The sequence below is a fragment of the Mya arenaria genome, chromosome 16 (genome assembly GCF_026914265.1).
Source record: "Mya arenaria isolate MELC-2E11 chromosome 16, ASM2691426v1".
NCBI lineage: Eukaryota > Metazoa > Mollusca > Bivalvia > Myida > Myidae > Mya > Mya arenaria.
This window is the reverse complement of record NC_069137.1, coordinates 36,742,131-36,803,078: the sequence shown is the minus strand read 5'-3', so window position 1 is coordinate 36,803,078 and position 60,948 is coordinate 36,742,131. Positions and strand designations below refer to the sequence as shown.

Genomic DNA, 60,948 nt, shown 5'->3' with positions numbered 1-60,948 from the left:
TAATGATTGATTCTTCGAATTAATGAATCCTTTTTTCCTAATACACGAAAATTGAAAAGCCTTTTTCTGTTGGTTTTAGAAATCTTACAGTGAAAATGCTTAAAGGTGCCAGCATCCTTTTCCAAGATGTCTTTAACCGAACTCGAGTAGCAGAAAATGTTTATTTCATTTTCGTGTATGTCAAAATATAATATTTTTAAATAAAAAGTTTTACATTGGAGAGGTATAATTTGTACAAGTCTAAACGTGGTTAATAATAAATGGTAGGAAAGGCTCATGAAATGAGAGTGCAAACCAATATAAAACTGATTTTTGTCATATGATTATACTTGTTAGTGCATCGGATTTTCATATAAAAATCAATGTAACAGCGTCCACGGTACCTGAAGCGTGGCCAAGCATCCAACCGGAAGAGATGGCCTTTGCAGTGGAGTTGGCGAAGAGGCGTTATGCAGCTACAGCAGCAGTCAGGTTTGCGTAAGGTTATGTGGACAACTTCATCGACAAAGATATGTATTATTTTGCTCACATTTTTGTATAAGTTTTTGTTTGCACTATTTGGATCAGCATTGTTTTTTTTTAAACATTTCATCTTGGAAGAATGTTTTAACTAATTATGTCACTTTACATTTCATAGCCTTATGATGAATTAATTGAAATATAAGGACAACATTTTAAAAGGTTTTTGTTAAATCGTTTTTTTAACATATCAATGATTCTTCGAATTAATAAATCTTTCTTTCCAAATACACGAAAATTGAAAAGGCATGTTCTGTTGGTTTTAGAAATCTTACAGTGAAAGTGCTAAAAGGTGCCAGCATCCTTTCCCAAGATTTCTTTAACCAAACCCAAGTAGCAGAAAATGTTTATTTCATTTCCATGTATGTCAAAATATAGTATTTTGAAATAAAATGTTTCACATTGGAGGGGTATCATTTGTACAAGTCTAAACGTGGTTTATAATAAATGGTCGGAAAGGCTCATGAAATGAGAGTGCATAACAATATAAAACGGATTTAATTCATATGATTATACTTGTAACTGCATCAGGTTTTCATATGAATCTCATTGTTACAGCGTCCACGGTACATGAAGCGTGGTCAAGCATCCAACCAGAAGAGATGCCCATTGCTGTGGAGTTGGCGAAGAGGCGTAACGCGGCTACAGTAGCAGTCAGGTTTGCGTTAGGTTATGTGGACAACTTCATCGACAAAGATATGTATGATTTTGCTCACTTTTTTGTATAAGTTTTTGTTTGCACTATTTGGCTCAGCATTGTTTTTTTTTTAAAGCGATTCATCTTGGAAGAATGTTTTTACTAATTATGTCACTTTATATTTCATTGCCTTATGATGAATTAATTGAAATATATGGACAACATTTTTAAAGGTTCTTGTTTTATCAGTGATTTTATTAAACATATCAATGATTCTTCGAATTAATGATTCTTTCTTTCCAAATACACGAAAATTGAAAAGGCATGTTCTGTTGGTTTTAGAAATCTTACCGCGAAAGAGCTAAAAGGTGCCAGCATCCTTTCCCAAGATTTCTTTAACCAAACCCAAGTAGCAGAAAATGTTTATTTCATTTTCGTGTATGTCAAAATATAGAACATTTAAATAAAATGTTTCACATTGTAGGGGTATCATTTGTACAAGTCTAAACGTGGTTTATAATAAATGGTAGGAAAGACCTGAAGCGTGGCCAAGCATCCAACCGAAGAGATGCCCTTGGCAGTGGAGTTGGCGAAGTGGCGTGACGCGGCTACAGTAGCAGTCAGGTTTGCGTTAGGTTATGTGGACAACTTCATCGACAAAGATATGTATTATTTTGCTCACATTTTTGTATAAGTTTTTGTTTGCACCATTTGGCTCAGCATTGTTTTTTTAAACGATTCATCTTGGAAGAATGTTTTTACTAATTATTTCACTTGATATTTCATGGCCTTATGATGAATTAATTGAAATATATGGACAACATTTTTAAAGGTTCTTGTTATATCAGTGATTTTATTAAACCTATCAATGATTCTTCGAATTAATGATTCTTTCTTTCCAAATACACGAAAATTGAAAAGGCATGTTCTGTTGGTTTTAGAAATCTTACCGTGAAAGTTTCAAAAGGTGCCAGCATCCTTTCCAAAGATTTCTTTAACCAAACCCAAGTAGCAGAAAATGTTTATTGCATTTTCGTGTATGTCAAAATATACTACTTTTAATAAAATGTTTCACATCGGAGGGGTATCATTTGTACAAGTCTAAACGTGGTTTATAATAAATGGTAGGAAAGGCTCATGAAATGAGAGTGCAAAACAAAATAAAACGTATTTAATTCATATGATTATACTTGTAACTGCATCGGGTTTCATATGAATCTCATTGTTACAGCGTCCACGGTACCTGAAACGTGGCCAAGCATCCAACCGAAAGGAATGCCCTTTGCAGTGGAGTTGGCGAAGTGGCGTAACGCGGCTACAGTAGCAGTCAGTTTTGCGTTAGGTTATGTGGACAACTTCATCGACAAAGATATGTATTATTTTGCTCACATTTTTGTATAAGTTTTTGTTTGCACTATTTGGCTCAGCATTGTTTTTTTAAACGATTCATCTTGGAAGAATGTTTTAACTAATTATGTCACTTTATATTTCATTGCCTTATGATGAATTTATTGAAATATATGGATAACATTTTTAAAGGTTCTTCTTTTATCAGTGATTTTATTAAACATATCAATAATTCATCGAATTAATGATTCTTTCTTTCCAAATACACGAAAATTGAAAAGGCATTTTCTTTTGGTTTTAGAAATCTTACAGTGAAAGTGCTAAAAGGTGCCAGCATCCTTTCCCAAGATTTCTTTAACCAAACCCAAGTAGCAGAAAATGTTTATTTCATTTTCGTGTATGTCAAAATATAGTATTTTAAAATAAAATGTTTCACATTGGAGGGGTATCATTTGTACAAGTCTGAACGTGGTTTATAATAAATGGTAGGAAAGGCTCATGAAATGAGAGTGAATAACAATATAAAACGGATTTAATTCATATGATTATTCTTGTAACTGCATCAGGTTTTCATATGAATCTCATTGTTACAGCGTCCACGGTACCTGAAGCGTGGCCAAGCATCCAAACGAAAGGGAATGCCCTTTGCAGTGGAGTTGGCGAAGAGTCGTAACGCGGCTACAGTAGCAGTCAGGTTTGCGTTAGGTTATGTGGACAACTTCATCGACAAAGATATGTATTATTTTGCTCACATTTTTGTTTAAGTATTTGTTTGCACTATTTGGCTCAGCATTTTTTTTTAAACGATTCATCTTGGAAGAATGTTTTTACTAATTATGTCACTTTATATTTCATGGCCTTATGATGAATTAATTGAAATATATGGACAACATTTTTAAAGGTTCTTGTTATATCAATGATTTTATTAAACATATCAATGATTCTTCGAATTAATGATTCTTTCTTTCCAAATACACGAAAATTGAAAAGGCATGTTCTGTTGGTTTTAGATATCTTACCGTGAAAGAGCTAAAAGGTGCCAGCATCCTTTCCCAAGATTTCTTTAACCAAACCCAAGTAGCAGAAAATGTTTATTTCATTTTCGTGTATGTCAAAATATAGTACATTTAAATAAATTGTTTCACATTGGAGGGGTATCATTTGTACAAGTCTGAACGTGGTTTATAATAAATGGTAGGAAAGGCTCATGAAATGAGAGTGCAAAACAATATAAAACAGATTTAATTCATATGATTATTCTTGTAACTGCATCAGGTTTTCATATGAATCTCATTGTTACAGCGTCCACGTTACCTGAACCGTGGCCAACCATCCAACCGGAAGAGATGCCCTTTGCAGTGGAGTTGGCGAAGAGGCGTAATGCGGCTACAGTAGCAGTCAGGTTTGCGTAAGGTTATGTGGACAACTTCATCGACAAAGATATGTATTATTTTGCTCACATTTTTGTATAAGTTTTTGTTTGCACTATTTGGCTCAGATTATTTGAAACGTTTCAATTTTAAAGAATGTTTTTAATAATTATGTCAATTACAATTCATAGCCTTATGATGAATTAATTGAAACATATGGATAACATTTTTAAAGGTTCTTGTTATATCAGTTATTTTATTAAACATATCAATGATTCTTCGAATTAATGATTCATTCTTTCCAAATACACGAAAATTGAAAAGGTGTTTTCTGTTGGTTTTAGAAATCTTACCGTGAAAGTGCTAAAAGGTGCCAGCATCCTTTCCCAAGATTTCTTTAACCAAACCCAAGTAGCAGAAAATGTTTATTTCATTTTCGTGTATGTCAAAATATAGTACTTTTAAATAAAATGTTTCACATTGGAGGGGTATCATTTGTACATTTTTAAACGTGGTTTATAATAAATGGTAGGAAAGGCTAATGCAATGAGAGTGAAAAACAATATAAAACTGATTATTTCATATGATTATACTTCTAACTGCATCGGATTGTCATATGAATCTCAATGTTACAGCGTCCACGTTACCTGAAGCGTGGTCAAGCATCCAACCGGCAGAGATGGCCTTTGCAGTGGAGTTGGCGAAGAGGCGTTATGCGGCTACAGCAGCTGTCAGGTTTGCGTTAGGTTATGTGGACAACGTCATCGACAAAGTTATGTATTATTTTGCTCACATTTTTGTATAAGTTTTTGTTTGCACTATTTGGCTCAGAATATTTTTTAAACAATTCATCTTTAAAGAATGTTTTAATTAATTATGTCACTTAACATTTCATAGCCTTATGATGAATTAATTGAAATATATAGACAACATTTTAAAAGGTTCTTGTTAAATCGTTTTTTTTAACATATCAATGATTCTTCGAATTAATAAGTCTTTCTTTCCAAATACACGAAAATTAAAAAAGCATTTTCTGTTGGTTTTAGAAATCTTACAGTGAAAGTGCTAAAAGGTGCCAGCATCCTTTCCCAAGATTTCTTTAACCAAACCCAAGTAGCAGAAAATGTTTATTTCATTTTCGTGTATGTCAAAATATAGTATTTTAAAATAAAATGTTTCACATTGGAGGGGTATCATTTGTACAAGTCTAAACGTGGTTTATAATAAATGGTAGGAAAGGCTCATGAAATGAGAGTGCATAACAATATAAAACGGATTTAATTCATATGATTATTCTTGTAACTGCATCAGGTTTTCATATGAATCTCATTGTTACAGCGTCCACGGTACCTGAAGCGTGGCCAAGCATCCAACCGAAAGGGAATGCCCTTTGCAGTGGAGTTGGCGAAGAGTCGTAACGCGGCTACAGTAGCAGTCAGGTTTGCGTTAGGTTATGTGGACAACTTCATCGACAAAGATATGTATTATTTTGCTCACATTTTTGTATAAGTTTTTGTTTGCACTATTTGGCTCAGCATTGTTTTTTTTTAAACGATTCACCTTGGAAGAATGTTTCTACTAATTATTTCACTTTATATTTCATGGCCTTATGATGAATAAATTGAAATATATGGACAACATTTTTAAAGGTTCTTGTTATATCAATGATTTTATTAAACATATCAATGATTCTTCGAATTAATGATTCTTTCTTTTCAAATACACGAAAATTGAAAAGGCATGTTCTGTTGGTTTTAGAAATCTTACCGTAAAAGAGCTATACGGTGCCAGCATCCTTTCCCAAGATTTCTTTAACCAAACCCAAGTAGCAGAAAATGTTTATTTCATTTTCGTGTATGTCAAAATATAGTACATTTAAATAAAATGTTTCACATTAGAGGGGTATCATTTGTACAAGTCTAAACGTGGTTTATAATAAATGGTAGGAAAGGCTCATGAAATGAGAGTGCATAACAATATAAAACGGATTTAATTCATATGACTATACTTGTAACTGCATCAGGTGTTCATATGAATCTCATTGTTACAGCGTCCACGGTACCTGAACCGTGGCCAAGCATCCAACCGAAAGGGATGCCCTTTGCAGTGGAGTTGGCGAAGAGGCGTAACGCGGCTACAGTTGCAGTCAGGTTTGCGTTAGGTTATGTGGACAACTTCATCGACAAAGATATGTATTATTTTGCTCACATTTTTGTATAAGTTTTTGTTTGCACTATTTGGCTCAGCATTGTTTTTTTTTAAACGATTCACCTTGGAAGAATGTTTCTACTAATTATTTCACTTTATATTTCATGGCCTTATGATGAATTTATTGAAATATATGGACAACATTTTTAAAGGTTCTTGTTATATCAATGATTTTATTAAACATATCAATGATTCTTCGAATTAATGATTCTTTCTTTCCAAATACACGAAAATTGAAAAGGCATGTTCTGTTGGTTTTAGATATCTTACCGTGAAAGAGCTAAAAGGTGCCAGCATCCTTTCCCAAGATTTCTTTAACCAAACCCAAGTAGCAGAAAATGTTTATTTCATTTTCGTGTATGTCAAAATATAGTACATTTAAATAAATTGTTTCACATTGGAGGGGTATCATTTGTACAAGTCTGAACGTGGTTTATAATAAATGGTAGGAAAGGCTCATGAAATGAGAGTGCAAAACAATATAAAACAGATTTAATTCATATGATAATACTTGTAACTGCATCGGTTTTTCATATGAATCTCATTGTTACAGCGTCCACGTTACCTGAACCGTGGCCAACCATCCAACCGGAAGAGATGCCCTTTGCAGTGGAGTTGGCGAAGAGGCGTAATGCGGCTACAGTAGCAGTCAGGTTTGCGTAAGGTTATGTGGACAACTTCATCGACAAAGATATGTATTATTTTGCTCACATTTTTGTATAAGTTTTTGTTTGCACTATTTGGCTCAGATTATTTGAAACGATTCAATTTTAAAGAATGTTTTTAGTAATTATGTCAATTACAATTCATAGCCTTATGATGAATTAATTGAAACATATGGATAACATTTTTAAAGGTTCTTGTTATATCAGTTATTTTAGTAAACATATCAATGATTCTTCGAATTAATGATTCATTCTTTCCAAATACACGAAAATTGAAAAGGCATTTTCTGTTGGTTTTAGAAATCTTACCGTGAAAGTGCTAAAAGGTGCCAGCATCCTTTCCCAAGATTTCTTTAACCAAACCCAAGTAGCAGAAAATGTTTATTTCATTTTCGTGTATGTCAAAATATAGTACTTTTAAATAAAATGTTTCACATTGGAGGGGTATCATTTGTACATTTTTAAACGTGGTTTATAATAAATGGTAGGAAAGGCTAATGCAATGAGAGTGAAAAACAATATAAAACTGATTATTTCATATGATTATACTTCTAACTGCATCGGATTGTCATATGAATCTCAATGTTACAGCGTCCACGTTACCTGAAGCGTGGCCAAGCATCCAACCGGAAGAGATGGCCTTTGCAGTGGAGTTGGCGAAGAGGCGTTATGCGGCTACAGCAGCTGTCAGGTTTGCGTAAGGTTATGTGGACAACGTCATCGACAAAGTTATGTATTATTTTGCTCACATTTTTGTATAAGTTTTTGTTTGCACTATTTGGCTCAGAATATTTTTTAAACGATTCATCTTTAAAGAATGTTTTAATTAATTATGTCACTTAACATTTCATAGCCTTATGATGAATTAATTGAAATATAAGGACAACATTTTAAAAGGTTCTTGTTAAATCGTTTTTTTTAACATATCAATGATTCTTCGAATTAATAAGTCTTTCTTTCCAAATACACGAAAATTAAAAAAGCATTTTCTGTTGGTTTTAGAAATCTTACAGTGAAAGTGCTATAAGGTGCCAGCATCCTTTCCCAAGATTTCTTTTACCGAACCCAAGTAGTAGAAAATGTTTATTTCATTTTCATGTATGTCAAAAAGTAGTAAATAAAATGTTTCACATTGGAGGGGTATCATTTGTACAATTTTAAACGTGGTTTATAATAAATGGTCGGAAAGTTTCATGAAATGAGAGTGCATTACAATATAAAACGGATTTAATTCATATGATAGTACTTGTTACTGCATCGGGTTTCATATGAATCTCATTGTTACAGCGTCCACGGTACCTGAACCGTGGCCAAGCATCCAACCGAAAGGGATGCCCTTTGCAGTGGAGTTGGTGAAGAGGCGTAACGCGGCTACAGTTGCAGTCAGGTTTGCGTTAGGTTATGTGGACAACTTCATCGACAAAGATATGTATTATTTTGCTCACATTTTTGTATAAGTTTTTGTTTGCACTATTTGGCTCAGCATTGTTTTTTTTAAACGATTCACCTTGGAAGAATGTTTTTACTAATTATGTTACTTTATATTTCATGGCCTTATGATGAGTTAATTGAAATATATGGACAACATTATTAAAGGTTCTTGTTATATCAGTGGTTTTATTAAACATATCAATGATTCTTCGAATTAATGATTCTTTCTTTCCAAATACACGAAAATTGAAAAGGCATGTTCTGTTGGTTTTAGAAATCTTACAGTGAAAATGCTAAAAGGTGCCAGCATCCTTTCCCAAGATTTCTTTAACCGAACACAGGTAGCAGAAAATGTTATTTCATTTTCGTGTATGTCAAAATATAACATTTTTAAATAAAATGTTTCACATTGGAGGGGTATCATTTGTACAAGTCTAAACGTGGTTTATAACAAATGGTAGGAAAGGCTCATGAAATGAGAGTGCAAAACAATATAAAACTGATTTAATTCATATGGTTATAATTGTTACTGCATCGGTTTTTCATATAAATAGCAATGTTACAGCGTTCACGGTACATGAAGCGTGGTCAAGTATCCATCCAGAAGAGATGCCATTTGCAGTGGAGTTGGCGAAGAGGCGTAATGCAGCTAAAGTAGCAGTCAGGTTTGCGTAAGGTTATGTGGACAACTTCATCGACAAAGATATGTATTATTTTGCTCACATGTTGTATCAGTTTTTGTTCGCACTAGTTGGCCAGCACTGTTTTGTTTTTAAACGATTCATCTTGAAAGTATTATTTTACTTATTATTTTTCATGGCCTTATGATGAGTTAATTGAAATATATGAACAATATTTTTAAAGGATCTTGTTATGTCCGTCATTGAGCTTTGGGTGAAATATCACGTATGACAGAATCAGGTGAGCTTTATGTATTCATGTTATTTTTTAAGTGACGTTGGGATTTTCACAAATAACTTTTATACTCTTCATTCAGTTAACTTTATGCAATTGTTTACGGCCGTTAAACAATAACGCTACTTATCTAAATGTTACTACCATAAAACTTTGGATATTTACTCAGATATGAAATGACGTTTATTAAATGGATTTCATTCTTAACAGTTGTACACGGCCACCTAACAATAGGATTTCATAATGCCAAAGTATCCTTAATACAAATTATTACCCTGATCGACTTTATTTTTAAACATGACGATTTTTAACTTAACCCTCTCTTGACCTATATGTGTTTGAATATTTCAGTGTCCAGGAAACCGGAAGTGTCTCACCTTGTAACCCGGATTGATATCTCCTGCATTCTGAACGATGCTCCATCAGTGGCATTTGCAATGGTACGAATTGATCAAAACATTGCTTGATTGAATTTAGAACTGAAATAAAGTTAATATTTAATGGAAATATCATAATTGAAATATCACTCTTGTTCGTTCGAATGGCATTCAAACAACAAAGATATAAACTTTAATTGATATTAATCTTAATGATTCAAATTGTAATGAAGATGATTAAAACGATGATGGTGGTGCTGTTGGGGATGATGCTGATCTTGTTATGATACAGGATAATGATTTTCTCATCAAGATATCTAAACATGATTGATATTTTGATGTTTAATACAATTTCAGCCCGAAGGCCGCACATACCTGTCTTTTGGCCATGGGTGACAACATGATGACACAATGTGTAACACCTCACTGATGACTCAATGGCTTGATTGCTAAACTGGATCAGGCCTTTTCACAGAAAACATAACGGAAAATGAAATATTCAAAACATTAACACTCTATTTTTGGGCCTTGTGTTGATCGATAAGACTTTAACATGTATGTGACAACTTTATATTGATGTGACAGTATAATGGTTATGTTACATTCTGATACTGAAGTGACTTTCATATGTTGATGTGACATTCTAATTTATGTGAATTCTTATATTGATGTGACTTTTCAATGTTTATCATTTATGTGACATTAGTGTATTGATGTGATATGTGTTTATACATACATGCATGTCCGGATGGATTCCGTAGTTCCTATATTCTGAGGATGAATTAGGGCTTATCTGTTTTAGTTAAGCCCTACGTGCATCGCTACGGTAAACACGTTTCATCCACCGGGTGTTTTTCGTGGGCGGCTGTCATTCCGATGAAGGATATATGATCAAATCTGTATCACCGTTAGTAAGAATTAAGACTCTGAAACTTTGTAATTATTTATTTTTGACAAATGGTAATAAACAGGTTTGATCAGGGCATGTGCCGGAGGGGCCGGCAACATTTAGACAGAATGGAACAATATATTCGAGCTTTTCAGTGTTGTTAAAGTATTTATGTAGATAATTTGCTTTAACAGAAAATTGTTTGTGTGCGTCTGTATGTGCCCCACTGCTCCAACATGTGCCAAAATGAATATCGAAGTCTAGCCCCATGCAAACACGTGTTTGTCTTAAATCAAACCATATTGATTTTGTTTAAACTTAATAAATATTAAAATTATTTTTTCGTTATGTTTAATTCTTTGCTGAAGTAATATTTCAGTTTTTTGGGAATACCCAGAAAAGGTATTGAATACGGTCCAAATGTGAATTAAGCTGCAGCTATAAACTATACACGTATAGCTATAAGTGCATATGTCGTATAGAATACAGCTGCATCTATAAACTAGATACGTATATCTATAAGCTTCAGATATAAACCATACAAGCATAGCTATAAGCGCATATATAGGTATGCAATTAAGCTGCACAAATAAACTATACACGTGTAGTTATAAGTACATAGGTAGCTTAAGAAAACAAGATGCAGTTATGAACTATACACGTATAGCTATAAAAAAAATAATATGCCTATCAAATTCCTTTTCCTTATTCAACAGTGAAAATTCAGCACGCCGTATTGAAAAATCCGTATCACGATACTGTCGTTTTCTGATTACGTATCATGCGAGTACCGTGTGTTATCTCGGAATTACTTCCTCATTGCTAAAAATAGCGTGACCAAAAGATCTGGTAAAACCTGTCAACTTTTAAATACATTAAATTAACTCACGCTCCAGAAGCATGTTAATATTCAGGAACATGGTTCTCATGTTCTTCAAAGAACCATGAGAATAAGCACGAAGAAGAGAACACTTCCAATCTATCTAGACAGCTACTTCACACATGCTTCAGTGAACAAGTTGTTTGCCATTTCGAACTTCATAAATTGTTGCATGCTCCATGTTATTATTATAAATATGAGCACCTGGCCAATGCAAAGAAGGCGAATTCATTATTATAATTCAATATTTAGAGTTGTTCGTCTTATATATACATAACGCTTCTTGGACAAAAAAAGATAGTTTTATGTGTTATTGTCTACTTGGTGTATTTAACAGGTCAAACAATTTTAGTACTCCACTCAACTCAACATCTCCCCCCCCCCCCTGGTTGGAGATATTCATCATATATACACACTGACAGACATAGAACATATCAACAGGCGAACGAATATAATAATGACGTTTTATTTATTTATTTCTAAAAAGATCAAAGCATGGACAGCGAAAAATAAACTTACCTACCGATCAAGCATACACAGTAAGTTATGGGTGCTTCAGAGCGTATTTGCTACTAAACATTTTCAGTGTCACATCATAAGCGGACTACTTACTTACGAGCCTCATATATAATAAACCAATCAAGCCGACACAGTAAGTTATGGGTGCTTGAGAGTGTATTTGTTTTAATAACGTGAAGTTACAGCGTTGTCTTTATCCACCCTTCTCTATCAAGACCTAAGGACTTATAATTACCGCTGAGTCTCTTGATCTTATATATTAAGATTTAATTTATTGAGGATGCGTTCGATTACATTAAAAAAATGAAGTCCGAATTGTTTGTTTCCGGTCCTAAGCCGCTATTATGGGAAGTGTTCGGTGCCTCCAAAGGATGCTATATTTCTATGGTTAAATTTCCTAAGCCGCTATTATGGGAAGTGTTCGGTGCCTCCAAAGAACGTTATGGTTAAATTTCTTAAGCCGCTATTATGGAAAGTGTTCGGTGGCTCCAAATGATGCTATATTTTTATGGTTTAATTGAATATTAAAGTTGGGATGAAATATTAGGAAATTTCCTGATGTAATATTTAACATTGCACAAACGCGTATTTTTGCTCTTGGTTAGAGAATTAAAACTGCTTTCGCCAAATAAAATACAAAATAGTTTATTTAGGTACCAGCCTGTCAACAACCGTAAAATAATGTCAAGTATGCATGTGGTTAATGAAACCATTCCGTGATTACCGTATATAGCCGGACTTTACACGCAAACCGCTACAAAAACTATATATTTCCGTATATTTTGAATCGCGAATTCACTGTGTTTTGAATGGGGAACTGAACTTACCAAGCGAAAGTACGCAGTGTAAAACTCGGCAACAGGCGCAATCCTAGATACGGAATTGTATACTTTATATATATAAAGGCTTAAGAGGCCTAGTTTAATCTTTCTATAAGTGACCCCCCCCCCCGCAATTTTTTTTTATTATAGAAATGGACCCTAAATGGCCCTGAGCCAATAAACAATTAAACAGGAAATTGGCCCCTACTGTGACATCAGTGTAATTAGCAGAAGATGCACAGCGGGAATTGTATTAAAATAAATGCCAAACATTCCTTAAACTAGGCATTTAAAGTAACATATTTACAATCAGGAATGCAAGATTCAAAAATGTGATCCTCCGACAAAAGCTCGGTTTCAAATGATTTCCTAAAAGACCATTCGGAACTCCTCGGCAATTTTTTATCGAAAACAACCTCGGATGTATTTGGACGGTTTACATACTCAAAAAACCGGAACGTTTAAGTCCGCTGCAAGTAGATCGCGTAGGTATTTTATGTAGTAGTTAAACTTTATGACTTAAGTCTAGGAAATCTTAATTATGTTTGCAATAAAACACTTAACTGGCAATCAATTTAAACCGAGATGAATAAATACAACACTCAAACACTACATTTAATTAAATATATATTAAAAAAATTACGAACTACTTCAACTGATATACCGGCATACATCCGAGGTTGTTTTCGATAAAAATGGCCGAGGAGCTCCGAATGCCCAAAAGACAAGAAAAATACAGTTTAAACACGATACAGTCCAATCGCATTTATTTTTCATTTGGCCTAAATGCGTTTCAACTTTTTAAAATGCGTAGGACGGCGTCTATGTTTGGGTCGGGCCTTCATGTTACAAATCAATAACTTTTTTAATATTAAGTGATCATATAAACAAGCCCATCGCCAGATTTCGTCTTATAAAGCTTTCCACGTCATAGCGATTTCTGCAGTTGTTTTTAACGGAACATTCAATATCGAAAAGGTATATATATTTTTTTATAAATAAGCGTGTTTCATTTGAAGAAGTGTACAACTGGAATGCGTCTTTTATTGAAAGGAATATTAAAATAGGTTGGATTTGCCTAATTGTCAGTTTTTTTTCGAAAAATAGGAAATATTTTAAATACGGTGTTTAATTTTTCTTCTTTGTTTTGAAATAATACAATGTTAGGTGACACAAGTAAGTTGGAACACACTGATGCTTTTAAAAACATCGTCGGATACCCCCGATACATACTACGCTATGCTTCGTTGTGTACCGTGGGCAATTTGGCTAGGAAAATCTCGTAATCATGAATAATTAACGAGGCAGTTTCATTGGTTCCGAAAAGTACAGGATGCTTTACGGTTGAAAAAATGAACCTGGTCCGCCTTCTCAGTACAATAATATTTGGCAGTAGTCAAAACCACACGGCCACGGAGGCTACTGACACTGTTAAGTTATTGGACACTTTTGGAGTGTAACATGCGAATTCATTGGAAGAAGAGTTGTCTTTCCTGCCTCATGCATATGCATTAAAACGAGATTTTGTCGGTCAATTGTCCCGCGTTATGTATGAAGTGTAACGGAAAAAAGTACCGTGGTTGTCGACGATGCTTTTTTACTAACATTATAAACAAAATGAAGCTAGACATATACACGACAACAATAATTTATAATGCCCATTACATGCATTTGTCGTATATTCTGGCGAAAACTAGTTGAAGACATATTATAGATCAATGTTTTCTAAGTGCAAAACGTTTGTATTCCAAATCATGACCATAAAAAATCACGTGCTACGACTACGATATTTTTCTTACATGTGGAATAATAACATTGTACTTTTTTCCTTTTAAGACACATAGGAAATGGAATCGCTTTTTGTTTCGGCACTGGCGTTCAGTTTTCTGCAACTGGCTTTTACTGCCCCTGTTGATCGCGTAGGTAAGTATATTTCACCTAGGTTACTATTTCCCGCAATCGTAACTATTTCACAATATAATGGGCCGATAGTTAAGAACTACGAACTAAGAAGTTCACAACGTTGTTCACGGCATATTTGCTATCTTTTAAAGGCAAACTGTTTTATTAAATGCTGATGTATTTAAATCAAACAAGCACAGATGAAACAATTGTCTTGAATTGCGCAAGAAGTGATGCGCATCACAACAATGTCCTTGAAACTTCCAGAACGGCTTAGAATTTCCTAATATTTCATCCCAACTTTAATATTCAATTAAACCATAAAAATATAGCATCATTTGGAGCCATCGAACACTTTCCATAATAGCGGTTTGAACGTTAACAATGACGACATTAACAACGTTGTTAACTTTAACAGTTATGAAAAATCGTACCAATGTCCGATAATGTCAGTTAATGTAAAAATGTCAGATAATGTCCGATAATGTAAGACAATGTCAGATAATGCCCGATAATGTCAGTTATTGTAAAAAATGTCAGATATTGTCCGATAATGTCAGTTAAGGTAAACATGTCCAATAATGTCAGATAATGTCCGATAATGTCAGTTAATGTAAAAAAATGTCAGATAATGTCCGATTATGTCAGATAATGTCAGATTCAGCCATATGTGTTAGTATCGGTATCAGGTGGGGAGCAACTTATTTACCTGCTTGTATAATATAATTGGACACCCTTGTTGAGGTCAATACTTTCAAATTGAAGATGAGTATTACACGAAAGTTAGAAATTGAATTACAATTTGAACGAGTTCTTCGGTTAAACTGACTCATGCATTAGGACTAGTGATTTTTTTAAACATATCTGATAGAAACTAAGTATGTATATTCGTTAAAAAAATACGATCGTACGACACTTCATCTTTGGGTTCATCTAATCAACGATCGTACGATACTACATATTTGGATTTATCTTTGGGTTCACCTTATCAACGATCGTACGGCACTACGTCTTTAGGTTCATCTTGTCAACGATCGTACGACACTACATCTTTGTGGTCATCTTATCAAGGATCGTGCGACACTACATCTTAAGGTTCATCTTGTCAACGATTGTACGACACTACGTCTTTAGGTTCATCTTATCAAGGATCGTACGACACTACATTTTTGGGTTCATCTTGTCAACGATCGTACGACACTACATCTTTGGGTTCATCTTATAGACAAACGTACGACACTACATCTTTGGGTTCATCTTATAGATAATCGTACGACACAACATCTTTGGGTTTATCTGAACAAGGATCGTACGACACAACATATTAAGGTTTATCTTAAAAAGGATCGTACGACACCACATATTTGGGTTTATCTTAACAACGAAGGTACGGCACTACATCTTTGAGTTCATCTAATCAACGAAGGTACGACACTACATCTTTGGGTTTATCTTAACAACGGTCGTACGACACTGCATCTTTGAGTTCATCTAATCAACGATCGTACGACACTACATCTTTGGGTTTATCTTAACAAGGATCGTACGACAATACATCTTTGGGTTCATGTTAACAACGATCGTACGACACTACATCTTTAGGTTCATGTTAACAACGATCGTACGACACTTCATCTTTGAGTTCATCTAATCAACGTTCGTACGACACTACATCTTTGGGTTCATCTAATCAACGATCGTACGACACTACATCTTTGGGGTTATCTTATTAATATTCGTACGACACTACATTTTTCGGTTCATGTTAACAAGGGTCGTACGACACTACATCTTTGGGTTCATCTTAACAACAATCGTACGACACTACATCTTTGGGTTCATCTTATCAAGGATCGTACGACACTACATCTTAAGGTTCATGCCAACAAGGATCGTACGACACTTCATCTTAAGGTTCATGTCAACAAGGATCAAACGACACTACATCTTTGGGTTCATCTTATCAAGGATCGTACGACACTACATCTTAAGGTTCATGCCAACAAGGTTCGTACGACACTACATCTTTGGGTTCATGTTAACAAGGATCGTACGACACTACATCTTTGGGTTTATCTTAACAAGGATCGTACGACACTAACACTTAAGCTTCATGCCAACAAGGATCGTACGACATCTCATCTTAAGGTTCATGTCAACAATGATCAAACGACACTACATCTTAAGGTTCATGTTAACAAGGATCTACACATTATGTTCATTTTTATCAACGATCGTACGACACTTACTCTTACGATTTTAAACTTTGAGACAATTGGTGCGTTACCTCTATCCGTTAATGATATAATAATCCATAAACGCAGAAATGGTATATTGTTTCCGAAACTAAGACCTTAATTTTTGTTGTCTTTTATTGGCATTTAAGTAAAATCAACAATATTAATAACGAACAGATAATAGTCAACTAAAAATATTGATATAACGATATGCTGCCATACTCTTGTTTATAAGATGAGCCATTTGTTCTTTTGTCCAACTTAAGTCGGATACGTAAACTGAACTATTTTGCAATCTTGCAAGCCCCCCCCCCCCCCCTTACCATCCCTAATACCTTCATTGTATGCGTATCGGTAAAAGTATTGTATATTCTTTTTCTTCTCGTAAGGCTCTTTTGACAAACACCAAGATTAAATAGGGTCATTTAAGTAATTGTAAATCGTAAATAGTTGATCCGCAGTCGCTCGAACTCCAAGGGACCGGCTAAAATACCTCGAGCCTCGGAAAATTCGAGCCAAACGAAAAAGTTTACCTTCAGTATAAAAATCGGTCCTTTACATCTAGTTCGAGCCAACGAGGAATTCGAACCAAGAGAAATCGAGCCAACGGGTTTTTACTGTAGTTGTGTTACTATATTTTTTTTTGTAAATTATATTCACTCCATCTTTTTTACAGGTCCCACATGCCTGAAGGGGAGTTTTGTTCCCGAAAAATGTTCCGTAGGCAACGCAAACTCACGACGTCACTATTTTTTTAACGTGGCAAATTGCACGTGCGAGTATTCTGATCTTTGCCTGGTTGGAGCTAACTCGTTCAATAGCATGGAGTCGTGCGCTAGCACATGTTATGTCTATGGTGAGTTCTTATACGTACGAATGTAGGTATGAAAGTGAATATGACGTCAGCGAAACATGTGATGTCATAGTTGTAGGCTTATTAAAACAGAATTGTAGTACAAGTCATGGGTTCTTTTGAAAGAGATATGTGAAAGGCAGTGTCGTAGCTAGACTTAAAAAAACACCGAGGCAGAACGGTCTATGGGGGTCCGGGGGCATCCCCCCCCCCCGATTCATTTTTTGCAAGAAGCGATTTCCTGCATTCTGGAGTATCTTTGGTCGATGGTTTGTGTATATTGAGGCAAATTAAGTAAGTCGAAAAAGGTTATTTTTAGAGCTATAGAAATTGTTATATGCACCCAAAAACACCGGGGCAGCTGCCTCCGTGTGCCTCAGTGTAGCTACGGCACTGAAAGGTATCTCATTTATTTGGAAGGTCAGTATCAGGCATATGAACTGATTTGTTTGTTTGATCCGTCAAATAAAGAAATAGGTATTATAGTCAATACTTGGCAGTATGCTACCATATTTATATAGTGAACATGAATTACATTTATAGTACCTTTAGATTAAAGTGACACTCTTATTCAAAATCAATACATACACAATGTCATGTATAACAAACATCAATTTTGACTTTTAAACCTGGAACATTTTAATTACTGATAACAAGATTGTAACTGTATATCTAAGCGCAATTTTTAAATGATTGATAAATGCTTAAATATTTACTGTGGTCTATTATTGTCTCATAAGGTAGAAATACCATGTTTTATGCTCATTTCTTTCAAATAAAACTCGGTATCCTACATAAGAACCATTGTTTTTGATATTTATTTTCCCTTTTTTGAATATCAAAACAACATTATTAAATGTGATAAACCTTATTTGGGAGTAAGAGTGCATCTTATAACATTGAAACCTACAGGGCCCCTATTTCTCGAAACAACTTAAGTCCCTTATAACAGGATCAAGCTAAACACCTTATTTTTGATTTGGTATACATTTTGTGATATTCTCTTTTGAAAGAGTTTTGGGGGTAAAAATGATATGATATTTGAGATAAATAGATAAACTCCTTTTTGTTTTGTTCAATTTAGTAATTTTGCTAAATGAAATAAGACAATTAAGTAAGTTAAGCTTAAGAATTTTCGATAAATTGGGGCCTGGACAAGTTCAGTAGCCAAACAATCAAATAAAAGAGCATACGGTAAGGGAAACTGAACGAGGAACAATAGTAACTTGCAAAGACCACGAACAGACCTCACACACATCAAACTAGCTTTAGTGTGTGTATACCACGTGATAAATTACGTCATAAATGCTACGTCGAAAGGCAACATTTTACTAAAAATGAAGACTTAAATAACTTTTCTTTTACAACACCATTTTAAATGAAACAAAGGGCAGTATATGCTGCTTAAAATGCAACGCCTTCGTTTAAATACCGGAGTTTGATAAGGTGTTTAGTTTCATCAAACACTTCGACAAACCTGTTTCCAGAATTATGTTTTGGCAGTGCTCCGTCAGACGGCCGTATTCGTGAAAAGGTTTGTCGAAGTGTTTTAAGAAACTAAACTCTCAAACAAACTCTGGTAAAAGACCAACGGCAGGGCTCCTTAAGAGGCGTAGACTGCGCTGTGTTTTATTTAAAATGGTGAAGATATAGTGAAGTAATCTTTGTTTAAAGTCTTTTTTCAAATCAAAATAATGCCTCCCGACGTAGCATTTATGACGCAATTTATCACGTGGTATACACACACTGAGTTTTACTGATAACTATGATGGGATTGCCTCCCTTGTGCAGTCATTGAAACACAGTGATTTTAAGATGCTCTCCGGGTAGAGAGTTAATTGTACTCTTGTGTTAAATGGTAATTGTATATACGCTGAAACATACATTAAACCTGGAGTTTTATCTTGTCAAAGAGTATTCCAAATCGTTATATGTCTACATCACGCCAACAACATAAATGACGCAACGTCATTGGTCCAGGACTGCTCACGCGATCACCCCATATTTTTCCATATTGATTCGCCAAATTTATATCGTACCAAAATGGTGTCAATTTTCCGATTCCGATAAATATTTCGATGAATAAATGAAATATTTAAACATGTAAACAGGTCGTCGAAGTGATATATACGTTACTATGTTACTAGGTGACCCAATATGGGGTATCGGGTCACCTACTAACCCCGTAACTTATAATATAATAGTTAGATGACATGAAGGGATTAAAAATGGGCGAAGTAAGCGTAATCTCTTTCAATGTTATATTTGGCTTATACCACTTGGATATAAATCTTCATTACAGTTGGTTATGGTCTTAGCGACTGGAGTGAATGGTCGAATTGCAAGGGAAAGAACTGCAGAGGCGGCCATAAGTCACGTGATAAAGATGGTATACCACGTGACACAGAGGTGAGAGCGAGGTACCGCGCATGCAGCATTGACCAATCAAATCCTTGCGCGTGCTATGGCGAAAAGGAAGATCATACACCGGGTGATAAATAAATACTTTTATGGTTTTAATATATAACAACTATAAATACACTTATTGTTACTTGATGTTTTTCCTTCTTCTATAAATAAACATTTCAGTAAACAAAACCTTAGTATAGTGGAATCAGCTCTAATGCATGAGTCAATCGAGCTAAACAAACACAATTAACTACTTAATAGTAAACCTTATAATAGTTTCTCAATGTTTTAACAGCAACTTGTGCGCCATGCTTTACCGGAACTACAAAGGAGTGTTTTATAAACAAAGATTGTTACAATGGAAACATAAGCGAGGCATACTGCAGCGAGGACAATAAATGTTGCATCAGAACGGAGGAAGAAGGAGATAAAGACAAAGAGGAAACTGAGAGTGTAGAAAACGACGGTGGCACTAAAGAAGAAAATAGCCGCGAAAACGGGACGAACAATCAAGATAAATCAGAAGGTACCAAAGATGTAGAGAGTGGGAACACAAATACTAAAGATAACGAAGCAACCAATAGTGATGTTAACGAAAGCGGTACCTCAAACACTAAAGACATTGAGAGCGGTAACAGTGAAGAAAACGAGACAAGTAGCACTGACGATAAAGAGGGTGATAAAACTGAAAGCAACGACAGCGGCAACAAAGAAGACAACGAGAGCGATGAAACCAAAAGAGAAGACAACGAGAGTGGTGAAACCAACACAGAAGACAAAGAGATCGGTGAAACCAACACAGAAGACAACGACAGTGGTGAAACCAACACAAAATACAACGACAGCGGTAAAACCAAAACAGAAGAAAAGGACAGCGGTGAAACCAAAACAGAAGACAACGACAGCAATGAAACCAAAACAGAAGACAACGACAGCGGTGAAACCAAAACAGAAGACAACGGCAGTGGTGAAACCAAAACAGAAGACAACGGCAGTGGTGAAACCAACACAGAAGACAACGAGAGTGGTGAAACCAAAACAGAAGACAACAACAGTGGTGAAACCAAAACAAAAGACAACGTCAGTGGTGATACCAACACAGAAGACAACGACAGTGGTGAAACTAAAACAGAAGACAACGCTAGTGGTGAAACCAAAACAGAAGAATACGCTAGTGTTGAAACCAACACAGAAGACAACAAGAGTGGTGAAACCAACACAGAAGACAACGACAGTGGTGAAACCAACACAGAAGACAACGACAGCGGTGAAACCGACACAGAAGACAACGACAGTGGTGAAACCAACACAGAAGACAACGACAGTAGTGAAACTAACACAGAAGAAAACGCGAGTGGTGAAACCAACACAGAAGACAACGACAGTAGTAAAACCAACACAGAGGACAACGAGAGCGGTGAAACAAAAACAAAAGATAGCGAGAACAGTGATACCAAAACAGAAGACAATGAGAGTGGTGCAGACAAAACAGATGACAACGACAGCGGTAAAACAAACACAAAAGATACCAACAGTGGTGAAACCAACTCTGAAGACAACGAGAGCGTAGAAATCAAAACAAAAGACAATGAGAATGGTGAAACCAAAACAGAAGACAATGAGAGTGGTAAAAGCAACACAAAGGACAACGACAGTGGTGAAACCAAAACAAAAGACAACGAGATTGGTGAAACCAACACAGAAGACAACGAGAGTGGTAAAACAATCAAAGAAGACAACGACAGTGCTGAAACGAAAACAGAAGACAACAACAGTGGTGAAACCAACACAGAAGACAACGACAGTGGTGAAACCAACACAAAAGACAATAACAGTGGTAAAACCAACACAGAAGACAAAGACAGTGGTGAAAACAAAACAGAAAACAACAACAGTGGTGAAACCAAAACAGAAGACAACGACAGCGGTGAAACCAACACAGAAGACAATGAGAGTGGTGAAACTAACACAAAAGACAACGACAGTGGTGAAACTAACCCAGAAGACAACGACAGTGGTGAAACAAACACAGAAGACAACGACAGTGGTGAAACAAACACAGAAGACAACGACAGCTTTGAAACAAAAACAAAAGACAATAACAGCGGTGAAACCAACACAGAAAACAACGAGAGTGGTGAAACCAACACAGAAGACAACGACAGTGGTGAAACCAACACAGAAGACAAGGATAGTGGTCAAACCAAAAGAGAAGACAACGAGAGCGGTGAAACTAAAACAGAAGACAACGACAGCGGTGAAACCAACAAAGAAGACAATGACAGCGGTGAAACCAAAACAGAAGACAATGACAGCAGTGAAACCATCATAGAAGACAACAAGAGCGGTGAAATCAAAACAGAAGACAACAACAGCGGTGAAACCAACACTGAAGACAACGACAGTGGTGAAACCCTTACAGAAGACAAAATGAATGATGAAAACCTTACAGAAGACAACGACAGTGGTGAAACCAACAAAGAAGACAACGACAGTGGTGAAACGAAAACAGAAGACAATGACAGCGGTGAAACCAACACAGAGGACAACGACAGAAGTAAAACCAACACAGAAGACAACGAGAGCGGTTACACCGATGGCAACGAGAGCGGTAACACTAAAGACAGCGAAAGCGGTAACACAGAAGACCAAGAGAGTGATAACACTGAAGGCAACGAGAGTGGTATGACTGAAGTCAACGAGAGCGGTAAGACTGAAGACATCGAGAGCGGTAATACTGAAGACAACGACAGCGGTAACACTGAAGACAACGAGAGTGGTAACACTGAAGACAACGAGAGTGGAAATACTAAAGGCAACGAGAGTAGTAACACAGACGACAACGAGAGCGGTAACACTAAAGGCACCGAAAGTGGTAACACTGAAGGCAACGAGAGCGGTAACACTGAAGACAACGAGAGAAGTAACACTGACGACAACGAGAGTGGTAACACTGAAGGCAACGAGAGTGGTAACACTGAAAGCAACGACAGCGGTAACACTGAAGGCAACGAGAGCGGTAACACTGAAGACAACGAGAGTGGTAACACTGAAGACAACGAGAGTGGAAATACTAAAGGCAACGAGAGTGGTAACACTGAAGGCAACGAGAGTGGTAACACTGAATGCAACGAGAGCGGTAACACAGACGACAACGAGAGTGGTAACACTGAAAGCAATCTGAGTGGTAACACTGAAGACAAAGAGAGCGGTAACACTGAAGGCAACGAGAGTGGTAAAACAGAAGGCAACGAGAGCAGTAACACTGAAGGCAACGAAAGTGGTAAAACAGAAAGCAACGAGAGCGGTAACACTGAAGGCAACGAAAGCGGGTACCCTGAAGGCAATCTGAGCAGTAACAGTGAAGGCAACGAGAGTGGTAAAACAGAAGGCAACGAGAGCGGTAACACTGATGAAACTGAGAGCGGTTACACTGAAGACAACGAGAGCGGTAACACTGAAGACAACGAGAGTGGTAACACTGAAGGCAATTTGGGTGATAACACTGAAGGCAACGAGAGTGTTAAACCTGAAGACAACGAAGGCGATAACACTGAAGGCAACGAAAGTGGTAAAACAGAAGACAACGACAGCGGTAACAATGAAGACAACGAGAGTGAAAACACTGAAGGCAACGAGAGTGAAAACACTGAAGGCAACGAGAGTGGTAACACTGATGTCAACGAAAGCGGTAACACAGACGACAACGAGAGTGGTAACACTGAAGGCAATATGAGTGGTAACACTGAAGACACCGAGAGCGGTAACACTGAAGGCAACGAGAGTGGTAAAACAGAAGGCAACGAGAGCGGTAACACTGAAGGCAACGAGAGTGGTAACACTGAAGACAACGAGAGCGGTTACATTGAAGGCAACGAGAGTGGTAACACTGAAGGCAACGAGAGCGGTAACACTAAAGGCACCGAGAGTGGTAACACTGAAGGCAACGAGAGCGGTAACACTGAAGACAACGAAAGAAGTAACACTGACGACAACGAGAGTTGTAACACTGAAGGCAACGAGAGTGGTAACACTGAAGGCAACGACAGCGGTAACACTGAAGGCAACGAGAGCGGTAACACTGAAGACAACGAGAGTGGTAACACTGAAGACAACGAGAGTGGAAATACTAAAGGCAACGAGAGTGGTAACACTGAAGGCAACGAGAGTGGTAACACTGAAGGCAACGAGAGTGGTAACACAGACGACAACGAGACTGGTAACACTGAAAGCAATCTGAGTGGTAACACTGAAGACAAAGAGAGCGGTAACACTGAAGGCAACGAGAGTGGTAAAACAGAAAGCAACGAGAGCGGTAACACTGAAGGCAACGAAAGTGGTAAAACAGAAAGCAACGAGAGCGGTAACACTGAAGGCAACGAAAGCGGTAACCCTGAAGGCAATCTGAGCAGTAACAGTGAAGGCAACGAGAGTGGTAAAACAGAAGGCAACGAGAGCGGTAACACTGATGAAACTGAGAGCGGTTACACTGAAGACAACGAGAGCGGTAACACTGAAGACAACGAGAGTGGTAACACTGAAGGCAATTTGAGTGATAACACTGAAGGCAACGAGAGTGTTAAACCTGAAGACAACGAAGGCGATAACACTGAAGGCAACGAAAGTGGTAAAACAGAAGACAACGACAGCGGTAACACTGATGTCAACGAGAGTGCTAAAACAGAAGACAACGAGAGCGGTAACACTGATTTCAACGAAAGCGGTAACACAGACGACAACGAGAGCGGTAACACTGAAGGCAATCTGAGTGGTAACATTGAAGGCATCGAGAGCGGTAATACTGAAGGCAACAAGAGTGGTAAAACAGAAGGCAACGAGAGCGGAAACACCGAAGGGAACGAAAGCGGTAACACTGAAGGCAACGAGAGCGGTAACACTATAGGCAAAGAGAGTGCTAACACTAATGACAACGAGAGCGGTAACACTGAAGGTAACGAAAGCGGTAACACTGAAGGCAATATTAGTGGTAACACTGAAAATAACGAAAGCGGTAACACTGAAGGCAACGAGAGTGGTAAAACAGAAGGCAACGGGAGCGGTAACACTGAAGGGAACGAAAGCGTTAACACTGAAGGCAACGAGAGCGGTAACACTATAAGCATAGACATTGGTAACACTGATGACAACGAGGGTGGTAACACTGAAGGTAACGAAAGCGGTAACACTGAAGGCAACGAGAGCGGTAACACAGATGACATCGAGAGCGGTAACACCGAAGGCAACGAAAGTGGTAACACTGAAGGCAACGAGAGCGGTTACACTGATGGCAACGAGAGCGGTAACACTGAAGGCAACGAGAGCGGTAACACTGAAGGCAACGAGAGTGGTAACACTGAAGACAACGAGAGCGGTAACACTGAAGGCAACGAGAGCGGTAACACTGAAGACAACGACAGCGGTAACACTGAAGGCAACGAGAGCGGTAACACTGAAGGCAACGAGAGCGGTAACACTGAAGGCAACGAGAGTGGTAAAACAGAAGACAACGAGAGCGGTAAAACAGAAGACAACGAGAGCGGTAACACTGAAGGCCACGAGAGCGGTAACACTGCAGGCAACGAGAGCGGTAACACTGAAGGCAACGAGAGTGGTAACACTGATGGCAACGAAAGTGGTAACACTGAAGGCAACAAGAGTGGTAAAACAGAAGGCAACGAGAGCGGTAACACCGAAGGGAACGAAAGCGGTAACATTGAAGGCAACGAGAGCGGTAACACTATAGGCAAAGAGAGTGCTAACACTAATGACAACGAGAGCGGTAAAACTGAAGGTAACGAAAGCGGTAACACTGAAGGCAATCTTAGTGGTAACACTGAAAATAACGAAAGCGGTTACACTGAAGGCAACGAGAGTGGTAAAACAGAAGACAACGAGAGCGGTAACACTGAAGGTAACGAAAGCGTTAACACTGAAGGCAACGAGAGCGGTAACACTATAAGCATAGACATTGGTAACACTGATGACAACGAGGGTGGTAACACTGACGGTAACGAAAGCGGTAACACTGAAGGCAACGAGAGCGGTAACACAGATGACATCGAGAGCGGAAACACCGAAGGCAACGAAAGTGGTAACACTGAAGGCAACGAGAGCGGTTACACTGATGGCAACGAGAGCGGTAACACTGAAGGCAACGAGAGCGGTAACACTGAAGGCAACGAGAGTGGTAACACTGAAGACAACGAGAGCGGTAACACTGAAAGCAACGAGAGCGGTAACACTGAAGACAACGACAGCTGTAACACTGAAGGCAACGAGAGCGGTAACACTGAAGGCAACGAGAGCAGTAACACTGAAGGCAACGAGAGTGGTAAAACAGAAGACAACGAGAGCGGTAAAACAGAAGACAACGAGAGCGGTAACACTGAAGGCCACGAGAGCGGTAACACTGCAGGCAACGAGAGCGGTAACACTGAAGGCAACGAGAGTGGTAACACTGATGGCAACGAAAGCGGTAACACTGAAGGCAACGAGAGTGGTAACACTAATGACAACGAGAGCGGTAACACTGAAGGTAACGAAAGTGGTAACACTGAAGGCAACAAGAGTGGTAAAACAGAAGGCAACGAGAGCGGTAACACCGAAGGGAACGAAAGCGGTAACACTGAAGGCAACGAAAGCGGTAACACTGCAGGCAATGACAGCGGTAACACTGAAGGCAACGTGAGTGGTAACACTGAAGGCAATCTGAGCAGTAACACTGAAGGCAACGAGAGCGGTAAGACTGAAGGCAACGAAAGCGTTAACACTGATGGCAACGAGAGCGGTAACACTGAAGGCAACAAAAGCGGTAACACTGAAGGCAATCTGAGCAGTATCAGTGAAGGCAACGAAAGTGGTAAAACAGAAGGTAACGAGAGCGGTAACACTGATGACAACGAGAGCGGCTACACTGAAGACAACGAGAACGGTAACACTGAAGACAACGAGAGTAGTAACACTGAAGGCAATTTGAGTGATAACACTGAAGGCAACGAGGGTGCTCACACTGAAGGCAACAAAAGCGGTAACACTGATGGCAACAAGAGCGGTAACACTGAAGGCAACGAGAGCGGTAACACTGAAGGCAACGAGAGTGGTAACACTGAAGGCAACGAGAGCGGTAACACTGAAGGCAACGAGAGCGGTAACACTAAAGGCAACGAGAGCGGTAACCCTGAAGGCAACGAGAGCGATAACACTGAAGGCAACGAGAGCGGTAACACTGATGGCAACGACAGCGGTAACACTGAAGGCAACGAGAGCGGTAACACTGAAGACAACGAGAGTGGTAACACTGAAGGCAGTCTGAATGGTAACACTGAAAGCAACGAGAGCGATAACACTGAAGGCAACGAGAGTGGTAAAACAGAAGACAACGAGAGCGGTAAAACAGAAGACAACGAGAGCGCTAACACTGAAGGCAACGAAAGCGGTAAAACTGCAGGCATCGAGAGCGGTAACACTGAAGGCAACGAGAGTGGTAACACTGATGGCAACGAAAGCGGTAACACTGAAGGCAACGAGAGTGGTAACACTGAAGGCAACGAGAGCGGTAACACTGAAGGCAACGAGAGCGGTAACACTGAAGGCAACGACAGCGGTAACACTGAAGGCAACGAGAGCGGTAACACTGAAGGCAACGAGAGCGGTAACACTGAAGGCAACGAGAGTGGTAAAACAGAAGACAACGAGAGCGGTAAAACAGAAGTCAACGAGAACGGTAACACTGAAGGCAACGAAAGCGGTAACACTGCAGGCAACGTCAGCGGTAACACTGAAGGCAACGTGAGTGGTAACACTGAAGGCAATCTGAGCAGTAACACTGAAGGCAACGAGGGTGCTCACACTGAAGGCAACAAAAGCGGTAACACTGATGGCAACAAGAGCGGTAACACTGAAGGCAACGAGGGTGCTCACACTGAAGGCAACAAAAGCGGTAACACTGAAGGCAACGAGAGTGGTAACACTGATGGCAACGAAAGCGGTAACACTGAAGGCAACGAGAGTGGTAACACTGAAGGCAACGAGAGCGGTAACACTGAAGGCAACGAGAGCGGTAACACTGAAGGCAACGAGAGCGGTAACACTGAAGGCAACGAGAGCGGTAACACTGAAGGCAACGAGAGCGGTAACACTGAAGGCAACGAGAGTGGTAAAACAGAAGACAACGAGAGCGGTAAAACAGAAGTCAACGAGAGCGGTAACACTGAAGGCAACGAAAGCGGTTACACTGCAGGCAATGTCAGCGGTAACACTGAAGGCAACGTGAGTGGTAACACTGAAGGCAATCTGAGCAGTAACACTGAAGGCAACGAGAGCCGTAACACTGAAGGCAACGAAAGCGATAACACTGAAGGCAACGAGAACGGTAACACTGAAGGCAACGAAAGCGGTAACACTGAAGGCAATCTGAGCAGTAACAGTGAAGGCAACGAGAGTGGTAAAACAGAAGGCAACGAGAGCGGTAACACTGATGACAACAAGAGCGGTTACACTGAAGACAACGAGAGCGGTAACACTGAAGACAACGAGAGTGGTAACACTGAAGGCAATTTGAGTGATAACACTGAAGGCAACGAGGGTGCTCACACTGAAGGCAACGAAAGCGGTAACACTGTTGGCAACGAGAGCGGTAACACTGAAGGCAACGAGAGCGGTAACACTGAAGGCAACGAGAGTGGTAACACTGAAGGCAACGAGAGCGGTAACACCGAAGGCAACGAGAGCGGTAACACTGAAGGCAACGAGAGCGGTAACACTGAAGGCAACAAGAGCGGTAACACTGAAGGCAACAAGAGCGGTAACACTGATGGCAACGACAGCGGTAACACTGAAGGCAACGACAGCGGTAACACTGAAGACAACGAGAGTGGTAACACTGAAGGCAGTCTGAGTGGTAATACTGAAGACAACGAGAGTGTTAACACTGAAGGCAATGAAAGCGATAACACTGAAGGCAACGAGAGTGGTAACACTGAAGACAACGCGAGTGTTAACACTGAATACAACGAGAGCGGTAACACTGATGACAACAATAGCGACATTACTAACAGTGTTGAAAACAACAACGGTAATGGTGAACCAGATTACGTTATGTATCCAATGTGGTATAGCGAGTACGAGGAATATGGCGATATTCATAAATAAAAAAAATTCAACTGATTATATTTGACAATATAAAACTGATGAATCGGTGTTTATAAACGAGAATATAAAGTTTTTGTTGACTATGACTTGTCTGATTTAGTTTAAAATTGTTAGTTTCGTTAAATGCGTAATAAATCGTTCAAAGTTAAATAATTCTTATTCAGTTTATTTCTAGGCTTTTTTATTTGACCCAAACACAATATTTATTGACAAATGTCAAACATTCATTGTCATGCAAATGAGAATAAATTATAAATACAATGAACTCTTGATGATTCTTTTTGATAACATGTCAGCTGTACTCAGAGTGATATTCTTGTTAAATTTTGGAGCATTTACAAAGACCAGATAAATCACGGTAAAGAGCTACCCCTGATGTCCGTTTAATAGAACAACAGCTTGATACTCTTCGCCGTATGTTCAATTTATTATGACCCTTGACGGTTGAAAACATGATGAACTTTTTTTAAGAAGACTCGTATAATTTCCGTTTGATAATGGCCGAGGTTTTCCGGTTAGATATTACTATACTGGGTCAAAATGCAGCTGAGCTTTCCGTGATGCGTTTTTAATCTACGCACATTTAGATGACCAAAATTCAATCTGCAGTAAACACTTAAAATTGCTCATTGGTATTTTTACAGCATGAATATAATTATCCGCCGCTTAAGTACTAATGCGTCCCGGTTAGTGAGGCTTAGCATTGACAGTGCTGCCACAATGCAAAATGGGGCTTGAAGGACTTTTCTTGTATATTCCGTCTTTGTGTGTGTGTGTTTTTCATAATTAAGAGTAAAGAACGAAAAAGGAACATTCAAATCCTTTTTCGTTTCCTTATGACTGAATAGAAGACAACAATTGATTGACTGATCCCTGTTCTTTTTTTTATTTTTCAATTATAACCATGAAATTCAAAACAAGGAAAATGTTCATTTAGTCACTAGAACAGATCTTATTTTTCTTAAATTCAGTAACGCTTTTAGTCATAAACCATCAATTTTCGGACGTAAATATGAAAATCTGCTATCTGATGTTTTGTCAACAGTCTTATATCGCTGTTTTCCAGACATACACACCCAAATTGTCTCACTCCAAGACAAAACATCAAAAGTTGTCAAAACGGTCAATCTGTGAAAGTGCAGCTTTAACAAATAGCTTAAAATTTACAAACGTCTAGCGACAGTGGCTTGATTATAATTTCGCTCATGAAATCAACTTCGTAAAGTCACTGTGCCATATAAAATAAAACAAAATAGAGAAAAAATGAAAAATAAGGTTACAACTATGATAGAGTCCCAAGACCTTATTTTCCCAGATCATATTCTTCCCACCTGGGAAAAATAGGATCCTATTCTTCCCACCTGGGAAAAATAGGATCTCATTTGTCACACATTGCGAACATATATGTCACAGCTCCTGAGAAATTTATGATCGAAGCCGGTTTTTTATGTACCCTGAAATCACATTCCTCACAGGTCAAAAATTGCATCATATTTTTAACAAAAAAAGTAAATTTTACAACTGAGTCACATTTGTCACAGATTGCTATTTCCAGTATTGCAGATATATCTTGTTAAACATGTATGCGTATATATTCTAGTCATAAAGAATCGTTGATAATGTTGTTGTCGTTTCTGTTGTTGTTGTTTCTGTTTTCTGGCTTCAGTTGTAGGCGCAGTGGCGGTCGTTGTAGATATATGTTTTTTATGTTGTTGCTGTACGGATATAAGTGGTGTAAGCAGGAATAGTATTGGTTCTTGTTGGCACCGTAATAGTTGGTGTATGCCTAATAAACGTAGATGGCATTGTGTTTGTTATCTTGAGTTGTGTTGGCATAGACAGATGTACTGGAAAAAGTATTTCCAACGCTTTCAACGGCTAAATTTCGGGCAAGCAGTGAATACCGCAGTGCAAGAAGAGCTTTGGTTTAAAGATAGTTCTGTTCCGAGCTTGCCTGATATGGTCGAGCATTTACGTTAGTGTAACAATTCACCATCGGGGACACAATCTGTTAAAGATAAATATAGATAAAAGTTTAGTTTTAATAATTGGTGGTGTTGTTGTTGTTATTGTTGTTGTAAGAATATGTTGTTGTTTTTTGGTAAAAGGCGTAGTTTTAAGAATATGTGTTGTTGTTTGTTTGTTTCAATATCGTAGAAGTGGTTATTGTAGGTGTTCCGCGTTGGGTGACATATTATATAAACTTCGGAGCTTGCCAAAAATATAACGTATAACAAATCTAAGCCTTTCGTTAAGCCAAATTACTCATTACATGAAGTATGCCCCTTTTAAAGAAATACATATAGTTTTATATTGTTTTGTACATATCAGTCGGTCGGTAGGTCGTCCCTTCGGTCGGTCAGTCGGTATACCGAAGCTTGTCAGATTGAAAACTAAAGAACGCTTGGGCTTATGATGCTCAAACTTGGCATGGTTTTGGGTCACCAGGTCAAAAGTCAATGTCACACCGACCGTATACAGTAAAAGTCTGTATGATGATAACTAGTGAATGCTTGGGTCTGGGGTATTTAAACGTGATAACTTCTGCAGCTGCTGCTGCTGCCATAACCGCTTCCGACGCCGCCACTAGCACCACCACCATCTACAGCTGAACCTCCTCATACTGCTACTACCACCACTACTTATTATCATTGTTGTTGTTGTTGATGTTGTTGTTGTTGTTGTTGTTGTTGTTCTTCTTCTTCTTCTTCTTCTTCTTCTACTACTTCTTCTTCTTCTTCTTCTTCTTCTTCTTCTTCTTCTTCTTCTTCTTCTTATTATTATAATTATTTATTATTATTATTATTATTATTATTATTATTATTATTATTATTATTATTATTATTATTATTATTAGTTTTATTAGTTTTATTATTATTATTATTATTATTATTATTATTATTATTATTATTATTATTATTATTATTATTTTATTTTCATTTCATTTTATTATTACATTTTTAATATCAAATTTATCAAACAGCAATGTCATCGACAAAATCTGTGAAGAATATGATTCTCTTGCTTACCACCATTTTGGTCAATCATATGTATATGTCACAGTATGAAACTGTGAAGAATAGGATCCTGTTTTTCCCAGACTTGTGAAGAATATGATCTGGGAATAATAAGGTCCTACGCTTTATTAAAAAGAAATGTATGGGAAATACCAAAGAAGTTCCGAACTGGACCACTGACTCAATTTATGTGAATGACGTAGAAAAGTGGGCGGAGCATAGCGCTTTGCAAACAGTACATGCGCAGTTGCCGATTTGACTGGAGAAATAACCCGAAAAATACTGTACATTTTAAAACGAAATTTCACATAAAGAAAATTCAGCTCCTGTTTCTAAAATAAATGCGATGCAAGTGTTTTCGAAGAAATACAACATTGATGTTTAGTGATCAATCGCAGACAGGTACTCGCTCAAGTTTGGCATGTGTTATATTCACTTTTTTGTGTATGTGGCAAATCATTAGGTGTGTTAAACTAAGATACTAAAAGCTAGAACGCTTCAGCAAATATCGTTTTTGAAGACCACAATGTTTATAATTATTAACGTCAACAGCGCTGTTGTTGCGTCATAGATTGATTGACATTAGCACGTGATGTTATCAATGTACAGTTAAGATGTCAATTTTATTTTTATAATTTATTATAACAGGTTACACACTTTGTAATACTTTTTTGAGCTTTGATATCAAGATGTTTGGGTGCCTGTTTTACTTTGCAATTGGCATCCCGACATTGAGATTTTTGTACTTCTTTATGTAACGTTTTAAGATTGTTTTTTTTACATGCCTGTATTTGTAAAAAGCGTGTACGGCAGAGAAAGTCGAATTGCAACATATCAATGATGAATCAGTCATACGCAGATTGGTTTTCATGATCCTTCAGGTCGTTTCAAACAATAGTGACAATACCCACGTGAGGAATCACGTGACTTAAAGGGGTTCTCACATTGGTCACCACGGGCCAGAACCGATGTAAACAAACAAGTAACTGACTTTTTTGACAGAAATAATAGGAAACTATTACTTAGCCTATAAAAGACTATGTTATTTTTTGCTTCTACACGTATGAAATATTTTAGATTTGCGTGTATGTCAATGATGCAATCCTTGGCCAAAATATTAACTTGACGAAATTTTGCAGAGCGAAGCAACCTTGGAATTTTGACTGTTTCAACATAAATGGTAGCTCCATTGAAATATATCTTCCTGGGTTTAAAAGACTTGTATTTTGTCTGTAGTGAAGCGCTTTCGGTAAAAAATCAACAAATTATTGCATCATTCTCATTTCATGCATATTTATGTCCTTGTCTGTAGAATAAATCCTCCAGAATATGTTTCTTTTCACTTCGAGTTTCACTTTCAACTTACAAATAAATATCCAGTTATCTACTTGTATGTACAATAGTATCGTATTGTTATTATTTTGTGATATTTATATCGTGTTGATTTTTTTAGGAATATGTTATTAAGAAAAATAATTTCTAAATAAAAATCATGCAGTTGATTTTCTGCTAAAAAAACAACAACAGGCATATAATTAAAGAATGAAGACAAATGTCAACGTTATGATTATAAGCATCTTCCATGGCCGAGAGTGTAAGATAGATTCATTCCGACCCGAGCGTAGGTGTTTTGCAGAAACGAGGGTCGGGATGAACCTATCTTACACGAGCCGCTATGGTAGATGCTTTATCTCCCACCTCAGTTAAACAAAATTAATTAAAATGTATTTTTTGCTGGATCTTTTCTGTGCTTAGTGAAATTAATTGCGTATGGATATGAGATAAATCAGGGTTGTCATGGATATGCGCGCAGTGATTCAATAATGTTAATACAGTAAAACTACGATCGCTCGAGTACGCCGGGGACCGAGCCAAAGCCTCCAGGAAACCGATGTTTCGAACGACCCGAATTTTAATTTTCAAATCTGTTACAAAATATCTTTCAGTGTATTTAAGTTTGAAGTCTTCAAACCGACTGTTTACTAGGACACCGATTATGTGTTGCGTTGTGGAAATCGCTCATATGTCCAAAGGCTGTTGTATACTTAATGTAAAAGAAATATAAATAGAAATGTTTATTTTTACAATATTGCCATATTGCAAAGCAAAGTGACAAGAAGGAATACTTTCCAGAGATTCCGTTTTGGATCGATATGGTTGTGTTTATTCATATTTTTATTACTCATTTACATTTCCCACAATTAACGTCTCATTATTATCTTCTCAAATGCCCTAATCAACCATTATCGCAGAAACAATGTTAAACGGTTTTTCACACCTTATCAAATTGCCATTGCAATTTTTACAACTTGCGAAAATTTTAACATCTAGCAATAAATTATTGTTTGTTTATTTTAGAACACACGTTCGGGAAAAGTGTGAAAATATGACCTCGAGGGAGCCGACAATATTGCTCGACATATTTAGGTCTCGATGCAGCGTATGTATGTTTTATATGAAAATAGAAGGAAAAATGTTCGGGACCAAGCTCCTACCTCGAGGGACCGCCGGTTCTTGAACGACCGCTTGTTCGAACGACGGCAGTTTTACTGTAGTCAAATCGGTCTTTAAATAGTTTTAAGGAGAGTTCTATATGTTCGTTGTCCAGTCTACTGAAGCATTATTTCTTGAAATGTGCCTGAAAACTGTTTTATGGTGATACTGACGACAGTCTTCAACAAGGGAGGTAATTACAATGTGGCGACCATTAAAAAGGAGTTCCGTACGGGCATTTTATCTTCGCCCGTGGGCACGATAAGAATTTCTAGCACGGTTAAATTATTGGATCTACTTATCTGAGGTGGGAGAAAAGTTTATCTAGCATGGTAAAATTATTGAATCTACTTATCTGAGAGGGGAGAAAATCTTATCTGGTAAAGAGGAGGTCGGACAGGATATTAATGTACATACCCTGTTTTGTGACATTCCAGATATTGTAAAATTACTTATAAATTAAGCAAAATGTTTCCCCTTGATTTGTTTGTTAAAACATTTTTACACTGTGTGTATACAGTTGTATATGTATGTTGTCTTATTCACTGAAATAATGCAATTGTTTATGTGTGTTGTCCAATCTACTGAAATAATGCAGCTGTTTACTGAAATAACGTAGTTGTGTATGTGTATATGTGAATTGAAATCAACCCATTCCTGTTATATTTTCAGGATCATAACGGCTTCCATAATATCACAGTTCCATAGAGCCTTACAAGTTCAGCTTGGTATTATTTCACAATATACTTCACATTTGACAGTGTTTCTATCATGCAACAGTCATACTATAAAGTGTCGCACAGATTATCTGTAAATTCCTGTAGTATCTAACAGCAGTTAAAGCTGCACTCTCACAGATTGAACGTTTTTGGCAATATTTCTTATTTTCTGTCTTTGAACGCGCCAATTTATGCGAAAATGCATTGAAATCAATGGTATAAGACTTCTGGCAAAAAAATCAGATCGCAGATTTTCAAATTTAAGTTCAAAAATTGATGTTTAATGCATTTCCTTAAACCGTTAGTAACGCTTTTAGCCATAAATCTTTAATTTTCGAACTGAAATATGAAAATCTTCGATCTGATCTTTTGTCAGCAGTCTTATATCACTGGTTTGCAGATATTTACGCAAAAGTTGGCTCATTCCAAGTCAACATATAATATGATAAAAGAAATTGTCAAAACGGTAAATCTGTGAGAGTGCAGCTTTAAGTCGAGGGGTGAATGTGAAAAGGTTCTAAGTGACATTCAATAAAGAAGAAAATATAAACTTTTCGCTTTCACCCCTCGAAGTGCAAAGAGGAAATCAGTTTTATGTCATTAGCAAATTAAGTATATGTTCATACACAGAATAAACTGTTTCAGTCCATATCATTCACACATAGAGATCTTCAAGTTCAGCTTAAAGTGTCTCAAAGATTCTCTCTAAATGTAACATATCCTAGAACAGTTTAGTGCAAAGTGGGAATAATCTTCATTGAATTAGCAAAGAAACTATTTAAGAAATATTACACACCACTTCAGGTCATATGATATTTATAAGGACCGGCCAGTCAGCCGAAGGTGTATATTGACCGAGGCGGAGGTGGTATATTTCTTATATTATACAGAACACGTTTTTATCATTTAATAATTTTAAAGCGCCTTTAATGTGTTTTATTGAACACATTTATTAATATTTACTTGGGAAAAAATGTCGTTGTGAAAATTGCAAGCAGAACTCACCAGTTTTATGACGTCAGCGGTCCATATTATATTTTTGGCTAGGTCCAAAACATGATATGGACCTCTGACGTCATAAAAACTGGAGTTTTATTAAAATACATTGATATACGGACCAATCGGCTTTATATACACAAAGAAGGGACACATTTATGTAAGGTATAATATTTTCAAATAGATGTACAGCAAAACCAGTTTCTGACTGAAACTGAATATTTTTTATTAAGTCGATTCCGGATTTGACGGCTATTTGCTTGTTTTGCTTCACGCGTTATGAATGCCAACAAATAATACATTAAGCGTAGTTTAATTGGGAAATAGGGGATATTATGATAGGACGCCTTTATGGTGACCTGTATCAAGTCGAGTTCTGTGTGTAAACACGTATCCGTCGAGACCGCATGATACGGAATCAGAAAACGACAGTATCATGATACGGATTTTTCAATACGGCGTGCTGTATTTTCACTGTTGGATATGGAAAAGGAATTTGATAGGCATATAATGAAGTTTAATATCGTTCAGTGATCTGTTTGAAAAGTTCAACGGTCTAAGTATGGTACAGTAATGGTTGTAGGTACCATGTCAATTTCAGTTATAAGTCATTTTGTAAAACAGTTACCATGGTAACCAGAGTTTGGTTTTCTTAGAAATAATGTTATTGTTGTCCTAACATCTTAGTATTTTCAATAAGAATACAAGTTTCTGGAGGATGTCGGTTTCAGGCAAGAATTTGTTTCTGTTCGTTTATTTTTAAATTTGGTCATACTGTGTATATACTTATATTCATAACTTAACCTTGTAATGTTGTGACGATGTTTATATTATTGCTTTGAGGTGTATAATTCTGAACAAAACTGTCAGCCATAAAGAAATCAATGCAAGATATGCTTACACAATAATCTTTAAATAAAAAATATTGATGTTTCATAGCAAAAAAATAGATCGCATACTTTTATTTTTTGCGAAACTCCATGGAAACCTGTTATATAAGACTGCTGACAAAAAAATAGATCGCAGACTTTTATATTTAAGTTCAAAAATTGATGTTTTATGCATATTTCTTAAACTGTTAGTAACGGTTTAAGCCACAAAACATTAATTTTCGAACGGAAATATGAAATTCTACGATATGATTTTTTGGCAGCAACTTTATATCATTGGTAAACAGATATTAACGCAAAAAATTGCTCTTTCCAAGACAAACAATTAAAAAAGTTGTAAAAACGGTAAATCTGTGAGAGTGCAGCTTGAAGGCTCACTATACAGGTTGATTCATTGCGTTTTTTTTTAATTTGATCATGTTGAACTCATTTGACTTCAGTGATAAAACAATTATGTATGATTTAGGTAAACATAAAAAGATATTAGCCATTACAATATTTTTTATTAATAGCTACGTGGCCACATATTCCCAAGTTAAATTATTTTGACTTACACTTTTTTTAATCTGAACCTATATAACATGCTTTTGTTGGTTTGTATCATTGAAGTCAAATGAATCAAACACGAAAATGCATTTAAACATAATTGCTTTTTGTTTTTTTGCATCCACTTTCAGTGTGTGCCTTTAATAATAACATAATATTATAAAATGCGAAATTTATTTTTAATTCTTTGAGCGAATCACCAAAAACAACAAGGGCTTTGCAAGTACATGGCGACGTCCTTTAGTAAAAAATCCGCTTGAAGTCCTGCAGTAAAATGGCATGAAAAGAATCAAAATGGTATTGTTAGTATTCAGATTCGTATTCAATTATTGCAGTAGTCACTGACTGTTCAACATCTTTGCATGCGATGGCAATGCCACTGTCGCTGTCATGCATAAAAGACAAGATATTTCTCGAGAAAAATAAACAACAACAAAACAACAACAACGACACTGTTATATTAAATGAGGTAAAGGGAATTCAAATACAAAACTTATTTCAATGATTACTTTTATTCAGCTTCATTCCTTAAATAAAATCAACAACAATATGTCAAACGCTAGACGAGTAACCTAATTAGCCGGTTGTAGGCAAGATATATGAAACAGCCAATGTATACATCAACTTGTTTAGCCGGTTGTAGGCAAGTTATATGAAGCAGCCAATGTATTAATCAACTTATTTAGCCGGTTGTAGGCAAGTTATATGAACCAGCCAAAGTATTAATCAACTTATTTAGCCGGTTGTAGGCAAGTTATGTGAACCAGCCAATGTATAAATCTACTTATTTAGCCGGTTGTAGGCAAGTTATATGAACCAGCCAATGTATCAATCTACTTATTTAGCCGGTTGTAGGCAAGTTATGTGAACCAGCAAATGTATAAATCTACTTATATAGCTCGTTGTAGGCAAGTAATGTGAACCAGCCAATGTATAAATCTACTTATATAGCCGGTTGTAGGCAAGTAATGTGAACCAGCCAATGTATAAATCTACTTATATAGCCGGTTGTAGGCAAGTAATGTAAACCAGCCAATGTATAAATCTATTTATATAGTCGGTTGTAGGCAAGTAATGTAAACCAGCCAATGTATAAATCAACTTATTAAGCCCGTTGTAGGCAAGTTATATGAACCAGCCAATGTATAAATCTACTTATTTAGCCGGTTGTAGGCAAGTTATATGAACCAGCAAATGTATAAATCTACTTATATAGCCGGTTGTAGGCAAGTAATGTGAACCAGCCAATGTATTAATCTACTTATATAGCCGGTTGTAGTCATGTTATGTGAACCAGCCAATGTATAAATCTACTTATATAGCCGGTTGTAGGCAAGTAATGTGAACCAGCCAATGTATAAATCTACTTATTTAGCTGGTTGTAGGCAAGTTATATGAACCAGCAAATGTATAAATCTACTTATATAGCCGGTTGTAGGCAAGTAATGTGAACCAGCCAATGTATTAATCTACTTATATAGCCGGTTGTAGTCATGTTATGTGAACCAGCTAATGTATAAATCTACTTATATAGCCGGTTGTAGGCAAGTTATGTGAACCACCAAATGTATAAATCTACTTATATAGCCGGTTGTAGGCAAGTAATGTGAACCAGCCAATGTATAAATCCACTTATATAGCCCGTTGTAGGCAAGTACTTTCAACCAGCCAATGTATAAATCAACTTATTTAGCCGGTTGTAGTCAAGTTATGTGAACCAGCTAATGTATAAATCTACTTATTTAACCAGTTGTAGGCAAATAATGTAAACAAGCCAATGTATGAATCAACTTATTTAGCCCGTTGTAGGCAAGTCATATGAACCGGCCAATGTATAAATCTACTTATATAGCCGGTTGTAGGCAAGTTATGTGAACCACCAAATGTATAAATCTACTTATAAAGACGGTTGTAGGCAAGAAATGTGAACCAGCCAATGCATAAATCTACTTATATAGCCGGTTGTAGGCAAGTACTTTAAACCAGCCAATGTAAAAATCAACTTATTTAGCCGATTGTAGTCAAGTTATGTGAACCAGCTAATGTATAAATCTACTTATTTAGCCGGTTGTAGGCAAATAATGTAAACAAGCCAATGTATGAATCAACTTATTTAGCCCGTTGTAGGCAAGTCATATGAACCGGCCAATGTATAAATCTACTTATATAGCCGGTTGTAGGCAAGTTATGTGAACCACCAAATGTATAAATCTACTTATAAAGACGGTTGTAGGCAAGTAATGTGAACCAGCCAATGCATAAATCTACTTATATAGCCTGTTGTAGGCAAGTACTTTAAACCAGCCAATGTAAAAATCAACTTATTTAGCCGATTGTAGTCAAGTTATGTGAACCAGCTAATGTATAAATCTACTTATTTAGCCGGTTGTAGGCAAATAATGTAAACCAGCCAATGTATGAATCAACTTATTTAGCCCGTTGTAGGCAAGTCATATGAACCGGCCAATGTATAAATCTACTTATATAGCCCGTTGTAGGCAAGTAATGTAAATCAGCAAATGTATAAATCTACTTATTTAGCCGGTTGTAGGCAAGTCATATGAACCACCAAATGTATAAATCTACTTATATAGCCGGTTGTAGTCAAGTTATGTGAACCAGCCAATGTATAAATCTATTTATTTAGCCGGTTGTAGGCAAGTAATGTAAACCAGCCAATGTATAAATCAACTTATTTAGCCCGTTGTAGGCAAGTTATATGAACCAGCCAATGTATAAATCTACTTATATAGCCCGTTGTAGGCAAGTAATGTAAACCAGCCAATGTATAAATCAACTTATTTAGCCCGTTGTAGACAAGTCATATGAACCAGCCAATGTATAAATCTACTTATATAGCCGGTTGTAGTCAAGTTATGTGAACCAGCCAATGTATAAATCTACTTATATAGCCGGTTGATGGCAAGTAATGTGAACCAGCCAATGTATAAATCTATTTATATAGCCCGTTGAAGGCAAGTAATGTAAACCAGTCAATGTATAAATCAACTTATTTAGCCGGTTGTAGGCAAGTAGTTTGAACCAGCCAATGTATAAAACTACTTATTTAGCCGGTTGTAGGCAAGTTATATGAACCAGCAAATATATAAATCTACTTATATAGCCGGTTGTAGGCAAGTAATGTGAACCAGCCAATGTATTAATCTACTTATATAGCCGGTTGTAGTCATGTTATGTGAACCTGCCAATGTATAAATCTACTTATTTAGCCGGTTGTAGGAAAGTAATGTAAACCAGCCAATGTATAAATCAACTTATTTAGCCAGTTGTAGGCAAGTAATGTAAACAAGCCAATGTATAAATCAACTTATTTAGCCGGTTGTAGGCAAGTTATATGAACCAGCCAATGTATAAATCTACTTTTATAGCCCGTTGTAGGCAAGTAATGTAAACCAGCAAATGTATAAATCAACTTATTTAGCCGGTTGTAGGCAAGTTATGTGAACTAACCAAAGTATAAATCTACTTATATAGCGTGTTGTAGGCAAGTAGTTTGAACCAGCCAATGTATAAATCAACTTATTTAGCCGGTTGTAGACAAGTTATGTGAACTAACCAATGTATAAATCAACTTATATAGCCCGTTGTAGGCAAGTTATGTGAACCAGCCAATGTATAAATCAACTTATTTAGCCGGTTGTAGGCAAGTTATGTGAACCAGCTAATGTATAAATCTACTTATTTAGTCGGTTGTAGGCAAGTTATGTGAACCAGCCAATGTATAAATCAACTTATTAAGCCGGTTGTAGGCAAGTTATGTGAACCAGCCAATGTATAAATCTACTTTTTTAGCCGGTTGTTGGCAAGTTATGTGAACCAGCCAATGTATAAATCTATTTAAATAGCCGGTTGTAGTCATGCTATGTGAACCAGCCAATGTATAAATCAACTTATTTTGCCGGTTGTAGGCAAGTTATATGAACCAACCAATGTATAAATCAACTTATTTAGCCCGTTGTAGGCAAGTAATGTGAACCAGCCAATGTATAAATCAACTTATTTAGCCGGTTGTAGGCAAGTTATATGAACCAGCCAATGTATAAATCAACTTATTTAGCCGGTTGTAGGCAAGTAATGTGAACCACCCAATGTATAAATCTACTTATATAGCCCTTTGTAGGCAAGTACTTTAAACCAGCCAATGTATAAATCAACTTATTTAGCCGGTTGTAAGTCAAATTATGTGAACCAGCTAATGTATAAATCTACTTATTTAGCCGGTTGTAGGCAAATAATGTAAACCAGCCAATGTATAAATCAACTTATTTAGCCCGTTTTAGGCAAGTCATATGAACCGGCCAATGTATAAATCTACTTATATAGCCCGTTGTAGGCAAATAATGTAAAACAGCAAATGTATAAATCAAATTATTTAGCCCGTTGTAGGCAAGTCATATGAACCACCAAATGTATAAATCTACTTATATAGCCGGTTGTAGTCAAGTTATGTGAACCAGCCACTGTATAAATCTACTTATTTAGCCGGTTGTAGGCAAGTAATGTACACTAGCCAATGTATAAATCAACTTATTTAGCCGGTTGTAGGCAAGTTATATGAACCAGCCAATGTATAAATCTACTTATATAGCCCGTTGTAGGCAAGTAGTTTGAACCAGCCAATGTATAAATCAACTTAATTAGCCGGTTGTAGGCAAGTTAGGTGAACCAGCCAATGTATAAATCAACTTATTTAGCCGGTTGTAGGCAAGTTATATGAACCAACCAATGTATAAATCTACTTATATAGCCTGTTGTAGGCAAGTAATGTGAACCAGCCAATGTATAAATCAACTTATTTAGCCGGTTGAAGGCAAGTTATGTGACCCAACCAATAAATAAATCTACTTATATAGCCGGTTGTAGGCAAGTTATGTGAACCAGCCAATGTATAAATCTACTTATTTAGCTGGTTGTAGGCAAGTTATGTGAACCAGCCAATGTATAAATCTACTTATATAGCCGGTTGTAGGCAAATAATGTGAACCAGCCAATGTATTAATCTACTTATATAGCCGGATGTAGTCATGTTATGTGAACCACCCAATGAATAAATCTACTTATATAGCCGGTTGTAGGAAAGTAATGTGAACCAGACAATGTGTAAATCTACTTATATAGCCCATTGTAGGCAAGTAATGTGAACCTGCCAATGTATAAATCTACTTATATAGCCGGTTGTAGTCATGTTATGTGAACCAGCCAATGTATAAATCTACTTATTTAGCCGGTTGTAGGCAAGTTATGTGAACCTGCCAATGTATAAATCTACTTATTTAACCGGTTGTAGGCAAGTTATATGAACCAGCCAATGTATAAATCTACTTATTTAGCCGGTTGTAGGAAAGTAATGTAAACCAGCCAATGTATAAATCAACTTATTTAGCCGGTTGTAGGCAAGTAATGTAAACAAGCCAATGTATAAATCAACTTATTTAGCCGGTTGTAGGCAAGTTATATGAACCAGCCAATGTATAAATCTACTTTTATAGCCCGTTGTAGGCAAGTAATGTAAACCAGCAAATGTATAAATCAACTTATTTAGCCGGTTGTAGGCAAGTTATGTGAACTAACCAATGTATAAATCTACTTATATAGCGTGTTGTAGGCAAGTAGTTTGAACCAGCCAATGTATAAATCAACTTATTTAGCCGGTTGTAGGCAAGTTATGTGAACTAACCAATGTATAAATCAACTTATATAGCCGGTTGTAGGCAAGTTATGTGAACCAGCCAATGTATAAATCAACTTATTTAGCCGGTTGTAGGCAAGTTATATGAACCAGCTAATGTATAAATCTACTTATTTAGTCGGTTGTAGGCAAGTTATGTGAACCAGCCAATGTATAAATCTACTTATATAACCGGTTGTAGGCAAGTTATGTGAACCAGCCAATGTATAAATCTACTTATTTAGCCGGTTGTAGGCAAGTTATGTGAACCAGCCAATGTATAAATCTACTTATTTAGCCGGTTGTAGTCAAGTTATGTGAACCAGCCAATGTATAAATTTACTTATTTAGTCGGTTGTAGGCAAGTAATGTGAACCAGCCAATGTATAAATCAACTTATTAAGCCGGTTGTAGGCAAGTTATGTGAACCAGCCAATGTATAAATCTACTTTTTTAGCCGGTTGTTGGCAAGTTATGTGAACCAGCCAATGTATAAATCTATTTAAATAGCCGGTTGTAGTCATGCTATATGAACCAGCCAATGTATAAATCAACTTATTTAGCCGGTTGTAGGCAAGTTATATGAACCAGCCAATGTATAAATCAACTTATTTAGCCGGTTGTAGGCAAGTAAAGTGAACCAGCCAATGTATAAATCTACTTATATAGCCCTTTGTAGGCAAGTACTTTAAACCAGCCAATGTATAAATCAACTTATTTAGCCGGTTGTAAGTCAAATTATGTGAACCAGCTAATGTATAAATCTACTTATTTAGCCGGTTGTAGGCAAATAATGTAAACCAGCCAATGTATAAATCAACTTATTTAGCCGGTTTTAGGCAAGTCATATGAACCGGCCAATGTATAAATCTACTTATATAGCCCGTTGTAGGCAAATAATGTAAACCAGCAAATGTATAAATCAAATTATTTAGCCCGTTGTAGGCAAGTCATATGAACCACCAAATGTATAAATCTACTTATATAGCCGGTTGTAGTCAAGTTATGTGAACCAGCCACTGTATAAATCTACTTATTTAGCCGGTTGTAGGCAAGTAATGTACACTAGCCAATGTATAAATCAACTTATTTAGCCGGTTGTAGGCAAGTTATATGAACCAGCCAATGTATAAATCTACTTATATAGCCCGTTGTAGGCAAGTAGTTTGAACCAGCCAATGTATAAATCAACTTAATTAGCCGGTTGTAGGCAAGTTAGGTGAACCAGCCAATGTATAAATCAACTTATTTAGCCGGTTGTAGGCAAGTTATGAACCAGCCAATGTATAAATCTACTTATATAGCCTGTTGTAGGCAAGTAATGTGAACCAGCCAATGTATAAATCAACTTATTTAGCCGGTTGAGGCAAGTATGTGACCCAACCAATAAATAAATCTACTTATATAGCCGGTTGTAGGCAAGTTGTGAACCAGCCAATGTATAATCTATCTACTTTAGCTGGTTGTAGGCAAGTTATGTGAACCAGCCAATGTATAAATCTACTTATATAGCCGTTGTAGGCAAATAATGTGAACCAGCCAATGTATTAATCTACTTATATAGCCGGATGTAGTCATGTATGTGAACCACCAATGATAAATCTACTTATATAGCCGTTGTAGGAAGTAATGTGAACCAGACAATGTGTAAATCTACTTATATAGCCGTTGTAGGCAAGTAATGTGAACCAGCCAATGTATAAATCTACTTATTTAGCCAGTTGTAGGCAAGTAATTTAAACTAGCCAATGTATAAATCAACTTATTTAGCCGGTTGTAGGCAAGTTATGTGAACCAGCCAATGTATAAATCAAGTTATTTAGCCGGTTGTAGGCAAGTAATGTAAACAAGCCAATGTATAAATCAACTTATTTAGCCGGTTGTAGGCAAGTTATATGAACCAGCCAATGTATAAATCTACTTTATAGCCGTTGTAGGCAAGTAATGTAAACCAGCAATGATAAATCAACTTATTTAGCCGGTTGTAGGCAAGTTATGTGAACTATCCAATGTATAAATCTACTTATAAGCGGTTGTAGGCAAGTAGTTGAACCAGCCAATGTATAAATCACTTATTTAGCCGGTTGTAGGCAAGTTATGTGAACTAACCAATGTATAAATCAACTTATATAGCCGTTGTAGGCAAGTTATGTGAACCAGCCAATGTATAAATCACTTATTAGCCGGTTGTAGGCAAGTATGTGAACCAGCCAATGTATAAATCAACTTATTTAGCCGGTTGTAGGCAAGTTATGTGAACCAGCCAATGTATAAATCACTTATTAGCCGGTTGTAGCAAGTTATGTGAACCAGCCAATGTATAAATCTATTATATAGCCGGTTGTAGGCAAGTATGTGAACCAGCCAATGTATAAATCTACTTATATAGCCGGTTGTAGTCATGCTATGTGAACCAGCCAATGTATAAATCTACTTATTAGCCGGTTGTAGGCAAGTTATGTGAACCAGCCAATGTATAAATCACTTATTTACCGGTTGTAGTCATTATGTGAACCAGCCAATGTATAAATCTACTTATTAGCCGGTTGTAGGCAAGTTATGTGAACCAGCCAATGTATAAATCTACTTATATAGCCGGTTGTAGTCATGCTATGTGAACCAGCCAATGTATAAATCAACTTATTTAGCCGTTGTAGGCAAGTTATATGAACCAACCAATGTATAAATCAACTTATTTAGCTGGTTGTAGGCAAGTAATGTGAACAGCCAATGTATAAATCAACTTATTTAGCCGGTTGTAGGCAAGTTATATGAACCAGCAAATGTATAAATCAACTTATTAGCCGGTTGTAGGCAAGTAATGTAACCAGCCAAATGTATAAATCAACTTATTTAGCCAGTTGTAGGCAAGTCTTGAACCAGCCAATGTATAAATCTACTTATTAGCCCGTTGTAGGCAAGTAATGTAAACCAGCAATGTATAAATCAACTTATTTAGCCCGTTGTAGGCAAGTCATATGAACCACCAATGTATAAATCTACTTATATAGCCGGTTGTAGGCAAGTTATGTGAACCAGCCAATGTATAAATCTACTTATTTAGCCGGTTGTAGGGAAGTAATGTAAACCAGCCAATGTATAAATCAACTTATTTAGCCGGTTGTAGGCAAGTTATATGAAACAGCCAATGTATAAATCTACTTATATAGCCGTTGTAGCAAGTAATGTAACCAGCCAATGTATAAATCACTTATTTAGCCCGTTGTAGGCAAGTATGTGAACCAGCCAATGTATAAATCTACTTATATAGCCGTTGTAGGCAAGTAATGTGAACCAGCCAATGTATAAATCTACTTATATAGCCAGTTGTAGGCAAGTAATGTGAACCAGCCAATGTATAAATACTTATAGCCAGTTGTAGGCAAGTTATGTGAACCAGCCAATGTATAATCTACTTATATAGCCGGTTGTAGGCAAGTAATGTGAACCAGCCAATGTATAAATCTATTATATAGCCCGTTGTAGGCAAGTAATGTAACCAGCCAATGTATAAATCAACTTATTTAGCCAGTTGTAGGCAAGTAGTGAACCAGCCAATGTATAATTCTACTTATTTAGCCGGTTGTAGGCAAGTATGAACCACCAAATGTATAAATCTATTATATAGCCGTTGTAGGCAAGTAATTTGAACCAGCCAATGTATTAATCTACTTATTAGCCGTTGTAGTCATGTTATGTGAACCAGCCATGTATAAATCTACTTATTTAGCCGGTTGTAGGCAAGTAATGTGAACCAGCAATGTATAAATCTAATTATATAGCCGGTTGTAGGCAAGTAATGAACCAGCCAATGTATAAATCAACTTATTGCCGGTTGTAGGCAAGTTATGTGAACCAGCCAAAGTATAAATCTACTTATTTAGCCGGTTGTAGGCAAGTTATGAACCAGACAATGTATAAATCTACTTATTTAGCCGGTTGTAGGCAAGTAATGTAACCAGCCAATGTATAAATCTACTTATTTAGCCGGTTGTAGGCAAGTTATGTGAACCAGCCAATGTATAAATATACTTATATAGCCGGTTGTAGTCATGCTAAGTGAACCAGCCAATGTAAAAATCTACTTATTTAGCCGGTTGTAGGCAAGTTATGTGAACCAGCCAATGTATAAATATACTTATATAGCCGGTTGTAGTCATGCTATGTGAACCAGCCAATGTATAAATCTACTTATATAGCCGGATGTAGTCATGTTATGTGAACCAGCCAATGTATAAATCAACTTGTTAAGCCGGTTGTAGGCAAGTTAAGTGAACCAGCCAATGTATAAATCTACTTTATTAGCCGGTTGTAGGCAAGTTATGTGAACCAGGCAATGTATAAATCTACTTATATAGCCGGTTGTGGTCATGCTATGTGAACCAGCCAATGTATAAATCACTTATTTAGCCGGTTGTAGGCAAGTTATATGAACCAGCAATGTATAAATCAACTTATTTAGCTGGTTGTAGGCAAGTAATGTGAATCAGCCAATGTATAAATCAACTTATTTAGCCAGTTTTATGCAAGTTGTGTGAACCAGCCAATGTATAAATCAACTTATTTAGCCGGTTGTAGGCAAGTAATGTAAACCAGCAAATGTATAAATCAACTTATTTAGCCCGTTGTAGGCAAGTCATATGAACCGGCCAATGTATAAATCTACTTATATAGCCCGTTGTAGGCAAGTAATGTAAACCAGCAAATGTATAAATCAACTTATTTAGCCCGTTGTAGGCAAGTCATATGAACCACCAATGTATAAATCTACTTATATAGCCGGTTGTAGGCAAGTTATGTGAACCAGCCAATGTATAAATCTACTTATATAGCCCTTTGTAGGCAAGTACTTTAAACCAGCCAATGTATAAATCAACTTATTTAGCCGGTTGTAAGTCAAATTATGTGAACCAGCTAATGTATAAATCTACTTATTTAGCCGGTTGTAGGCAATAATGTAAACCAGCCAATGTATAAATCACTTATTTAGCCCGTTTTAGGCAAGTCTATGAACCGGCCAATGTATAAATCTACTTATATAGCCCGTTGTAGGCAAATAATGTAAACCAGCAAATGTATAAATCAAATTATTTAGCCGGTTGTAGGCACGTTAGTTGAACCACCAAATGTATAAATCTACTTATATAGCCGGTTGTAGTCAAGTTATGTGAACCAGCCACTGTATAAATCTACTTATTTAGCCGGTTGTAGGCAAGTAATGTACACTAGCCAATGTATAAATCAACTTATTTAGCCGGTTGTAGGCAAGTTATATGAACCAGCCAATGTATAAATCTACTTATATAGCCCTTGTAGGCAAGTAGTTTTGAACCAGCCAATGTATAAATCAACTTAATTAGCCGGTTTAGGCAAGTTAGGTGAACCAGCCAATGTATAAATCAACTTATTTAGCCGGTTGTAGGCAAGTTATATGAACCAACCAATGTATAAATCTACTTATATAGCCTGTTGTAGGCAAGTAATGTGAACCAGCCAATGTATAAATCAACTTATTAGCCGGTTGAAGGCAAGTTATGTGACCCAACCAATAAATAAATCTACTTATATAGCCGGTTGTAGGCAAGTTATGTGAACCAGCCAATGTATAAATCTACTTATTTAGCTGGTTGTAGGCAAGTTATGTGAACCAGCCAATGTATAAATCTACTTATATAGCCGGTTGTAGGCAAATAATGTGAACCAGCCAATGTATTAATCTACTTATATAGCCGGATGTAGTCATGTTATGTGAACCACCCAATGTATAAATCTACTTATATAGCCGGTTGTAGGAAAGTAATGTGAACCAGACAATGTGTAAATCTACTTATATAGCCCGTTGTAGGCAAGTAATGTGAACCTGCCAATGTATAAATCTACTTATATAGCCAGTTGTAGGCAAGTAATTTAAACTAGCCAATGTATAAATCAACTTATTTAGCCGGTTGTAGGCAAGTTATGTGAACCAGCCAATGTATAAATCAACTTGTTAAGCCGGTTGTAGGCAAGTTAAGTGAACCAGCCAATTTATAAATCTACTTTATTAGCCGGTTGTAGGCAAGTTATGTGAACCAGGCAATGTATAAATCTACTTATATAGCCGGTTGTGGTCATGCTATGTGAACCAGCCAATGTATAAATCAACTTATTTAGCCGGTTGTAGGCAAGTATATGAACCACCAATGTATAAATCAACTTATTTAGCTGGTTGTAGGCAAGTAATGTGAATCAGCCAATGTATAAATCAACTTATTTAGCCAGTTTTATGCAAGTTGTGTGAACCAGCCAATGTATAAATCAACTTATTTAGCCGGTTGTAGGCAAGTAATGTAAACCAGCAAATGTATAAATCAACTTATTTAGCCCGTTGTAGGCAAGTCATATGAACCGGCCAATGTATAAATCTACTTATATAGCCCGTTGTAGGCAAGTAATGTAAACCAGCAAATGTATAAATCAACTTATTTAGCCCGTTGTAGGCAAGTCATATGAACCACCAAATGTATAAATCTACTTATATAGCCGGTTGTAGTCAAGTTATGTGAACCAGCCAATGTATAAATCTACTTATATAGCCCTTTGTAGGCAAGTACTTTAAACCAGCCAATGTATAAATCAACTTATTTAGCCGGTTGTAAGTCAAATTATGTGAACCAGCTAATGTATAAATCTACTTATTTAGCCGGTTGTAGGCAAATAATGTAAACCAGCCAATGTATAAATCAACTTATTTAGCCCGTTTTAGGCAAGTCATATGAACCGGCCAATGTATAAATCTACTTATATAGCCCGTTGTAGGCAAATAATGTAAACCAGCAAATGTATAAATCAAATTATTTAGCCGGTTGTAGGCACGTTAGTTGAACCACCAAATGTATAAATCTACTTATATAGCCGGTTGTAGTCAAGTTTATGTGAACCAGCCACTGTATAAATCTACTTATTTAGCCGGTTGTAGGCAAGTAATGTACACTAGCCAATGTATAAATCAACTTATTTAGCCGGTTGTAGGCAAGTTATATGAACCACCAATGTATAAATCTACTTATATAGCCCGTTGTAGGCAAGTAGTTTGAACCAGCCAATGTATAATCAACTTAATTAGCCGGTTGTAGGCAAGTTAGGTGAACCAGCCAATGTATAAATCAACTTATTTAGCCGGTTGTAGCAAGTTATATGAACCAACCAATGTATAATCTACTTATATAGCCTGTTGTTAGGCAAGTAATGTGAACCAGCCAATGTATAAAATCAACTTATTTAGCCGTGAAGGCAAGTTATGTGACCCAACCAATAATAAATCTACTTATATAGCCGGTTGTAGGCAAGTTATGTGAACCAGCCAATGTATAAATCTACTTATTTAGCTGGTTGTTAGGCAAGTTATTTGTGAACCAGCCAATGTATAAATCTACTTATATGCCGGTTGTAGGCAAATAATGTGAACCAGCCAATGTATTAATCTACTTATATAGCCGTGTAGTCATGTTATGTGAACCACCCAATGAATAAATCTACTTATATAGCCGGTTGTAGGAAAGTAATGTGAATCAGACAATGTGTAAATCTACTTATAGCCCGTTGTAGGCAAGTAATGTGAACCTGCCAATGTATAAATCTACTTATATAGCCAGTTGTAGGCAAGTAATTTAAACTAGCCAATGTATAAATCAACTTATTTAGCCGGTTGTAGGCAAGTTATGTGAACCAGCCAATGTATAAATCAAGTTATTTAGCCGGTTGTAGGCAAGTAATGTAAACAAGCCAATGTATAAATCAACTTATTTAGCCGGTTGTAGGCAAGTTATATGAACCAGCCAATGTATAAATCTACTTTTATAGCCCGTTGTAGGCAAGTAATGTAAACCAGCAAATGAATAAATCAACTTATTTAGCCGGTTGTAGGCAAGTTATGTGAACTAACCAATGTATAAATCTACTTATAAAGCGTGTTGTAGGCAAGTAGTTTGAACCAGCCAATGTATAAATCAACTTATTTAGCCGTTGTAGGCAAGTTATGTGAACTAAATGTATAAATCAACTTATATAGCCGTTGTAGGCAAGTTATGTGAACCAGCCAATGTATAAATCAACTTATTTAGCCGGTTGTAGGCAAGTTATGTGAACCAGCCAATGTATAAATCTACTTATATAACCGGTTGTAGGCAAGTTATGTGAACCAGCCAATGTATAAATCTACTTATATAGCCGGTTGTAGTCATGCTATGTGAACCAGCCAATGTATAAATCTACTTATATAGCCGGTTGTAGGCAAGTTATGTGAACCAGCCAATGTATAAATCTACTTATATTACCGGTTGTAGTCATGCTATGTGAACCAGCCAATGTATAAATCTACTTATATAGCCGGTTGTAGGCAAGTTATGTGAACCAGCCAATGTATAAATCTACTTATATAGCCGGTTGTAGTCATGCTATGTGAACCAGCCAATGTATAAATCAACTTATTTAGCCGGTTGTAGGCAAGTTATGAACCAACCAATGTATAAATCAACTTATTTAGCTGGTTGTAGGCAAGTAATGTGAATCAGCCAATGTATAAATCAACTTATTTAGCCGGTTGTAGGCAAGTTATATGAACAAGCCAATGTATAAATCAACTTATTAAGCCGGTTGTAGGCAAGTAATGTAAACCAGCAAATGTATAAATCAACTTATTTAGCCAGTCGTAGGCAAGTCATATGAACCAGCCAATGTATAAATCTACTTATATAGCCCGTTGTAGGCAAGTAATGTAAACCAGCAATGTATAAATCAACTTATTTAGCCGTTGTAGGCAAGTCATATGAACCACCAATGTATAAATCTACTTATTAGCCGGTTGTAGTCAAGTTATGTGAACCAGCCAATGTATAAATCTACTTCTTTAGCCGGTTGTAGGGAAGTAATGTAAACCAGCCAATGTATAAATCAACTTATTTAGCCGGTTGTAGGCAAGTTATATGAAACAGCCAATGTATAAATCTACTTATATAGCCTGTTGTAAGCAAGTAATGTAAACCAGCCAATGTATAAATCAACTTATTTAGCCCGTTGTAGGCAAGTTATGTGAACCAGCCAATGTATAAATCTACTTATATAGCCAGTTGTAGGCAAGTAATGTGAACCAGCCAATGTATAAATCTACTTATATAGCCAGTTGTAGGCAAGTAATGTGAACCAGCCAATGTATAAATACTTATAGCCAGTTGTAGGCAAGTTATGTGAACCAGCCAATGTATAAATCTACTTATTAGCCGGTTGTAGGCAAGTAATGTGAACCAGCCAATGTATAAATCTATTTATATAGCCCGTTGTAGGCAAGTAATGTAAACCAGCCAATGTATAAATCAACTTATTTAGCCCGTTGTAGGCAAGTAGTTTGAACCAGCCAATGTATAATTCTACTTATTTAGCCGGTTGTAGGCAAGTTTTATGAACCACCAAATGTATAAATCTACTTATATAGCCGGTTGTAGGCAAGTAATTTGAACCAGCCAATGTATTAATCTACTTATATAGCCGGTTGTAGTCATGTTATGTGAACCAGCCATTGTATAAATCTACTTATTTTGCCGGTTGTAGGCAAGTAATGTGAACCAGCCAATGTATAAATCTAATTATATAGCCGGTTGTAGGCAAGTAAAATGAACCAGCCAATGTATAAATCAACTTATTTAGCCGGTTGTAGGCAAGTTATGTGAACCAGCCAATGTATAAATCTACTTATTTAGCCGGTTGTAGGCAAGTAATGTAAACCAGCCAATGTATAAATCTACTTATTTAGCCGGTTGTAGGCAAGTTATGTGAACCAGCCAATGTATAAATATACTTATATAGCCGGTTGTAGTCATGCTATGTGAACCAGCCAATGTATAAATCTACTTATTTAGCCGGTTGTAGGCAAGTTATGTGAACCAGCCAATGTATAAATATACTTATATAGCCGGTTGTAGTCATGCTATGTGAACCAGCCAATGTATAAATCTACTTATATAGCCGGATGTAGTCATGTTATGTGAACCAGCCAATGTATAAATCAACTTGTTAAGCCGGTTGTAGGCAAGTTAAGTGAACCAGCCAATGTATAAATCTACTTTATTAGCCGGTTGTAGGCAAGTTATGTGAACCAGGCAATGTATAAATCTACTTATATAGCCGGTTGTGGTCATGCTATGTGAACCAGCCAATGTATAAATCAACTTATTTAGCCGGTTGTAGGCAAGTTATATGAACCAACCAATGTATAAATCAACTTATTTAGCTGGTTGTAGGCAAGTAATGTGAATCAGCCAATGTATAAATCAACTTATTTAGCCAGTTTTATGCAAGTTGTGTGAACCAGCCAATGTATAAATCAACTTATTTAGCCGGTTGTAGGCAAGTAATGTAAACCAGCAAATGTATAAATCAACTTATTTAGCCCGTTGTAGGCAAGTCATATGAACCGGCCAATGTATAAATCTACTTATATAGCCGTTGTAGGCAAGTAATGTAAACCAGCAAATGTATAAATCAACTTATTTAGCCGTTGTAGGCAAGTCATATGAACCACCAAATGTATAAATCTACTTATATAGCCGGTTGTAGTCAAGTTATGTGAACCAGCCAATGTATAAATCTACTTATTTAGCCGGTTGTAGGCAAGTAATGTAAACCAGCCAATGTATAAATCAACTTATTTAGCCCGTTGTAGGCAAGTTATATGAACCAGCCAATGTATTAATCTACTTATATAGCCAGTTGTAGGCAAGTAATGTAAACCAGCCAATGTATAAATCAACTTATTTAGCCCGTTGTAGGCAAGTTATATCAACCAGCCAATGTATAAATCTACTTATATAGCCAGTTGTAGGCAAGTAATATGAACCAGCCAATGTATAAATATACTTATATAGCCAGTTGTAGGCAAGTTATGTGAACCAGCCAATGTATAAATCTACTTATATAGCCGGTTGTAGGCAAGTAATGTGAACCAGCCAATGTATAAATCTATTTATATAGCCCGTTGTAGGCAAGTAATGTAAACCAGCCAATGTATAAATCGACTTATTTAGCCCGTTTTAGGCAAGTAGTTTGAACCAGCCAATGTATAATTCTACTTATTTAGCCGGTTGTAGGCAAGTTTTATGAACCAGCAAATGTATAAATCTACTTATATAGCCGGTTGTAGGCAAGTAATATGAACCAGCCAATGTATAATCTACTTATATAGCCGGTTGTAGTCATGTTATGTGAACCAGCCATTGTATAAATCTACTTATTTAGCCGGTTGTAGGCAAGTTAAGTGAACCAGCCAATGTATAAATCTACTTATATAGCCGGTTGTAGGCAAGTAATGTGAACCAGCCAATGTATAAATCAACTTATTTAGCCGGTTGTAGGCAAGTTATGTGAACCAGCCAATGTATAAATCTACTTAGTTAGCCGGTTGTAGGCAAGTTATGAACCAGACAATGTATAAATCTACTTATTTAGCCGGTTGTAGGCAAGTAATGTAAACCAGCCAATGTATAAATCTACTTATTTAGCCGGTTGTAGGCAAGTTATGTGACCAACCAATGTATAAATCTACTTATATAGCCCGTTGTAGGCAAGTAGTTTAACCAGCCAAGTATAATTCTACTTATTTAGCCGGTTGTAGGCAAGTTATGTGAACTAACCAATGTATAAATCAACTTATATAGCCAGTTGTAGGCAAGTTATGTGAACCAGCCAATGTATAAATCAACTTATTTAGCCGGTTGTAGGCAAGTTATGTGAACCAGCCAATGTATAAATATACTTATATAGCCGGTTGTAGTCATGCTATGTGAACCAGCCAATGTATAAATCTACTTATATAGCCGGATGTAGTCATGTTATGTGAACCAGCCAATGTATAAATCAACTTGTTAAGCCGGTTGTAGGCAAGTTAAGTGAACCAGCCAATGTATAAATCTACTTTATTAGCCGGTTGTAGGCAAGTTATGTGAACCAGGCAATGTATAAATCTACTTATATAGCCGGTTGTAGGCAAGTAATGTAAACCAGCCAATGTATAAATCAACTTATTTAGCCGGTTGTAGGCAAGTTATATGAACCAATGTATAAATCAACTTATTTAGCTGGTTGTAGGCAAGTTATGTGAACAGCCAATGTATAAATCAACTTATTAGCCAGTTTAGCAAGTTGTGAACCAGCCAATGTATAAATCAACTTATTTAGCCGGTTGTAGGCAAGTAATGTAAACCAGCAATGTATAAATCAACTTATTTAGCCCGTTGTAGGCAAGTCATATGAACCGCCAATGTATAAATCTACTTATATAGCCGTTGTAGGCAAGTAATGTAAACCAGCAAATGTATAAATCAACTTATTTAGCCCGTTGTAGGCAAGTATATGAACCAGCCAATGTATAAATCTACTTATATAGCCGGTTGTAGTCAAGTTATGTGAACCAGCCAATGTATAAATCTACTTATTTAGCCGGTTGTAGGCAAGTAATGTAAACCAGCCAATGTATAAATCAACTTTTTAGCCCGTTGTAGGCAAGTTATATGAACCAGCCAATGTATAAATCTACTTATATAGCCCGTTGTAGGCAAGTAATGTAAACCAGCCAATGTATAAATCAACTTATTTAGCCGGTTGTAGGCAAGTAATTTGAACCAGCCAATGTATTAATCTACTTATATAGCCGGTTGTAGTCATGTTATGTGAACCAGCCATTGTATAAATCTACTTATTTAGCCGGTTGTAGGCAAGTAATGTGAACCAGCCAATGTATAAATCTACTTATTAGCCGGTTGTAGGCAAGTAATGTGAACCAGCCAATGTATAAATCAACTTATTTAGCCGGTTGTAGGCAAGTTATGTGAACCAGCCAATGTATAAATCTACTTAGTTAGCCGGTTGTAGGCAAGTTATATGAACCAGACAATGTATAAATCTACTTATTTAGCCGGTTGTAGGCAAGTAATGTAAACCAGCCAATGTATAAATCAACTTATTTAGCCGGTTGTAGGCAAGTTATGTGACCCAACCAATGTATAAATCTACTTATATAGCCCGTTGTAGGCAAGTAGTTTGAACCAGCCAACGTATAATTCTACTTATTTAGCCGGTTGTAGGCAAGTTATGTGAACTAACCAATGTATAAATCAACTTATATAGCCAGTTGTAGGCAAGTTATGTGAACCAGCCAATGTATAAATCAACTTATTTAGCCGGTTGTAGGCAAGTTATGTGAACCAGCCAATGAATAAATCTACTTATAAAGCCGGTTGTAGGCAAGTTATGTAAACCAGCCAATGTATAAATCTACTTATTTAGCTGGTTGTAGGCAAGTTATGTTAACCAGCCAATGTATAAATCTACTTATATTGCCGGTTGTAGGCAAGTAATGTGAACCAGCCAATGTATTAATCTACTTATATAGCCGGATGTAGTCATGTTATGTGAACCACCCAATGTATAAATCTACTTATATAGCCGGTTGTAGGCAAGTAATGTGAACCAGCCAATGTATAAATCTACTTATATAGCCCGTTGTAGGCAAGTAATGTGAACCAGCCAATGTATAAATCTACTTATATAGCCAATTGTAGGCAGGTAATTTAAACTAGCCAATGTATAAATCAACTTATTTAGCCGGTTGTAGGCAAGTTATGTGAACCAGCCAATGTATAAATCAACTTATTTAGCCGGTTGTAGGCAAGTAATGTAAACCAGCCAATGTATAAATCAACTTATTTAGCCCGTTGTAGGCAAGTTATATGAACCAGCCAATGTATAAATCTACTTATATAGCCCGTTGTAGGCAAGTAATGTAAACCAGCAAATGTATAAATCAACCTATTTAGCCGGTTGTAGGCAAGTAATGTGAACTAACCAATGTATAAATCAACTTTTATAGCCAGTTGTAGGCAAGTTATGTGAACCAGCCAATATATAAATCAACTTATTTAGCCGGTTGTAGGCAAGTTATGTGAACCAGCCAATGTATAAATCTACTTATTTAGCCGGTTGTAGGCAAGTTATGTGAACCAGCCAATGTATAAATCAACTTATATAACCGGTTGTAGGCAAGTTATGTGAACCAGCCAATGTATAAATCTACTTATTTAGCCGGTTGTAGGCAAGTTATGTGAACCAGCCAATGTATAAATCAACTTATTTAGCCGGTTGTAGGCAAGTAATGTGAACCAGCCAATGTATAAATCTACTTATATAGCCGGTTGTAGGCAAGTAATGTGAACCAGCCAATGTATAAATCTACTTATATAGCCGGTTGTAGGCAAGTAATGTGAACCAGCCAATGTATAAATCAACTTTTTTAGCCTGTTGTAGGCAAGTAATGTGAACCAGCCAATGTATAAATCTACTTATATAGCCGGTTGTAGGCAAATTATATGAACCAGCCAATGTATAAATCTACTTATTTCGCCGGTTGTAGGCAAGTTAAGTGAACCAGCCAATGTATAAATCTACTTTTTTATCCGGTTGTAGGCAAGTGATGTGAACCAGCCAATGTATAAATCTACTTATTTAGCCGGTTGTAGACAAGTAATGTGAACCAGCCAATGTTTAAATCTACGTATTTAGCCGGTTGTAGGCAAGTTGTGTGAACCAGCCAATGTATAAATCTAATTTTATAGCCGGTTGTAGGCACGTTAGTTGAACCAGCCAATGTATAAATCTACTTATATAGCTCGTTGTTGGCAAGCAGTTTTAACTAACCAATGTATAAATCAACTTATTTAGCCGGTTAAAGTAAAGTTTTTCGTGCTATTATAGTTTTGTTAGTTTTGCACGAAACAGAACTATCATATATTGAGTCGCCACCTCATTCTGTATCTAGCGGAGAAACACTCACTTCAGGTCACTTTTGTGGCGTTCTACCTAGAAATATAAAGAAAAACTGCTTAATTACTGCTGATTTACAAAACCTAGGGGTCGAAAATAGTCCAAAGAATCGCCAATATTTTAACAAATATTCCAAAATATTTATTTTAGTAAATCAGTAGTCAGCCTTTATTAATTGCGGTAAATATAAAAAGTGGCTTGCCTAGTTGGTGGATAGATTTCACTATATGTTGTAGGTCACTGAACAACTTTAATATGGTATATATAGATACGTCGAAACAAACCATTAATTTTCGTAAGTATATTCTTACAATCTTGAACCCTTACTGAATGTATGTCAAACCTTGCTAATTAAGCACACTTTAAAGCACTCGTTATTAACATAAATCGTTTATGTTTGAAGTACAGGAGTATTTTAGTGGCATAAAGCCGGCGGTAACGCACTTACACTTCTTTAACGGTCGCGTTAGATATGTCGTCGAGTGGTATTTGATCTTAATGCTCTTGAAACATTTCATTTTTAAGTCAAACCACTTATATGGCACTTAGTTATTCATGCCGAAAAAAAGTATGTTAGATCAAGCATACTGACTATGAATCGTTACGATGCCACGTATGTTGTTACACAGCATTGGGGATAGTTCTGGGCTGGGTCGGGGAAGGGAGGCTGGCTGCTTTCCTAATAAATTCAATAGCTGATTCTATCGAAATGGCATAAAGTCATGTACAGTAAATCTGAAAATACGAATCAAGGTTCAGCTACGTATGTTTGTGATGCTGGGTATTAGGAAACTAATTCTACTTTTCATAGGTTACGATTGTATCGGCACCACGCCAGTTTTTCACAATCTGATATCTAATTTGATCGAAGTAATAAAAGTTATTATTTGAAGATGCATAGGAAAGATTTAGGACTCCACATGTTGTGAATGATCTAACCCAACTTTCCCACCCTAGAATTCGTTTCAATGTCGATTAGTTGTTATATTGAAAGCGAGCTTGCATGGTTTGGAAGGAGGTAGTCCGCGATTAATTGATTGGCGGAAGCAAGCAATGATCGATGGCTTTGTGTTTCCGGTCATGTGACCGGTGCTGGAGAAACTCATCTTACACCCCCCATGTAAGATGAGCCAAGCGCAACAACGCGCCACTTCTTATTTCTTTTATTGTATGGTTTATGAGGAGTATATTATGCAATTTCAATAAAGTGGATTCAAAAATATAAGTATACAATACTTTTAATTAGAATTGAAAATAAAGAATCGTAAAAGCGCGATTTTTAAAGGATACTATTTGACGTCGATAGTGATTTAAAATTACTGCGCTTTATGACGTCAGAACACAACGTCGCACGCGCTTTTTGGTGAAGTGTACAAAAGTACGTTTTCTATGTCAATTTTTCCACAAATTCATAATTTAAGGTATGTAAGAAAAAATATCAATCATGTTTTTCCGGTCCGGATCGAAAAATCCGACCCTCGGGCACGCTGCGTGACCGGTAACTCGGCAAGCCTCGTAACCGGCTAACGCGCGTGCCCTCGGGTCAGATTTTTCTATTCGTACCGGAAACACATACTAGATACTTATAATCCTTTAATTGTGTAATTTTACGCAAGAACTGTTGTTTTATAAATACAAAATATATTCAATTTTGGATCCGTTTGGCTAGAAAATGTGGTTTACTATGGTCGTAAAACAATAAACAATCGAAGTGTGGTATAGTGTTCATTGACTCGATTTATTCAAACACTACTATTATTGCCACTGTAACTGTTACTACTGCTGCTGTTTCTGCTACTGCTACCACCACGATTGCTCTTGTTACTTCAACAACAACAACTACTACTACTACTACTAACTACCTAACTAACTAACTACTACTGACCCTAAAATAGACGATTCTTGGCGGTGCTACTTGATCGCCTTGGATATCCCCTACATTCCAGTATCCGGTCCTCGGGGTGTGCATTGCCTTATTCTAGTTGTAACCGCCACCCAAAGTAGGTTACTGTGCTTGATTTACCCAATAGGAAGTCTTAGACATTTGGGATCAATTTTGGTGAAGCTGACCCCAACATGGAAGTTAACGGGCTGCGCTTGATTATAGCCGTTGAGGTCCCCTACATGCCGGTACCCTCTTTGGGGATAACATCGCCTCTTTTTGCCTGTACCAGACCCTAAATTTCATAGCGTTGGGGGTCAATGAGTCTGGATGGCCTGGGTTTCAAACCAAACTTTGACTTTGATGTATATATTATATTTTATTCGATATTCATTTATTACTATGTTAATTGTATTTAACAGAATTACGCAAAAACCTCTTTCAGCGTTCAACAAAATATTTGTTGTTGTTTATAGTCGGTTTGTTTTTCTTTTACTTGCACATTTTGGTACTTTACAAAACCCTTTATTGCAAACATGATAACAATTATGATTGATTTCCATATTGGCTGCTGTGTGAAATGTATTTGTTTTTTTCCTCTGTTTCGTCGTATCAATTTCAGAAAAGACAGGCAAACTCTGTAATCGTTGCTAACATGCCTGAAAGGAGTCGGCACTAGCAACACTTGTTACAAAGCACGCCAATTACAACAACATTTATACACGATTCATCGCTAATTT

The 60,948-nt window shown here is 36.7% G+C and overlaps 1 protein-coding gene across 1 annotated transcript; it reads left to right on the top strand.

Annotated features, from left to right (window-relative positions):
- Nucleotides 1-449: 449 nt before the first annotated feature.
- Nucleotides 450-29,129, top strand: LOC128221601 (serine-rich adhesin for platelets-like). Its single transcript, XM_052930208.1, has 10 exons — nt 450-471; nt 1,078-1,177; nt 1,687-1,741; nt 3,097-3,208; nt 4,509-4,645; nt 5,212-5,312; nt 8,732-8,842; nt 17,394-17,437; nt 19,873-20,061; nt 20,275-29,129. The coding sequence occupies exons 1-10, from the start codon at nt 450-452 to the stop codon at nt 29,127-29,129; spliced, it is 9,726 nt and encodes a 3,241-aa protein (XP_052786168.1).
- Nucleotides 29,130-60,948: the final 31,819 nt, after the last annotated feature.

Bases quoted from the DNA above. Each gene is read 5' to 3' on its own strand.
- LOC128221601 (XM_052930208.1), top strand. From the start codon at position 450: ATGCAGCTACAGCAGCAGTCAG. The intron at 8,843-17,393 runs GTTTGCGTAAGG...TCTTTTTTACAG, and splicing joins GCAGCTAAAGTAGCAGTCAG to GTCCCACATGCCTGAAGGGG. The intron at 17,438-19,872 runs GTAGGCAACGCA...TCTTCATTACAG, and splicing joins TTGTTCCCGAAAAATGTTCC to TTGGTTATGGTCTTAGCGAC.